General features: G+C 44.3%; 5 protein-coding genes across 15 annotated transcripts; 1 reads left to right on the forward strand and 4 right to left on the reverse strand.

Moving 5' to 3' along the window:
- Positions 1-37,344: 37,344 nt before the first annotated feature.
- On the reverse strand, positions 37,345-40,501 carry LOC100216763 (uncharacterized). 7 transcript variants are annotated; one of them, XM_008656244.4, is made up of 5 exons: positions 40,202-40,501; positions 39,388-39,473; positions 39,134-39,282; positions 38,018-38,103; positions 37,345-37,927 (listed from the first exon to the last, which is right to left on the reverse strand). In XM_008656244.4, the coding sequence occupies exons 3-5, from the start codon at positions 39,254-39,256 to the stop codon at positions 37,576-37,578; spliced, it is 561 nt and encodes a 186-aa protein (XP_008654466.1). In that variant the 5' UTR covers positions 39,257-39,282; positions 39,388-39,473; positions 40,202-40,501; the 3' UTR covers positions 37,345-37,575. The 7 variants fall into 7 exon arrangements, with proteins under 7 accessions (XP_008654466.1, XP_020397515.1, XP_008654473.1 ...); XM_020541926.2 differs by having other exon boundaries at positions 38,023-38,103; positions 39,134-39,285; positions 40,202-40,442; NM_001359495.1 differs by having other exon boundaries at positions 37,440-37,927; positions 38,023-38,103; positions 40,202-40,306.
- Positions 40,502-42,799: 2,298 nt separating this feature from the next.
- On the reverse strand, positions 42,800-43,729 carry LOC100277534 (uncharacterized). 2 transcript variants are annotated; one of them, NM_001151065.3, is made up of 2 exons: positions 43,565-43,729; positions 42,800-43,410 (listed from the first exon to the last, which is right to left on the reverse strand). In NM_001151065.3, the coding sequence occupies exon 2, from the start codon at positions 43,338-43,340 to the stop codon at positions 43,047-43,049; it is 294 nt and encodes a 97-aa protein (NP_001144537.1). In that variant the 5' UTR covers positions 43,341-43,410; positions 43,565-43,729; the 3' UTR covers positions 42,800-43,046. The 2 variants fall into 2 exon arrangements, with proteins under 2 accessions (NP_001144537.1, NP_001144673.2); NM_001151201.2 differs by having other exon boundaries at positions 42,813-43,410; positions 43,581-43,725.
- A 1,822-nt stretch (positions 43,730-45,551) lies between these two features.
- LOC100274017 (acetyl-CoA acetyltransferase, cytosolic 2) lies at positions 45,552-53,315 on the forward strand. 4 transcript variants are annotated; one of them, XM_035961349.1, is made up of 15 exons: positions 45,552-45,742; positions 45,848-46,098; positions 46,204-46,377; positions 46,488-46,593; positions 46,698-46,836; positions 46,926-47,003; positions 47,098-47,163; positions 47,358-47,440; positions 49,615-49,714; positions 49,917-50,027; positions 50,112-50,153; positions 50,244-50,330; positions 51,173-51,258; positions 52,581-52,732; positions 53,001-53,315. In XM_035961349.1, exons 2-14 carry the CDS (start codon positions 45,939-45,941, stop codon positions 52,702-52,704), a joined length of 1,356 nt encoding a protein of 451 aa, XP_035817242.1. In that variant the 5' UTR covers positions 45,552-45,742; positions 45,848-45,938; the 3' UTR covers positions 52,705-52,732; positions 53,001-53,315. The 4 variants fall into 4 exon arrangements, with proteins under 4 accessions (XP_035817242.1, XP_008654617.1, XP_008654615.1 ...); XM_008656395.3 differs by lacking the exons at positions 52,581-52,732; positions 53,001-53,315 and adding an exon at positions 51,532-51,950; XM_008656393.4 differs by lacking the exon at positions 52,581-52,732 and having other exon boundaries at positions 45,557-45,742.
- A 437-nt stretch (positions 53,316-53,752) lies between these two features.
- LOC100280010 (uncharacterized) lies at positions 53,753-57,389 on the reverse strand. Its single transcript, NM_001358400.1, has 9 exons — positions 57,270-57,389; positions 55,937-57,176; positions 55,441-55,824; positions 55,147-55,233; positions 54,987-55,057; positions 54,830-54,906; positions 54,609-54,756; positions 54,186-54,347; positions 53,753-54,086 (listed from the first exon to the last, which is right to left on the reverse strand). The coding sequence occupies exons 2-9, from the start codon at positions 56,883-56,885 to the stop codon at positions 53,871-53,873; spliced, it is 2,094 nt and encodes a 697-aa protein (NP_001345329.1). The 5' UTR covers positions 56,886-57,176; positions 57,270-57,389; the 3' UTR covers positions 53,753-53,870.
- An 8,934-nt stretch (positions 57,390-66,323) lies between these two features.
- On the reverse strand, positions 66,324-69,204 carry LOC103634742 (beta-glucosidase 1). Its single transcript, XM_008657329.3, has 9 exons — positions 68,757-69,204; positions 68,524-68,582; positions 68,254-68,329; positions 68,072-68,143; positions 67,882-67,969; positions 67,214-67,797; positions 67,083-67,114; positions 66,860-66,962; positions 66,324-66,759 (listed from the first exon to the last, which is right to left on the reverse strand). Exons 1-9 carry the CDS (start codon positions 69,178-69,180, stop codon positions 66,485-66,487), a joined length of 1,713 nt encoding a protein of 570 aa, XP_008655551.1. The 5' UTR covers positions 69,181-69,204; the 3' UTR covers positions 66,324-66,484.
- Between the last annotated feature and the right edge of the window lie 294 nt (positions 69,205-69,498).

Genomic DNA, 69,498 nt, shown 5'->3' on the forward strand with positions numbered 1-69,498 from the left:
AACGAATACTTCAAAATTCATAAACTTCCAAATACGCCATTTTTGTACCTTCAGACTGTTATATGCAAGGCTATCCGCAATATCGTCCTTCGTCATGGCACAGAGGCCAGCTTCAAGCTTCGGGAACCCCATACTTCTAGCCATCTCCCGGCAGACAGAAAATTCTTTGTTGTCTGGGAGTCAATATAAGAAGTCATCTTCGTCAGTGCCATTAAACACTAAGGCCCCTCTTGGGTATTTCAGTTCTCGGGCATAGTGTTTAGCTTCAAAAATTTATTCTTCAGATAATCTTTTTCTCGAAGCGTGTCGAATAATATAATCAAGGACTTCGGGAGCAGGAGCGACAGCTTTTTCAGGCAAAATCTGTTCTATACCTTCTTCTTTCGCTGCTTTTTCTCTAGTTTCCGAGGATTTCTCCTTGGCGGGCACTGAAGGCCCAGCTTCGGCGTCAGCCTGGCTCAGTATAGCTTCAGCTTCGGTCAGCTTTGTCTCGGTTTCAATCTGTGTTTTCGAAGCCTTGGCAATTTTTCCTGGAGTAGAGCTTAAAGCTTTTATCGTCTCCAGCACATCTAATACACTAGCCATCCTTTTTCTCTTGGGGTTGCTACTAGACCTTTTTGTGTCTTCGGCACCTCCACTCCTGTCGAAGGGCTAAGAACTTCTAATGTTTTCGTCCCTTTGGTCCTCGGTTCTTCAATTTTGTCAGTCTTCGGCATTGCAGTCGGCTCTTCAATCCTCTGCATAAGAGCAGGTCCCTTGGCTTCAATAGCTGAAGAAGTCTCACTGCCAAATTCAGGCATTGTGGCCGGTTCAATGTAGCGCGGTCGGTGAGTCAGGACCTTCAACTTTTTCCTCTTCGGTGCGGGCTCGCTTGAAGCAGCCGAAGCAGCAGTCTTCCCAGAAGTTGCACCCTTTCTTTTCTGCCCCCACGGCGGGTAGCGATAGTCAGGGTACACAAATCCAATAGCATCAAAAACTCTATTTAGCCTTTTTCTTTTTTCGGCTCCCGAAGGCCACAGGTAGTGCATTATCTTCAGACTTGGAGTATGCTCCAAGTAGTTCATCACTAGTATTTTCAACACACTTCAACCAGTCATCGTCTGGTTCGATAAATTGGTATCCAAACCTGAAGGTATATTTCAATCGAACCAAACCACCTTCGCTAGGGTTAGTGATGGTTTCCTTTGGCATTTCCCAGCTGTCTATTAGTGGCCATATCCTGTAGGCTACATGTTCTTGAACTAAATCTCTCGTCCTTATAAAAGTGCAAACTATGCTGAAGGCCCTTTGGCATGCTTCGGCTGCCTCATCAATCTCTACCTTCGGTTTGCGGAGGCCGAAGCGGGACCAGATTGGTCGCATGATGATCTCTTCAATATCTTCTCTCGCCTTCAAATCATTTTTTACATAAAACCACTCTCCCATCCAGGCCCCGGGCCACCTCTTCCAAAAAGTTGGCACTGGGTAGCTTGAGCCAGAACGAGCAACGAAGCCATAGCAACAAAAATTATTATGATATTGTTCTTTACCCCAGGGCTTCGTCTCATATGAAAGTTCATGCATGCTGCAAAAACATTTTGCACTTGGCTCTAGACCTTGACTCCTTACAGCCCAGACGAAGATCCCCATTCTAATAATTGCTTCGGGAGTGATCTGATGAAGAAAAATCTGATAAGTCTTTAAAACTTCAACCACAAATCTGCTCAACGGAAACCGAAGCCCAGCTTTGAAGAAGCTCCGGTAGATCACAACTTCGTTTTCTTCGGGAGCAGGAACGACCATGTCTGTGTCAACCCTCACAATAGACATATCTCGAAAATACCTTCCTCTCATATTATCAAGATGACTCTGTTTGATAGTTGATTTCCCGAATACTACATGACTTGGTCGCCAGGGTCGATCTTCAGAATCTTCGCCTCCACTTTCTGCATCATAGTTGTCGTTGTCATCAGTATCTTCAGATAAGCCTTCTAGAATCTCTTTTGTAATCTTCTCTGTATTTGTTTTTGCAATTGACTCAATGAATCCAGCAGTTTTCTCCTCAAGGAGCTTCTCCTCTTCGCTCAGCTTCGTCTCAGCAACAACTTTTTTATCTTGAGACATCTTATCTTCGGAAATCACAAAAATGAGTCCTTAAAGCCGAAGCTTAGAAGGTCTAAGAAACCAAGCAAGCGTTGGTAGGCAAGAGCTAAAAAATTGAGCAAGCAAAGCAGGCAGCAGATAGCGTACTAAATATGCTCGGGGTGAGTTCCTATTTATACGCCTAGTGTGTTCCAAATTGCAGGGCCCCGTCTATCATCGACTGTTGCTATTCTAGCAAAGGGAAGGTGTTTTTTGGACCTTCGGCTTAAGGCCTTCGTCCATATCGCAATATGAATTTGTTATTCTAACAAATTAATATTGTGAGGGGCTACTGTTGGGGGCCTTCGTCTTCCAAAGGTCCTCAAAAACATGATTTAACAATGTTTCTGGAGTATAATGCATGAACAGGTACCTTCGGACTCGGATCGGAACCACAGTGTGAGAAGCACAAAGAATACGAAGGTTGACGCAGCAACGAAGCTACGCGCAAGGGAGCTTCGGCATGACCGCAGAAAAGGGAACCGACTTAAAAGGGAAAAGGTCATTTAGACCTAGATGGATCACTATAGAATCATTAGCAAATGTAAAGGGCATGGGTGTAATTTTACATGGGCTGCGTCCCATGCCTATAAATAGATGAACAGTGCTCCCATACTGTTCACGCTGACTTGGCATTTGCTTTTGCGTCACGCTGACTTGGCATTTGCTTTTGCGTCACGCTCGTACCTTTACCTTCTTTCAAGCCGAAGGTACATTTGTAATTTGATATCATTTCTATTTTTCCATGATAATAAAATAGAAATGAGCTGATAATGTTATATAGTTGTTCATGTTATCTCTTACATTCCATATGATTCGCTTTTTATTATCGTATGTTGCAATGATGAAGGTATGTCCTTCATAACCTTCGTCTGAAGATCATTATATCCTAAGGAAAATAATGTCTCGAAGGACGAATGGCATTAACATTTAACATTTTTTGTGTTGCCTTGTTCTTAACTCATAGCATTTGAGAACAAGTCCCCAACAGATATGTGACTTTCAAGGTGAGAAAATTCTTATTTAAAATATTTTGTTTTACGATCTCTATATTGTTTTAGTAAGTACTTAAAATAATTTTTGGGTAATATAATGGCTAAGGGGGTGGCTGAGCAACCTCAGAATGTATAAGGGCTTTAGGTCCAAAAACATGCGCCGTTGATTTCTGGCAGATTCTGGATGTCATCTGGCTATGACGATTCTGATCAACTCCAATCATCTATTGACGTGGGACCAGTTGGGTTAGAAATCTTATCTTCTTAGCTTTCCAACAGTGTCTGGAACGTCGAAAACGGAGTCCGTATGTACCATCGACGTCCGTTTTCGCGAGACCCACTCTTGCAGTCCAAACCAGATTGGCGAATAAATTAGACTTCAACTCGCCTTTAGCTTGGGACTCTGATTGATTGGGACTTGACCAAATAGTTGATATACATGTACTCATCATTCTCCCCTTCCTTGTTTTGAGTCGTCCTCGACTCAAAGTCTTTGGTGCCTGCAAAAGGTGTTGATGTAGTGCGCTTGATTTCATCCAACCTCGCTCCCTTTCATGAAGTTGACCCTGTTGTTGTAAAACATACAAAGAAGGACAAGTGGAACTGGACGTGATATGGTTAGCTTTAACATAGCCCTCTAGTTGATCATGTTGTTTCATGACAAAATGAGATTTCATATTTGAACAAATATATACTCGATGTACCATATATTCTCCTTTCCAATTATATCTTTCAGTAACATGATATATATGTTTAGATAACCATGGCAAAACAACACTAAAAGAAAGCTTCTCCTCTAAATTATTTAGATTACATAGAACATCAAATTCAATATAGCCCGAAGTATTTAAAGAAGGTAATAATTCCAACTCATCATGCACGGTAGTTATAGGATTGAAAGTTCTAATTTTAGCACGATTAACAGTATTGGAAGAAACAACATCAAGTTTGTGCTCAAGTTGTGGCATATAAGTAATAGAAGAATTATCACACAACTCTTTTTTATCACAAGAATTACTAGTACAATAATCATGTAATAAAGATAACTCAAGTTTATTTGAAGGCATGGCATCATTGGGAGAAACAAATCGTTCTCTCATAAGCATTTTCATAGTAACCCAAGTTGGTGGTTTATCAGATGGAGTTAAGGACTTCCACCAAGATAAAGCAGAATGTGTCAAAACACTAGTTGCCTTTTTTTATCTTTTGTCGTTCACACATAAAATATTTTACAAAAAACAATCTATCTTAGTTTTTTACTCAATATATTTTTAGCATCTATACCATCATAGGATGGAAAAGCATGATTATAATCACATGCGAAAGAAGTTGTAGGTTGTGATAGACGAGTCTCCATCGTGTCCATTTGTTCAACAAGTACTAAAATTATCTTAAACCTTTCAGTGTTCATGTTGAATGCATCACACATAGCTCTCATCATGTCAAGGAGCTCCAAATAAAATGTTTTTGTCATTGTTAGTACAAAATAGAAACAAAGCAACAAGTAAAAGGTGTGAATCCTACAACTACTCTCAAGGATGCTAGTGGAACACAAGTTATGAAGTGTATTACCCCGCTCTTACAAGGTTCTTACTAGCACTGCAGGTTGCAAACAGTGGCCGGTGTGATAGCCCAAAGAGCGTGGGTGTGATTGCAAAGAAGTACCTATTCTGCTCGAGAGAAAGGTGGAGTTTTGGGAAGGCTCACTAATATATATTTGTGGCACACAAGTCAGTAACAGATAGCGATGTTGAATAAGTGTCCAAAGTACTCGTCCTAATTGCTGGCTTACAGAATGTATTAGAGCAGTTGGAGGAAGACACAAAGGAGGTAACAAGGATCTAGGTACAACAAGGAAACAAGATGGAAATAAGACGAACCATAGAGGTGTACATATCAATGTTGTTCCTTCTTACGCGCACACTTTTTCCTCTTTTTCTTTTTTTCCTTTTTTTGTTTTGTGCGGGTTTTTTGTGCACTTGCCTTTTATATTGTCCTTTTTCACGAAAGTGCCGCAAAAACAAGATACAACTCAAGAGTATCAAAAAATCTCGTCTGTCTGTTAAAAATTTTCTGCTCTAATTTCAACAGACTGTTTAACAAATATAGAGACCTCAAACGCAAAACTCACCACACGAAAGTTGTAGATCTATTTTTATCTTTCTTTTAGATATATGGATCGTATGTTGTGGATAACAGAAGTGGGAGATAATGACCCTGTAAACAGACTAGTCCGAAACTTCAGGATCCCAAACAGATTTAATTCCAATACAAATAACTCCTTAATAATGACGTTTTCTGGAAAACTCGTAAATACAAAAGTTGTAGATAATTTTTCAAAGCTTTCCAGAAAGTACAAGAACACTGCATTTCAAGATCGTACGAGATTTATGCTCAAAATACCAAACTAGATAGAAACTAACATAATAAGGACGTGACAATGAGATAAAATAGGATCAGTTAGGATCAGTTTTGTAGATGGGATCTGTTTGGAGATAGATTTTGTAGGATGGAAGCGGATGGAAAGGATCAAACTGAACCAAAACAAATCTAAACCAGCAACAAGACCTTGACCTAGGACACAAACTCAATACGATGGAGTCTAAAACTAAATTATGCAAAGGCTAAGACAAAGGGTGTAGGTCAAGACATTAATGGTTCTTAAGGTTATGATGAAGTTTATAGGTCAACACAGTTTTTTTGGCTTTTTTGTGGGTTATGGGGCGAACAAAACGAATCGAAAGGAAGGATTATACCTCACGGAGCCCCTAAATCTTGATACCACTTGATAGAGGGCAAGGCCTGATCTTCCGTGAGGTACGATAACTTGATTAGGTGGAGATCTCGACATTGATGATCTAAAGCTCCGAGCGAACGACTCCTCGCAATCACTACACCACTGCTCTGTTGGTTATCACCCATGACACACGAGTGACCTCACCACGAAGGCTTATCCCTGCCAGTGCTATCAAGAACACAAGCAAGGACATGAAGAACACAGCCAAAACTGTATTGTTTACGAGATGGGGTCTCACAAGCCAATGACTGGGATACTGTTCGATGATAGAATAATCTAAGAAAACTCAAAGCCTAATGTGGCGGTGTCTGCTATTAAAAAAGAGATTAGGGGTGTGCACACCCCTGGAGGTACCCCTAATGGGCTCCAGCATGATACACGGCCCAATGGCCCAACAAACGATGTCACAGCACCAAAATAGAACCAGAGTGCTGACTTATTTCGACGATTCCCATTGACTCTGAATGAATTTTAAGGTGGGACCAACAGTCTTTGTTATATAATCTTCTTATATTTCCAACCATATCAAGTTAGTCACAATCCGAGTCCGGATGCGTCATGGGCGTCCATTTTAGTGCAGACTGGTCCTGAAACCCAAGATGGAAGCACATCCAAGTCAGACTTAATCTCCTTCCTATTGTGGACGCCTTTGCTCCTCCTCTTTGACGCCTTAGCCTTTTCAAGTCCTTGATGGTCCTCTCCAAAGATCCTAATCATTAAAACATTCATGGCACCAAACGTAAGCTCTAAAACACAATTGACTAGGTTAGAACGAACCTGGAGATTCAGCTTTCGTGCATGGGCTCGTGTTGTCGGTCCATGCATTGTTTGCATGGGAGTGATGTACTCATCACATATGCAAAAGTCTAGATGTCCACAAATGAGCTCCCCTGACTTTGACATCTCCCCATCTTCCTTGAATCTCTCCCCTTTGGTATCAATTGCCAGAAAGGAGGGTCTCACTAACCACCAGGCGGAGGACGCGGCTACATATTGTAGTAGTGAGAGTTGAAGCTATCAAAGATGGAGGTGAATTGACTGAAGTCGTTCTAGAGCTGGTGTTTTCTTTGATCAATCGCATCGATACTGTCAATAGTATACATATCTCAAACTAGCTAGACAGTGCACTCATGCTATCCTGAAAACTCTATTGTTTGTTGTTCATTCTAGTCATAATAGGGTCATGAACATTCTCACGAATGTGATCATGAAGGCCCCCTGAACTCATAGTACAGGCTATCAAACTAAGTGTCTACAATATCAATTATGTTTGTCATAGCATAGCACTGACCATTTATGTTAGTCTGCAGAGCATCAAACATGTCATCCATATGAGTCATCATTCCTTGATACTAGTTGTCCATGTGATGCTGAAGTCCTTGCTGCATCTGATGAAAGTAAGAATCAAAATATCCTAGACCAGGCTGTCAGTACTGCCCCTGCTGAGGAGGAGGAGGCGGTGGCATCTGTTGAGCTACATCTGCCATAGGATCATCTTGCTCATCATCTCTAGCTACTCCTTCATTATCAAGGAAGGGAGTCAGTTGCCTGGTGAGAAATGTGGTCTCATTCTTAAAGGGCCTGAAAGGAGTCTGAGCTGCATCACATCTCCCTTCAAATCTGGTTTTGTTTCTGGATAAGAGCCATGATGTATGGAGCATAGGCCAAGTTCTGGTTCTTATCCATCTTTAGATCATTCAACTATCCTATCATGAATAACACCACATTCATAACCTCACCATTTATAACATGGTGGATGATGTTCTAGAACTTATCTCTAATCTCGCCCTTGTCTCCACTCTTTGGAAGAATAATGACCCTAGCAATCTTGTTAATCACAGCTGGATGGCGGCGGAGACCTAGAGTCTCACCAAACCTCATGGGAATCCCTAGCTTGGTAGGCTCATAATACTGAACAAAGTCCTCAAAGATATCCTCACTGTAGAGATCTTGTCCTACTGATATCACATTATAATCTAAATTATTTGTCGCAGCAAACTCACCAAAGGTAGCAGAGTACCTTCTATGTCCAGTCATCTAGATGATAGACTCTTCTTCTATGTCAATCTCTGATGTAGCAAAGAATTGTTTGATAACCATTTCATTGAAGTCTGTCTTCTTGTTCATGAAGTGATACAAACCACTTGCCTAAAACTTTAGGATAAGCCCTTAAAACTTTAGGATAAGCCCTTCCATTACAGTCTTATTTTGTACATAAGACCAATATATCACTTGATGTTTATGGAATTTAGTATACATCAAGTGTCCCAGAACAGATCAAATTGGAGTTGAGTGTGGAAGAACTTAATTTTTGTGTCACTAGGGAGGTTGTCCTAGTTCACCGTTCTTTTGCAAGAATATTCAACCATAGAGAACCTCCTCCTAGGATTAGTCCAGCCAGTCACATCAATTTCCATATCAGGATGTAGTTGCTCATCATCTTCAGGGTCAAGGGAGACACTTTCTCTAACAGATGACTATGACTCAGAATCTCCAGCTGGATCATAATCCGCATCATCTGCGCGACGACGCTTAGATTGGAAACATCCTACCAACTTCTTCTTACGACCTCCCAGATCACTGCAATTTATGTGAAAGAACACCCAATAATTATTACAGAGAATCAAGTCACAATACAATTATTGAAGAAGTACTGAACTGTTAGGGTCTGGATAGTCCACGCTAGGGGGGTGGACGGTACGCGCAACCACTGTCGGACAGTCTGCGATCTAGCAGAGGCAATTTTGAAACCCCATTACGCCTCAAAAATTCCAATCATTGATTCAACCATTTTAACCAGTCAATTCATTTCAAAATTTTGTCATGATAATAAGGAGTAGCATAACTGATTCCCCAAGTTGATTTGTTGAAATATCTTTCTCAAAAACAGACTAGAGAGCAATTTCTATAATCCCTGGAACTTGGAATTTGAATTGAATTCATGAGATTTTTGAAATATTGAGATGACGACATGGTGCTTGAGTTCCAAGAATACTCTCGGATAGTCCACGCTCGAAATTATTTCTCCGTCCACTAACAATCAACAAGAATGCACTTTTGACCTTTGGTGATGTGAGAGAGAGAGGGCAAGATGCAAATGACTTGGTTGGTTGCCTCTAGCAAACTAAAATGCCTGTTGCAGACACTCCGTGTGGGCACGACGACCGGTCCATGGCCTGATGTGACTGTACTGTCTGAGTAGCTGTTCGGACTGTCTCTGTCCTGATACTACGGATGGTCTGCATTTGATAACCGGACATTCCGTGGCCTGATACTCAACTTTCCAGTTTATGTCCATTTTTTGATTCCGAAATTCAAATGGGGTTCTTTGCTCAAATATGGACACTTTGACTGATTCAAGAGTTAGTATGCATGCATAAATACATAATATACTTGGATAAACAACATTTTTCACATAAACTTACCAAGAGCATGCAAGAATAAAAAATCACGAAAATAGGCAATAAATGACTAAGAGAGCACACACTAGAGCCCAAATGCACTGCTACACATGTGTATTCAACTTCAAGCCACATTTGAGAGACCAATCACATTCGTTTAACTTCGCAACTAGCAAAACCTTAATTCATATAAAGGTTTTGTAAATATATCTGCCAATTGAACATCCGTGCCAATAGAACATATTGAGATATCCCCTTTGCCAACATGATTCCTCAAGAAATGATGCCTTATATCAATATGCTTCGTTCTTGAGTGTTGGACTGGATTTATAGCCAATTTTATGACACTCTCATATCACACATAAGAGGCACATTCTTGAAAGAAATCCCATAGTCTAATAGTGTTTGCTTCATCCACAAAAGTTGAGCACAACATCTACCGGTCGAAATATATTCCACCTCGGAGGTAGAGAGAGCGACCGAGTTTTGCTTCTTAGAGGACCATGAGACTAGAGACCTCCCAAGAAACTGACAACAATCGGAGGTGCTCTTCCTATCAACTCTGCTACCCGCATAGTTCAAATCTGAATATCCAATTAATTCAAATTAAGAACCTTTGGGATACCATAGACCAATATTGGGGGTATGCTTCAAATATCTTAGAATTCTTTTTGTGGATTTCAATTGAACTTCTCTAGGTGAAGCTTGAAACCGAACACACATGCATACACTAAACATAACATCTAAGTAAACTACCAATTATTGAGCGAAAAAGATTTTGATCAACAATTGTACATCCCTCATCTAAGTCAAGATAACTATTTGTAGGCATAGGAGTCTTGATCAGTTTTGCATCCTCTAGGCCAAACTTCTTGAGCATGTCCTTCAAGTACTTGATTTGGCTCACAAACATTCCATGTTTCAATTGTTTGATTTGAAGTCCTAGAAAGAAGCTCAATTCTCCTATCATTGACATTTCAAATTCTTTTGACATTATTTTGCCAAACTCCTCGCAAAACAACTCATTAGTAGATCCAAAAATGATATCATCAACATAAATTTGACAAAAGAAACAAATCTTTACCATTTCTATTAGTGAATAGAGTAGTGTCAACCTTCCCATTTTGAAGTCTTTGGAAAGCAAGAAATCACTAAGCCTTTCATACCAAGCGCGTGGAGCTTGCTTAAGCCCATAGAGAGCTTTAGAAAGGTTATACATGTGGTTAGGACTTTTGGGTCCTCAAAACCGGGAGGTTGCTCCACATACACTAATTCACCAATCTTACCATTTAGAAAAACACTATTCACATCTGAAAGGGAATTAGGCTTACACCCAGTCCCTAATTAATTTTGGTGGTTGAATTGCCCAACACAAACAATTGGACTAACTAAGTTTGCCCAAGTTTATAGATTACACAGGTGAAAAAGGTTCACACTCAGCCAATAAAAAGACCAAGTTTTGGATTCAACAAAGGAGCATAATGGGAACCGAAGGCCCTCTGGTCTGAGAGCACCGGACTGTCCGGTGTACACCGGACAGTGTCCGGTGCACCAGAGGACTCCAGCTCCAACTCGCCACCTTCGGGAATTTCCAGAGGCGACTCCGCTATAATTCACCGGACTGTCCGGTGTACACCGGACAGTGTCCGGTGCGCCAAGGGAGGTCGGCCTCAGGAACTCGTCAGCTTCGGGAAACTCCAACGGCTAGTCCGCTATAATTCACCGGACTGTCCGGTGTGCACCGGACTGTCCGGTGCAACTCCGGAGCAACGGCTACCTCCGCGCCAACGGCTCTCTGCCGCGCATTTAATGCGCGCTCTGCGCGCGCAGATGTCAGGCGCGCCCATTCCGGCACACCGGACAAGGAACAGTAGATGTCCGGTGTGCACCGGACACCCAGGCGGGCCCACACGTCAGAAGCTCCAACGGTCAGAATCCAACGGCAGTGTGACGTGGCAGGGGGCACCGGACTGTCCGGTGTGCACCGGACTGTCCGGTGCACCATCAAACAGACAGCCTCCCAACGGCCACATTTGGTGGTTGGGGCTATAAATACCCCAACCACCCCACCATTCATTGCATCCAAGTTTTCCACTTCCCAACTACTACAAGAGCTCTAGCATTCAATTCTAGACACACCAAAGAGATCAAATCCTCTCCAAACTCCACACAACGCCATAGTGATTAGAGAGAGTGATTTGCTTGTGTTCTTTCGAGCTCTTGCGCTTGGATTGCTTTCTTCTTCCTTGATCCCTTCTTTGCAATCAAACTCACTTGTATTTAAGGCAAGAGACACCAAATTTGTGGTGGTCCTTGTGGGAACTTTGTGTTCCAAGTGATTGAGAAGAGAAAGCTCACTCGATCCGTGGATCGTTTGAGAGAGGGAAGGGTTGAGAGTGACCCGGCCTTTGTGGCCTCCTCAACGGGGAGTAGGTTTGCAAGAACCGAACCTCGGTAAAACAAATCTCCGTGTCTCACTTGCTTACTCGCTTGGGATTTGTTTTTGTGCCCTCTCTTGCGGACTTGTTTCTTATTACTAACGCTAACCCCGGCTTGTAGTTGTGTTTATATTTGTAAATTTCAGTTTCGCCCTATTCACCCCCCCTCTAGGCGACTTTCAATTGGTATCAGAGCTCGGTGCTTCATTAGAGCCTAACCGCTCGAAGTGATGTCGGGAGATCACGCCAAGAAGGAGATGGAGACCGGCGAAAAGCCCACTACAAGCAACGGGAGCACTTCATCGGAAGAGTCCCGCACCAAACGGAGGGAGAAGAAGAAGATCTCCTCCAACAAAGGGAAGGAGAAGAAATCTTCTTCTCACCACAAAGAGAAGAAGGAAAAATCTTCTTCCCACAAGCCGCATCGGAGCGGAGACAAACAAAAGAGGATGAGGAAAGTGGTCTACTACGAGACCGACACTTCATCAACATCGACCTCCGGCTCCGACGCGCCCTCCGTAACTTCTAAACGCCAAGAGCGTAAGAAGTTTAGTAAGATCCCTCTACACTACTCTCGCATTTCTAAACATGCACCTTTACTTTCCGTCCCATTAGGCAAACCACCAACTTTTGATGGTGAAGATTATGCTAGGTGGAGTGATTTAATGCGATTTCATCTAACCTCACTCCACAAAAGTATATGGGATGTTGTTGAGTTTGGTGCACAGGTACCATCGGTAGGGGATAAGGACTATGATGAGGATGAGGTGGCCCAAATCGAGCACTTCAACTCTCAAGCGACAACGATACTCCTCGCCTCTTTAAGTAGAGAGGAGTATAACAAAGTGCAAGGGTTGAAGAGCGCCAAGGAGGTTTGGGATGTGCTCAAAACCGCGCACGAGGGAGATGAGCTCACCAAAATCACCAAGCGGGAAACGATCGAGGGGGAGCTCGGTCGGTTCCGACTTCGTAAAGGGGAGGAGCCACAACACATGTACAACCGGCTCAAAACCTTGGTGAACCAAGTGCGAAACCTCGGGAGCGTAAAGTGGGATGACCACGAAGTGGTTAAGGTTATTCTAAGATCTCTTATTTTCCTTAACCCTACTCAAGTTCAATTAATTCGTGGTAATCCTAGATATACTAAAATGACCCCCGAGGAAGTTATCGGGCATTTTGTAAGTTTTGAGTGCATGATCGAAGGCTCAAGAAAGATCAACGAGCTTGACGAACCCACCACATCCGAAGCTCAACCCGTCGCATTCAAGGCGACGGAGGAAAAGAAGGAGGAGGCTACACCAAGTCGACAACCTATAGACGCCTCCAAGCTCGACAATGAGGAAATGGCGCTCGTCATCAAGAGCTTCCGCCAAATCCTCAAGCAAAGGAGGGGAAAAGACTACAAGTCCCGCTCCAAGAAGGTTTGCTACAAATGTGGTAAGCCCGGTCATTTTATTGCTAAATGTCCTATATCAAGTGACAGTGACCGAGGCGACGACAAGAAGGGGAGAAGAAAGGAGAAGAAGAGGTACTATAAGAAGAAGGGCGGCGATGCCCATGTTTGTCGGGAATGGGATTCCGACGAAAGCTCAAGCGACTCCTCCGACGACGAGGACGCCGCCAACATCGCCGTCACCAAGGGACTTCTCTTCCCAAACGTCGGCCACAAGTGCCTCATGGCAAAGGACGGCAAACGGAAGAAGGTTAAATCTAACTCCTCCACTAAATATGAATCTTCTAGTGATGATAATGCTAGTGATGAGGAGGATAGTTTGCGTTCCCTTTTTGCAAACCTTAACATAGCTCAAAAGGAGAAATTAAATGAATTGGTTAGTGCTATTCATGAAAAGGATGACCTTTTGGATTCTCAAGAGGACCTCCTCATTAAGGAAAATAAGAAGCATGTTAAGGTTAAAAAGGCTTATGCTCTTGAAATTGAGAAATGTGAAAAGTTATCTAGTGAGCTAAGCACTTGCCGTGAGATGGTTGACAACCTTAGGAATGAAAATGCTAGTTTAAATGCTAAGGTTGATTCTCATGTTTGTAATGTTTCAATTCCCAATCCTAGAGATCATAATGATAATTTGCTTGCTAGGATTGAAGAATTAAACATTTCTCTTGCTAGCCTTAAGGTAGAAAATGAAAATTTAATTGCTAAGGCTAAAGATTTTGATGTTTGCAAAACTACAATTTCCGATCTTAGGGATAAAAATGATATTCTTCATGCTAAGATTGTTGAACTTAATTCTTGCAAACCCTCTACATCTACTGTTGAGCACACTTCTATTTGCACTAGATGTAGAGATGTTAACATTGATGCTATACATGATCACATGGCCTTAATTAAACAACAAAATGATCATATAGCAAAACTAGATGCTAAAATTGCCGAGCACAACTTAGAAAATGAGAAGTTTAAATTTGCTCGTAGCATGCTTTATAATGGGAGACGCCCTGGCATCAAGGATGGCATTGGCTTCCAAAGGGGAGACAATGTCAAAATTAGTGCCCCTCCTAAGAGATTGTCCAACTTTGTTAAGGGCATGGCTCCCATGCCTCAGGATAACGAGGGTTACATTTTATACCCTGCCGGTTATCCCGAGAGCAAAATTAGGAGAATTCATTCTAGGAAGTCTCACTCTGGCCCAAATCATGCTTTTATGTATAAGGGTGAGACATCTAGTTCTAGGCAACCAACCCATGCTAAGTTGCCTAAGAAAACTCCTAGTGCATCAAATGAACATAGTCTTTCATTTAAAACTTTTGATGCATCTTATGTTTTAACTAACAAATCCGGCAAGGTAGTTGCCAAGTATGTTGGGGGCAAGCACAAGGGGTCAAAGACTTGTGTTTGGGTACCCAAAGTTCTTGTGTCTAATGCCAAAGGACCCAAAACCATTTGGGTACCTAAAGTCAAGAACTAAACTTGTTTTGTAGGTTTATGCATCCGGGGGCTCAAGTTGGATACTCGACAGCGGGTGCACAAACCACATGACAGGGGAGAAAAGGATGTTCTCCTCATATGAGAAAAACCAAGATCCCCAAAGAACAATCACATTCGGGGATGGAAATCAAGGTTTGGTCAAAGGTTTGGGTAAAATTGCTATATCTCCTGACCATTCCATTTCCAATGTTTTTCTCGTTGATTCTTTAGATTACAATTTGCTTTCCGTATCTCAATTATGTCAAATGGGCTACAACTGTCTATTCACTGATGTAGGTGTCACTGTCTTTAGAAGAAGTGATGATTCAATAGCATTTAAGGGAGTGTTAGAGGGTCAGCTATACTTGGTAGATTTTGATAGAGCTGAACTCGACACTTGCTTAATTGCTAAGACTAACATGGGTTGGCTATGGCACCGCCGACTAGCTCATGTTGGGATGAAGAATCTTCATAAGCTTCTAAAGGGAGAACACATTTTAGGACTAACAAATGTTCATTTTGAGAAAGACAGGATTTGTAGCGCATGCCAAGCAGGAAAGCAAGTTGGAGCTCATCATCCGCATAAGAACATAATGACGACCGACAGGCCATTGGAGCTCCTACACATGGATCTATTCGGCCCGATCGCTTACATAAGCATCGGCGGGAGTAAGTACTGTCTAGTTATTGTGGATGATTATTCTCGCTTCACTTGGGTATTCTTTTTACAGGAAAAATCTCAAACCCAAGAGACCTTAAAGGGATTCTTGAGACGGGCTCAAAATGAGTTCGGCTTAAGGATCAAGAAAATTAGAAGCGACAACGGGACCGAGTTCAAGAACTCACAAATCGAAGGCTTCCTTGAGGAGGAGGGCATCAAGCATGAGTTCTCTTCTCCCTACACTCCACAACAAAATGGTGTAGTGGAGAGGAAGAATCGAACTCTATTGGACATGGCAAGAACCATGCTTGATGAGTACAAGACTTCGGATCGGTTTTGGGCGGAGGCAGTCAACACCGCTTGCTACGCCATCAACCGGTTGTATCTTCACCGAATCCTCAAGAAGACATCATATGAACTCCTAACCGGTAAAAAGCCCAACATTTCATATTTTAGAGTCTTTGGTAGCAAATGCTTTATTCTTGTTAAAAGAGGTAGAAAATCTAAATTTGCTCCTAAGACTGTAGAAGGCTTTTTACTTGGTTATGACTCAAACACAAGGGCATATAGGGTCTTTAACAAGTCCACTGGACTAGTTGAAGTCTCATGTGACGTTGTGTTTGACGAAACTAACGGCTCTCAAGTAGAGCAAGTTGATCTTGATGATATAGGTGAAGAAGAGGCTCCATGCATCGCGCTAAGGAACATGTCCATTGGGGATGTATGTCCTAAGGAATCCGAAGAGCCTTCAAATGTACAAGATCAACCATCCTCCTCCACGCTAGCATCTCCACCAACTCAAAATGAGGATGAAGCTCAAGTTGATGAAGAAGAAGATCAATCAAATGAGCCACCTCAAGATGATGGCAATGATCAAGGGGGAGATGCAAATAATCAAGAAAAGGAGGATGAGCAAGAACCAAGGCCGCCACACCCAAGAGTCCATCAAGCAATACAACGAGATCACCCCGTCGACACCATCCTCGGCGACATTCATAAGGGGGTAACAACTAGATCTCGTGTTGCACATTTTTGTGAACATTACTCGTTTGTTTCCTCTATTGAGCCACACAGGGTAGAGGAAGCACTACAAGATTCGGATTGGGTGGTGGCGATGCAAGAGGAGCTCAACAACTTCACGAGGAATGAGGTATGGCATTTAGTTCCACGTCCTAATCAAAATGTTGTAGGAACCAAATGGGTCTTCCGCAACAAACAAGACGAGCATGGTGTGGTGACAAGGAACAAAGCTCGACTTGTGGCCAAGGGATACTCCCAAGTCGAAGGTTTGGATTTCGGTGAAACCTATGCACCCGTAGCTAGGCTTGAGTCAATTCGTATATTATTAGCCTATGCTACTTACCATGGCTTTAAGCTTTATCAAATGGACGTGAAAAGTGCCTTCCTCAATGGACCAATCAAGGAAGAGGTCTATGTTGAGCAACCTCCCGACTTTGAAGACAGTGAGTATCCTAACCATGTCTATAAGCTCTCTAAGGCGCTTTATGGGCTCAAGCAAGCCCCAAGAGCATGGTATGAATGCCTTAGAGATTTCCTTATTACAAATGGCTTCAAAGTCGGAAAGGCCGATCCTACACTCTTTACTAAAACTCTTGAAAATGACTTGTTTGTATGCCAAATTTATGTTGATGATATTATATTTGGATCTACTAACGAGTCTACATGTGAAGAGTTTAGTAGGATTATGACACAGAAATTCGAGATGTCTATGATGGGGGAGTTGAAGTATTTCCTAGGATTTCAAGTAAAGCAACTCCAAGAGGGCACCTTCATTAGCCAAACGAAGTACACTCAGGACATTCTAAACAAGTTTGGGATGAAGGATGCCAAGCCCATCAAGACACCCATGGGAACCAATGGGCATCTCGACCTCGACACGGAAGGTAAGTCCGTGGATCAAAAGGTATACCGGTCGATGATAGGTTCTTTACTCTATTTATGTGCATCTCGACCGGATATTATGCTTTCCGTATGCATGTGTGCAAGATTCCAAGCCGACCCTAAGGAAGCTCACCTTACGGCCGTAAAACGAATCTTGAGATATTTGGCTTATACTCCTAAGTTTGGGCTTTGGTACCCTCGGGGATCCACATTTGATTTGATTGGTTATTCGGATGCCGATTGGGCGGGGTGCAAAATCAATAGGAAGAGCACATCGGGGACTTGCCAGTTCTTGGGAAGATCCTTGGTGTCTTGGGCTTCAAAGAAGCAAAATTCGGTTGCTCTTTCCACCGCCGAAGCCGAGTACATTGCCGCAGGTCACTGTTGCGCGCAATTGCTTTGGATGAGGCAAACCCTGCGGGACTATGGTTACAAACTAACCAAAGTCCCTTTGCTATGTGATAATGAGAGTGCAATCAAAATGGCCGACAATCCCGTCGAGCATAGCCGCACTAAGCACATAGCCATTCGGTATCACTTTCTTAGAGATCACCAACAAAAGAGAGATATCGAGATTTCTTACATTAATACTAAAAATCAATTAGCCGATATCTTTACCAAGCCTCTTGATGAACAATCTTTTAACAAACTTAGGCATGAGCTCAATATTCTTGATTCTAGGAACTTCTTTTGTTAAAATTGCACATATTGCTCTTTTATGTACCTTTGATCATGTCTCTTTTATATGCTATGACTAATGTGTTTTCAAGTCTATTTCAAACCAAGTCATAAGCATATTGAAAGGGAATTGGAGTCTTCGGCGAAGACAAAGGCTTCCACTCCGTAACTCATACTTCGCCATCACTCCAAGCAACTCTCTATTCCTTGGGGAGAAATGAGCATCAAGGAAAAGGACTTCGTCTTTGGTATACTCTTAACTCATTCATTTATGACCAAAGGGGAAGAAAGCACTTCGAGGGCTCTAATGATTCCGTTTTTGGCTATTCATGCCAAAAAGGGGGAGAAATGAGCCCAAAGCAAAAGGACCGCACCACCACCAATTTCAAAAACTTAGTGTTGAATATTTTTCAATTGGTATCCTACTGTGTTCAAAAGGGGGTGAGGTAGTATTTCAAAAATGGTATATCAAAACCCTCTTGAACACTAAGAGGTGGATCTCATTTAGGGGGAGTTTTGTTTAGTCAAAAGAGAAGCATTTGAAACAGGGGGAGAAAATTTCAAATCTTGAAAATGCTTTGCAAATCTTATTCATTCACCTTTGACTATTTGCAAAAGAACTTTGAAAAGGATTTTACAAAAGAGTTTGCCAAAAACAAAACATGTGGTGCAAACGTGGTCCAAAATGTTATATAAGAAAGAAACAATCCATGCATATCTTGTAAGTATTTATATTGGCTCAATTCCAAGCAACCTTTACACTTACATTATGCAAACTAGTTCAATTATGCACTTCTATATTTGCTTTGGTTTGTGTTGGCATCAATCACCAAAAAGGGGGAGATTGAAAGGGAATTAGGCTTACACCCAGTCCATAATTAATTTTGGTGGTTGAATTGCCCAACACAAACAATTGGACTAACTAAGTTTGCCCAAGTTTATAGATTACACAGGTGAAAAAGGTTCACACTCAGCCAATAAAAAGACCAAGTTTTGGATTCAACAAAGGAGCATAATGGGAACTGAAGGCCCTCTGGTCTGAGAGCACCGGACTGTCCGGTGTACACCGGACAGTGTCCGGTGCACCAGAGGACTCCAGCTCCAACTCGCCACCTTCGGGAATTTCCAGAGGCGACTCCGCTATAATTCACCGGACTGTCCGGTGTACACCGGACAGTGTCCGGTGCGCCAAGGGAGGTCGGCCTCAGGAACTCGCCAGCTTCGGGAAACTCCAACGGCTAGTCCGCTATAATTCACCGGACTGTCCGGTGTGCACTGGACTGTCCGGTGCAACTCCGGAGCAACGGCTACCTCCGCGCCAACGGCTCTCTGCCGCGCATTTAATGCGCGCTCTGCGCGCGCAGATGTCAGGCGCGCCCATTCCGGCACACCGGACAAGGAACAGTAGATGTCTGGTGTGCACCGGACACCCAGGCGGGCCCACACGTCAGAAGCTCCAACGGTCAGAATCCAACGGCAGTGTGACGTGGCAGGGGGCACCGGACTGTCCGGTGTGCACCGGACTGTCCGGTGCACCATCAAACAGACAGCCTCCCAACGGCCACATTTGGTGGTTGGAGCTATAAATACCCCAACCACCCCACCATTCATTGCATCCAAGTTTTCCACTTCCCAACTACTACAAGAGCTCTAGCATTCAATTCTAGACACACCAAAGAGATCAAATCCTCTCCAAACTCCACACAACGCCATAGTGATTAGAGAGAGTGATTTGCTTGTGTTCTTTCGAGCTCTTGCGCTTGGATTGCTTTCTTCTTCCTTGATCCCTTCTTTGCAATCAAACTCACTTGTATTTAAGGCAAGAGACACCAAATTTGTGGTGGTCCTTGTGGGAACTTTGTGTTCCAAGTGATTGAGAAGAGAAAGCTCACTCGATCCGTGGATCGTTTGAGAGAGGGAAGGGTTGAGAGTGACCCGGCCTTTGTGGCCTCCTCAACGGGGAGTAGGTTTGCAAGAACCGAACCTCGGTAAAACAAATCTCCGTGTCTCACTTGCTTACTCGCTTGGGATTTGTTTTTGCGCCCTCTCTTGCGGACTTGTTTCTTATTACTAACGCTAACCCCGGCTTGTAGTTGTGTTTATATTTGTAAATTTCAGTTTCGCCCTATTCACCCCCCCCCCTCTAGGCGACTTTCAACATCCATCTGGTAGAGTTTTATGTTGTGGGCACAAGCATAAGCGAGAAGAATACGGATTGCCTCCAATCTTGCCACCGGAGCAAATGTCTTACCGAAATTCAATCCTTCTATTTGAGTATATCCTTGTGCCACTAATCTTGCCATGTTACTTACTACCAATCCATCTTCATTGTGCTTGTTGCGAAACACCCACTTTGTACTAATGACATTGTGGTTCTTGGGTCTCTCGACAAGCTCCCAAAGTTCATTTTAGGTGAAGTTATTCAACTCCTCATGCATTGCATTCACCCAATCAACATCAAATAATGTTTCATCTACACAGTTAGGTTCAATACAAGATACAAAAGAGAAATGTTCACAAAATGAAGCAATACAAAAGCGAGTCTGAACACTCTTACTTATGTCGCCCACAATTTGATCAATCAGGTGATATTTTATAACAGAATGATGTATTCTTGATATAATTTGAAAATCACTAGTACAAGTTTGAGGAGGAACTGAATGACTTGAAATATCTTGATCATGAGCATCTTCAACTTCATTGTTTTGTTGGCTTTGGTGAATTTCCTCATTTAAAGTTGAAGAAGATGGAATAACAACCACACTATCATCATCTTCTTCTTTTGGCTTTACTTCACCAATTGCTATAGTCTTCATAGCATTATTCAATTGAATTCCACCAACATCATCAAGATTGTCATGCACATCTTGAGATCCATTTGTTTCATCAAACTCGTCATCATATGATTCTTCAATAATACCATGGGTCTTGTTGAATACTCTATAGGCCTTTCTATTTGATGAATATCCAAGAAGAAAACCCTCATTTCACTTCTTCTAAAATTTAGAGAGCAGGCTTCCTTTTCTCAAAATATAGTATTTGCAACCGAATACTAAAAAATATGAGATGTTTGACTTTCTACCAATAATCAATTTATATGGAGTTTTCTTCAAGAGCTTATGACAATATAGCCTATTTGATGCATGACAAGCGGTATTTATGGCTTCGGCCCAATACGAATCTGACACATTATATTCCGCTAGCATTGACCTAGCCATATCTATTAGAGTCCTATTATTCCTTTCAACAAATCCATTTTGTTTCAATGTATATTTGGAAGAAAGTTCATGTTTAATACCCTTGTCATTACAATATTCATCAATTCTAGCATTTGTGAATTCCGGCCCATTATCACTTCTAACTATCTTGATATCAAATTCAAAGTGCTTTTGGGCCAATATAGCAAATTACTTGAATGTTTCAAACACATTAGATTTATCACGAAGAAAATAAACCCAAGTTAATCTTAAATAACCATCCACAATCACAAGGCAATAAGAATTACCACAAATACCCAAAAATGATGCAGGTCAAAAAATTTAACACCCCATCCACTCCTGGACCGGCGGTACTTACTCCTGGCAGCCCTCTAGAACCATAGACCATCCCCACATACCAACATGAGTCTTTTGTGCGCACTTTATCCTCACCCAGGAAGACTTCCGAGTCGCTCACCCATCCCAAGATTGCTCTAGGCCAAGCATGCTTAACCCATAGGTTCTTTCGAGACAGACTTCTGAAAAAGAAGATGCACTTTTTTGGTTTGAGTACTCTATTAATTCTATTAAGTCTTGGGCCAGGATATCACCATTTACCGGGACAGGATATCACAATCCACCCCCTTAGAAGATTGACGTCCTCATCGATCAACCCCAAGCCAGGAACCTCCCTACTTGGCCACGTTTATGTGTCTAGTGTCGTCATATGCCATGTCATGTGACCACTACGAGCCCACATGCGCCATATACCCGAATCCCTAGCCCGCACGCGCCCGTGAAACCAAGAGGGTCGGTTTTGTCACACCCGGATTTAAGGGCAAACCCGAGCACCGTGGGCTAGGATCAAGTATCACACATATGATGACTCATGGTACATAAATGAATGTCACATCTTTATTACTTTATAGGAGTTCTGTACAAAATAACAAAATAATTATATCATATAAAGACAACAATCCTCCGCAACCATAGTTGACTGGGAGACAGCGGTCTAGACCTCTCATGAACTCATCGCTTCATCCTTCATGCTCCTTATCTTGGCGGTATTTGTTCTTGACCTGGTGTGAGTTCAGCAAGGGTGAGCTCACATACGATCATCACTCAACAAGTTATGAGGAATAATGTGCATGAGCTCGCTTACGGTGGGGCTCATGTGAAGTGTAAGGCTTACCAATGAGAATGGTGTTAAGGCAGAGCATTGCTTTTAGAGTATGTCAAAATTTTATTAGCATTTACTAAGTATAAGTGGATACCAACCCAATTAAAAAAGAGAACACAATTAAAAGTAAGTCCCACAATGCAATGTAATGCAAATGACAGATTAATTTTAATTCCATAAATTGCTCATTTGGGGGTCCTAGCCGCTCATGAGTGTGAGCACGACTGATATATCAGTTTCACACTCTGCAGAGGTTGCACATTTTTACCCACAAGACATGTTTCTTGTTTATCCAGGGCTTGCAAGACCCTTAGACATTCCTAAGGTGAATGGCTAGGGATCCATTGCGAGGCCTTTACAAAGTTCCACTAGATGAGAGAACTCGCTACCGATTTTGGGCCGATGACGATATAGGAATCCCTCGTCCGAAAATCTTTACAGGCAGTCCAACCCGAGGACCTCCCTATACCTGCACTCCTCCCCCTGCTTGCCACTTTCGGGAAAGGATTAAGTCACACTAGCTTTCCTAATTATTCAGCCAAGGGCGTCCCATTCCACCCTTGTGGTAGCACTGTTTTCCTGGGTGGTCGCTCCATGTTCCAATTAACACAATAATTTTATCAAGAACAATAATTAAACCAACAATATTAATGGAACATGATCATAATTCAAATATAATATTAATCCCAAAACTAGGTAGAGCAATAGCAAGACTATCCAATAGTTTATTTGATTGCATGGTGTAGGGTGATTAAAACTAGAGTAACCTATTAGGTCCCATCAAATTAACCTGAGCATGTCACAGTGATTAATAGGAACATTATTAGGTAAAGAAGAGTGATCAAGTGCATAACTTGCTTTATACTTTAGATTCCAGGTACTTCACCAAGTTGGTCTTCGGGTTTCTCGTGACCTCGCTGCTACTCGTAGCAATACATACAAATACCCAAGGAGTACTGTTGGGACCGACTGACACATGGTCAGGTGTGCCCAATCACTCGAGAAGGAGGGAACTTAGGTGCTCAACAAAACAGTAAGTAGGAAACTGTAGCGTCTTGTTAAGCGTGTTCCACCCATGTACAGTGCGAAGGTATTTACAGGTAACGAGCGGGTAGGTGTGCCCCCTAAATATTGTTATGGCCTAGGTTACCTGCTACATCTCCAGAATATTCCCCCCTTACGGGGTCATTACAACAATGATAAGTACAGTCTGATTAGACGCACTACGGAACGTACCTCGAGAAGGGGCTTACAAATGGGCCCAAATAACAACAAAATGTGGTCTGGGCCCCGCCGTTGAGCGGCGTGGCCTTCGCCTTGCGAAGTCGATCCTTTAACCTCGCTAGGACTGTCGTCGTGCAAAACTGTCCGAGCCGATGGGGACGCCTTCGCGAGGCTACAGCGAGCCCCATTTTAAACAGTGCGGCCCTTCGCTCCGACGTCTCCGACAGCTCCGATCGGAGACCTCGTTTCTAATATCAGTCAAAGTACCCTTCTCTTCCTATACCTGCGACAAAATTTGTTCGATGATGTTAAAGATGTCTGACCGAGGGGGCGGTCGACCTTCGCTCCAACACTAGCCCCCTGAGGTGCCAGTTCAACTTGGTGAGCTAGTCCTGAAGTCTTTTCTGGGAGATGGTCGAACGCTGCCCTCATCAGGTTGAAATGGTCCTTAAGGGGGGTTGGAATATGACCATTGGCAGGTGACGTTTTATTGTGGGAACATTTGTTTCCCGAGGCGCTTCCTCGGGCCTATAAAGACTGATCTAGGTCGTGGTGGAAAACTTTTACACGCTGTCACCTACCCGAGGTGCCGGTGAACTGGCCCATGTGAAGCAAATCGCTCGTCGCCGCAGGCGATATGTAATTGAAAGGGAATTAGGCTTACACCTAGTTCCTATATAATTTTGGTGGTTGAATTGCCCAACACAAATCTTTGGACTAACTAGTTTGCTCTAGTGTATAAGTTATACAGGTGTCAAAGGTTCACAACAAGCCAATCAAAAGATCAAAAGTTGGGTTCAACAAAGGAGCAAAGGGCCAACCGAAGGCACCTCTGGTCTGGCGCACCGGACTGTCCGGTGTGCCACCGGACAGTGTCCGGTGCACCACCGGACATGTCCGGTGCACCAGAGGACTCCAACTCCAACTCGTCACCTTCGGGAATTTCCAGAGGCGACTCCGCTATAATTCACCGGACTGTCCGGTGCACCACCGGACAGTGTCCGGTGCTCCAAGGGAGGTCGGCCTCAGGAACTCGCCAGCTTCGGGAAACTCCAACGGCTAGTCCGCTATAATTCACCGGACATGTCCGGTGTGCACCGGACTGTCCGGTGCAACTCCGGAGCAACGGCTATCTCCACGCCAACGGCTCTCTGCGGTGCATTAATTGCGCGCGCAGCGCGCGCAGAAGTCAGCCGTGCCCATACTGGCACACCGGACAAGGAACAGTGCATGTCCGGTGTGCACCGGACACCCTGGCGGGCCCACAAGTCAGAAGCTTCAACGGTCAGAATCCAACGGCAGTGATGACGTGGCAGGGGGCACCGGACTGTCCGGTGTGCACCGGACTGTCCGGTGCGCCATCGAACAGACAGCTCCACCAACGGTCAAGTTTGGTGGTTGGGGCTATAAATACCCCAACCACCCCACCATTCATTGCATCCAAGTTTTCCACTTCCCAACTACTACAAGAGCTCTAGCATTCAATTCTAGACACACCAAAGAGATCAAATCCTCTCCAAATTCCACACAACGCCATAGTGACTAGAGAGAGTGATTTGCTTGTGTTCTTTCGAGCTCTTGCGCTTGGATCGCTTTCTTTCTTTCTCACTTGTTCTTGTGATCAAAACTCAATTGTAACCAAGGCAAGAGGCACCAATTGTGTGGTGGCCCTTGCGGGGAAGTTTTGTTCCCGTTTGATTGAGAAGAAGAGAAAAGCTCACTCGATCCGAGGGATCGTTTGAGAGAGGGAAGGGTTGAAAGAGACCCGGCCTTTGTGGCCTCCTCAACGGGGAGTAGGTTTGCAAGAACCGAACCTCGGTAAAACAAATCCACGTGTCACACTCTTCATTTGCCTGCGATTTGTTTTCCACCCTCTCTTGCAGACTCGTTTCTTTATTACTAACGCTAACCCGGCTTGTAGTTGTGTTTATATTTGTAAATTTCAGTTTCGCCCTATTCACCCCCCCCCCTCTAGGCGACTGTCAATTGGTATCAGAGCCCGGTGCTTCATTAGAGCCTAACCGCTCGAAGTGATGTCGGGAGATCACGCCAAGAAGGAGATGGAGACCGGCGAAAAGCCCACTACAAGCCACGGGAGCACTTCATCGGAAGAGTCCCGCACCAAAAGGAGGGAGAAGAAGAAGAGCTCCTCAAACAAAGGGAAGGAGAAGAAATCTTCTTCTCACCACAAAGAGAAGAAGGAAAAATCTTCTTCCCACAAGCCGCATCGGAGTGGGGACAAGCAAAAGAGGATGAGGAAAGTGGTCTACTACGAGACCGACACTTCATCAACATCGACCTCCGGCTCCGATGCGCCCTCCGTAACTTCTAAACGCCAAGAGCGTAAGAAGTTTAGTAAGATCCCCCTACACTATCCTCGCATTTCTAAACATGCACCTCTACTTTCCGTCCCATTAGGCAAACCACCAACTTTTGATGGTGAAGATTATGCTAGGTGGAGTGATTTAATGCGATTTCATCTAACCTCACTCCACAAAAGTATATGGGATGTTGTTGAGTTTGGTGCACAGGTACCATCCGTAGGAGATAAAAACTATGATGAGGATGAGGTGGCCCAAATCGAGCACTTCAACTCTCAAGCGACAACAATACTCCTCGCCTCACTAAGTAGAGAGGAGTATAACAAAGTACAAGGGTTGAAGAATGCCAAGGAGGTTTGGGATGTGCTCAAAACCGCGCACGAGGGAGACGAGCTCACCAAGATCACCAAGCGGGAAACGATCGAGGGGGAGCTCGGTCGGTTCCGGCTTCGCAAAGGGGAGGAGCCACAACACATGTACAACCGGCTCAAGACCTTGGTGAACCAAGTGCGCAACCTCGGGAGCATAAAGTGGGATGACCATGAAGTGGTTAAGGTTATTCTAAGATCTCTTATTTTCCTTAACCCTACTCAAGTTCAATTAATTCGTGGTAATCCTAGATATACTAAAATGACCCCCGAGGAAGTAATCGGGCATTTTGTAAGTTTTGAGTGCATGATCGAAGGCTCGAGAAAGATCAATGAGCTTGATGATCCCTCCACATCCGAAGCTCAACCCGTCGCATTCAAGGCGACGGAGGACAAGAGGGAGGAGTCTACACCAAGTCGACAACCGATAGACGCCTCCAAGCTCGACAATGAGGAAATGGCGCTCGTCATCAAGAGCTTCCGCCAAATCCTCAAGCAAAGGAGAGGGAAAGACTACAAGTCCCGCTCCAAGAAGGTTTGCTACAAATGTGGTAAGCCCGGTCATTTTATAGCTAAATGTCCTATATCAAGTGACAGTGACCAAGGCGACGACAAGAAGGGAAGAAGAAAGGAGAAGAAGAGGTACTACAAGAAGAAGGGCGGCGATGCCCACGTTTGTCGGGAGTGGGACTCCGACAAAAGCTCAAGCGACTCCTCCGACGACGAGGACGCCGCCAACATCGCCGTCACCAAGGGACTCCTCTTCCCCAACGTCGGCCATAAGTGCCTCATGGCAAAGGACGGCAAAAGAAAGAAGGTAAAATCAAGATCCTCCACTAAATATGAAACCTCTAGTGATGAAAATGCTAGTGATGAGGAGGATAACTTGCGTACCCTTTTTGCCAATCTTAACATGGAACAAAAAGAAAAATTAAATGAATTAATTAGTGCTATTCATGAAAAGGATGACCTTTTGGATTCCCAAGAGGATTGTCTAATTAAAGAAAACAAGAAACATGTTAAGGTTAAAAATGCTTATGCTCTAGAAGTAGAAAAATGTGAAAAATTATCTAGTGAGCTAAGCACTTGCCGTGAGATGATTGACAACCTTAGGAATGAAAATGCTAGTTTAAATGCTAAGGTTGATTCACATGTTTGCAATGTTTCAATTCCCAATCCTAGAGATAATAATGATCATTTGCTTGCTAGGATTGAAGAATTAAACATTTCTCTTGCTAGCCTTAGAGTAGAAAATGAAAATTTAATTGCTAAGGCTAAAGAACTAGATGTTTGCAATGCTACCGTTTCCAATCTTAGAGATAAAAATGATATTCTTCATGCTAAGATTATTGAACTTAATTCTTGCAAACCATCTACATCTACCATTGAGCATGTCACTATTTGTACTAGATGTAGAGATGTTGATGTTAATGCTATTCATGATCATATGGCTTTAATTAAACAACAAAATGATCATATAGCAAAATTAAATGCTAAAATTGCCGAGCATAACTTAGAAAATGAAAAATTTAAATTTGCTAGAAGTATGCTCTATAATGGGAGACGCCCGGACATCAAGGATGGCATTGGCTTCCAAAGGGGAGACAATGTCAAACTCAGTACCCCTCCTAAAAGATTGTCAAATTTTGTTAAGGGCAAGGCTCCCATGCCTCAGGATAACGAGGGTTACATTTTATACCCTGCCGGCTATCCCGAGGACAAAATTAGGAGAATTCACTCTAGGAAGTCTCACTCTGGCCCTAATCATGCTTTTATGTATAAGGGTGAGACATCTAGCTCTAGGCAACCAACCCGTGCTAAGTTGCCTAGAAAGAAAACTCCTAGTGCATCGAATAAGCATGATATTTCATTTAAAACTTTTGATGCATCTTATGTTTTAACTAACAAATCAGGCAAAGTAGTTGCCAAGTATGCTGGGGGCAAGCACAAGGGATCAAAGACTTGTGTTTGGGTACCCAAAGTTCTTGTGTCTAATGCCAAAGGACCCAAAACCATTTGGGTACCTAAAGTCAAGAACTAAACTTGTTTTGTAGGTTTATGCATCCGGGGGCTCAAGTTGGATACTCGACAGCGGGTGCACAAACCACATGACAGGGGAGAAAAGGATGTTCTCCTCATATGAGAAAAACCAAGATCCCCAACGAACTATCACATTCGGGGATGGAAATCAAGGTTTGGTCAAAGGTTTGGGTAAAATTGCTATATCTCCTGACCATTCTATTTCCAATGTTTTTCTTGTAGATTCATTAGATTACAATTTGCTTTCTGTATCTCAATTATGTCAAATGGGCTACAACTATCTTTTCACTGATATAGGTGTCACTGTCTTTAGAAGAAGTGATGATTCAATAGCATTTAAGGGAGTGTTAGAGGGTCAGCTATACTTGGTAGATTTTGATAGAGCTGAACTCGACACTTGCTTAATTGCTAAGACTAACATGGGTTGGCTCTGGCATCGCCGACTAGCCCATGTTGGGATGAAGAATCTTCACAAGCTTCTAAAGGGAGAACACATTTTAGGATTAACAAATGTTCATTTTGAGAAAGACAGGATTTGTAGCGCATGTCAAGCAGGAAAGCAAGTTGGTGCCCATCATCCACACAAAAACATAATGACGACCGACAGGCCACTGGAGCTCCTACATATGGATCTATTCGGCCCGATTGCATACATAAGCATCGGCGGGAGTAAGTACTGTCTAGTTATTGTGGATGATTATTCTCGCTTCACTTGGGTATTCTTTTTACAGGAAAAATCTCAAACCCAAGAGACCTTAAAAGGATTCTTGAGACGAGCTCAAAATGAGTTCGGCTTAAGGATCAAGAAAATAAGAAGCGACAACGGGACGGAGTTCAAGAACTCTCAAATCGAAGGCTTCCTTGAGGAGGAGGGCATCAAGCATGAGTTCTCTTCTCCCTACACGCCACAACAAAATGGTGTAGTGGAGAGGAAGAATAGAACTCTATTGGACATGGCAAGAACCATGCTTGATGAGTACAAGACTTCGGATCGGTTTTGGGCCGAGGCGGTCAACACCGCTTGCTACGCCATCAACCGGTTATATCTACACCGAATCCTCAAGAAGACATCATACGAACTCCTAACCGGTAAAAAGCCCAACATTTCATATTTTAGAGTTTTTGGTAGCAAATGCTTTATTCTTGTTAAGAGAGGTAGAAAATCTAAATTTGCTCCTAAAACTGTAGAAGGTTTTTTACTTGGTTATGACTCAAACACAAGGGCATATAGGGTCTTTAACAAGTCCACTGGACTAGTTGAAGTCTCATGTGACGTTGTGTTTGATGAGACTAACGGCTCTCAAGTAGAGCAAGTTGATCTTGATGAGATAGGTGATGAAGAGGCTCCGTGCATTGCATTAAGGAACATGTCCATCGGGGATGTGTGTCCTAAGGAATCCGAAGAGCTTCCAAAAACACAAGATCAACCATCCTCCTCCATGCAAGCATCTCCACCAACTCAAAATGAGGAAGAGGCTCAAGTTGATGAAGAAGAAGATCAATCAAATGAGCCACCTCAAGATGACGGTATAGATCAAGGGGAAGATGCAAATGATCAAGACAAGGAGGATGAAGAGCAAAGGCCGCCACACCCAAGAGTCCACCAAGCAATCCAACGAGATCACCCCGTCGACACCATCCTCGGCGATATTCATAAGGGGGTAACCACTAGATCTCGTGTTGCTCATTTTTGTGAACATTACTCTTTTGTTTCCTCTATTGATCCACACAGGGTAGAGGAAGCACTTCAAGATTCGGATTGGGTGGTGGCGATGCAAGAGGAGCTCAACAACTTCACTAGGAATGAGGTATGGCATTTAGTTCCACGTCCTAATCAAAATGTTGTAGGAACCAAATGGGTCTTCCGCAACAAGCAAGATGAGCATGGTGTGGTGACAAGGAACAAAGCACGACTTGTGGCCAAGGGATACTCCCAAGTCGAAGGTTTGGATTTCGGTGAAACCTATGCACCCGTAGCTAGGCTTGAGTCAATTCGTATATTATTAGCCTATGCTACTTACCATGGCTTTAAGCTTTATCAAATGGACGTGAAAAGTGCTTTCCTCAATGGACCAATCAAGGAAGAGGTCTATGTTGAGCAACCTCCCGGCTTTGAAGACAATAAGTATCCTAACTATGTCTATAAGCTCTCTAAGGCGCTTTATGGGCTCAAGCAAGCCCCAAGAGCATGGTATGAATGCCTTAGAGATTTTCTTATTGCTAATGGCTTCAAAGTCGGAAAAGCCGATCCTACACTCTTTACTAAAACTCTTGAAAATGACTTGTTTGTATGCCAAATTTATGTTGATGATATTATATTTGGGTCTACTAACGAGTCTACATGTGAAGAGTTTAGTAGGATTATGACACAGAAGTTCGAGATGTCTATGATGGGGGAGTTGAAGTACTTCTTAGGTTTTCAAGTGAAGCAACTCCAAGAGGGCACTTTCATTAGCCAAACAAAGTACACTCAAGATATTCTAAGCAAGTTTGGAATGAAGGATGCCAAGCCCATCAAGACATCCATGGGAACAAATGGGCATCTCGACCTCGACACAGGAGGTAAGTCCGTGGATCAAAAGGTATACCGGTCGATGATAAGTTCTTTACTCTATTTATGTGCATCACGACCGGACATTATGCTTTCCGTTTGCATGTGTGCAAGATTCCAATCCGACCCTAAGGAATCCCACCTTACGGCCGTAAAACGAATCTTAAGATATTTGGCTTATACTCCTAAGTTTAGGCTTTGGTACCCTCGGGGATCCACTTTTGATTTGATTGGTTATTCCGATGCCGATTGGGCAGGGTGTAAGATTAATAGAAAAAGCACATCGGGGACTTGTCAGTTCTTGGGAAGATCCTTAGTGTCTTGGGCTTCAAAGAAGCAAAATTCGGTCGCTATTTCAACCGCCGAAGCCGAGTACATTGCCGCAGGTCACTGTTGCGCGCAATTGCTTTGGATGAGGCAAACCCTGCGGGACTACGGTTACAAATTAACCAAAGTCCCTTTGCTATGTGATAATGAGAGTGCAATCAAAATGGCCGACAATCCCGTCGAGCATAGCCGCACTAAGCACATAGCCATTCGGTATCATTTTCTTAGGGATCACCAACAAAAGGGAGATATCGAGATTTCTTATATTAACACTAAAGATCAATTAGCCGATATCTTTACCAAGCCTCTTGATGAACAAACTTTTACCAAACTTAGGCATGAGCTCAATATTCTTGATTCTAGGAACTTCTTTTGCTAGATTGCACACATAGCTCATTTACATACCTTTAATCATGTCTTTCATATGCTATGGCTAATGTGTTTTCAAGTCTATTTCAAAACAAGTCATAGGTATATTGAAAGGGAATTGGAGTCTTCGGCGAAGACAAAGGCTTCCACTCCGTAACTCATGCTTCGCCGACGCTCCAAGCAACTCTCCATTCTTGGGGGAGAAAAGCATGAGCATCAAAGAAAAGGTCTTTGTCTTTGGGGGAGAAAGTAAGAGCCCAAGACAAAAGGACCGGACTTCGTCTTTGGTATAATCTTAACTCATTTCTTTATGACCAAAGGGGAAGATAGCACTTCAAGGGCTCTAATGATTCCGTTTTTGGCGATTCATGCCAAAGGGGGAGAAAGAAAGAGCCCAAAGCAAAAGGACCGCACCACCACCAAATTCAAAAACTTAGTGTTGAATATTATCAATTGGTTTTCCTATTATGTTCAAAAGGGGGAGAAGGTAGTATTTCAAAAATGATATATCAAAACCCTCTTGAACACTAAGAGGAGGATCCTATTTAGGGGGAGTTTTGTTTAAATCAAAGGAAAAGCATTTGAAACAGGGGGAGAAAATTTCAAATCTTGAAAATGCTTTGCAAACTCTTATTCATTTACACTTGCAAAAGAAATTTGAAAAGGATTTACAAAATAATTTGCAAAAACAAAACTCGTGGTGCAAGCGTGGTCCAAAATGTTATATAAGAAAGAAACAATCCATGCATATCTTGTAAGTATTTATATTGGCTCAATTCCAAGCAACCTTTACACTTACATTATGCAAACTAGTTCAATTATGCACTTCTATATTTGCTTTGGTTTGTGTTGGCATCAATCACCAAAAAGGGGGAGATTGAAAGGGAATTAGGCTTACACCTAGTTCCTATATAATTTTGGTGGTTGAATTGCCCAACACAAATCTTTGGACTAACTAGTTTGCTCTAGTGTATAAGTTATACAGGTGTCAAAGGTTCACAACAAGCCAATCAAAAGATCAAAAGTTGGGTTCAACAAAGGAGCAAAGGGCCAACCGAAGGCACCTCTGGTCTGGCGCACCGGACTGTCCGGTGTGCCACCGGACATGTCCGGTGCACCAGAGGACTCCAACTCCAACTCGTCACCTTCGGGAATTTCCAGAGGCGACTCCGCTATAATTCACCGGACTGTCCGGTGCACCACCGGACTGTCCGGTGCACCACCGGACAGTGTCTGGTGCTCTAAGGGAGGTCGGCCTCAGGAACTCGCCAGCTTCGGGAAACTCCAACGACTAGTCCGCTATAATTCACCGGACATGTCCGGTGTGCACCGGACTGTCCGGTGCAACTCCGGAGCAACGGCTATCTCCACGCCAACGGCTCTCTGCGGTGCATTAATTGCGCGCGCAGCGCGCGCAGAAGTCAGGCGTGCCCATACTGGCACACCGGACAAGGATCAGTGCATGTCTGGTGTGCACCGGACACCCTGGCGGGCCCACAAGTCAGAAGCTTCAACGGTCAGAATCCAACGGCAGTGATGACGTGGCAGGGGGCACCGGACTGTCCGGTGTGCACCGGACTGTCCGGTGTGCACCGGACTGTCCGGTGCGCCATCGAACAGACAGCTCCACCAACGGTCAAGTTTGGTGGTTGGGGCTATAAATACCCCAACCACCCCACCATTCATTGCATCCAAGTTTTCCACTTCCCAACTACTACAAGAGCTCTAGCATTCAATTCTAGACACACCAAAGAGATCAAATCCTCTCCAAATTCCACACAACGCCATAGTGACTAGAGAGAGTGATTTGCTTGTGTTCTTTCGAGCTCTTGCGCTTGGATCGCTTTCTTTCTCACTTGTTCTTGTGATCAAAACTCAATTGTAACCAAGGCAAGAGGCACCAATTGTGTGGTGGCCCTTGCGGGGAAGTTTTGTTCCCGTTTGATTGAGAAGAAGAGAAAAGCTCACTCGATCCGAGGGATCGTTTGAGAGAGGGAAGGGTTGAAAGAGACCCGGCCTTTGTGGCCTCCTCAACGGGGAGTAGGTTTGCAAGAACCGAACCTCGGTAAAACAAATCCGCGTGTCACACTCTTCATTTGCCTGCGATTTGTTTTCCACCCTCTCTTGCGGACTCATTTCTTTATTACTAACGCTAACCCGGCTTGTAGTTGTGTTTATATTTGTAAATTTCAGTTTCGCCCTATTCACCCCCCCCCCTCTAGGCGACTGTCAGTAATGTCGTCCTCTTCCTCGTCGTCGTTTGCCGCGACTGCGCCGTCGAGCACGTTATCGTCGGACAAGACGGTTAGCGATTCAGTGGTGGTAGTGGAGTTATTGCCGGGGCACACTATGGAGTTTGGGATGTTAAGGATTTACTCGGACCATGTGCATGAGATGCAGCGCTTGGGTATTTTGGGTATGCTGTGGGGGGCGCTCCGGGAGCCGAAGAGGCCCTAGAGCCAGAGGGGGAGGTGGTAGCTTTGAGGCGTTCTTCACCGCTGGCCTTCGTTTGCTTGTGCATTGGTTTGTCGTCGAAGTGCTGCAGTGTTTCGAAGTTCAAATTCACCAGCTCACGTCGAACACCATGGTTGCAGTGGCAAAGTTTATGTGGGCAGCGACTACTTATGGCGGAGAGCCCTCAGTTGAAGTCTTCGCCGAAAATGCCTCCATTAGCAGAAGAAGGTTGCTGGTGGAAAGATTATGCAATTTGGCTCGTGCACGTTCACCCCGAGGACTAGGAAGACTTTAGGTGAAGTTGTGGAACTTGTTCCATGTGCGAAGAACAAATAGGGAAATTGTGGGATTTCTGGTTTTATGTGACTTTGAAGGATGCTGAAGGCATACCAGGGCTGCCTCCGTCCATACTATGCTCGCACTGCTACATTGCCTTTCCACAATTTAAACTGAAGAAAGGAGATGTGAACAAAGACGTCGTTCATCGTGCTTCCAAGATCAGTAGTGGTCGTGATTTAGTGGAGGAATTTATTGTATGTGGAGTGTGGCCACTTGCGCATGGTTGGGATGTGGGCGAAGTGAGGCTGCGCCCGATGCCTTTCTTGAAGGGTCGATAGGTGTTGAGTCCTGCCTTCAACATTGAACTGCGGGGCCAAAACGTTGTAGCTTTTGTCTGGGAAGTGGAAGCGGAGGCTGTGAGGATTGTACGGAAATATTCGATGAAGACGGAGATGCCAAGGAACTGGGATATACGCGGTCCAAACGTCAGGTTGAATCGTGTCTTTGAGCTGAATGGTCTTCTGCACGGTGCGTATCCTGAGGACTCTGCTGAAGCTGGGGATGATCGAAGGAAAAAGAGAGTGGCGACACGGGTGGACGAATGCTGCTCTAAATAGAAGGTTGTGGTTACAGTAGCAAGAAAAAGAAGAAAGTTGGTGTTATGGCGAAGGGTGCGACAAAAGTATCTGGGGCTGATGGGGCCTCAGACAAATTTGTTGAGGAGTTAGCGGAGACGTGTGCCGAGCTGGGGGAGGTCATGACTTCGCTCGACCTTCGAAAAACATCTTCGCGGATGCCGAGGGTGATCTGGGGTGAGTGGCATAAAAAGATCCCATTCCTATGGCTTCCGGCGAGGATTATTTTATGTCTTGTTCGGCTCGAGATTTTAAAATTTTTCCTTACGGACGAAACATTGTCGATGTTGTAACAACTATGATAGATAAGGACCACCAGGAGTCCGCGCGAAAAAAATGGAAGGCACCGTTGTGGCTTGTGGGCCCATGACGTGAGGCAAAGGTGATGCGCCCTGGCACCAAGGATTCTATAGCTGCGGCAATGCCTCCGCCTACGGCACCGGCGGACGCTGCTAGGAAGGTGCCCTCGCCTGCGAAGGCTAGTGAGGTTGGGGGAGCGAAGGGGTGCTGAGATGGGTGGAGTCGGCGAGGCAACCCGGAAACTTTATGTTGATGATTACTTGATCGAGGGTGTGAGCATGTTTGATGCTCACACCAGACTGGCGGCTGGCGGTGAGTGTGTATTTATTATTGTGTATGCTTTTTGTGATGATGTGTGTATTCTTGTGTTGACTGGTTTTCGGCCGTAGGGTCAGGGTATGGGCAGATGATTGTCATGCTAGCGAAGCCACTAGTGGAGATGACATAGGCGAAGTCTACGGTGCAGGCTTCGCTGGACCCGTGGGCGCGAATCTGCGCTGCTGTTGATGGGGGCGGAGTGATCGCCGATGCATCTACGGTTGGTGGTGTGGCGGCGATTGTTGCTCGGCAGCTGTGATATGAGTTTTTTCTTTCACAGAAGTCTGCGTGTTGGCAGGCTGCTGCCTTTGCTGATCAGGTGGCGTCTGGGACGCTGGTGGATGTTGCGACCTCGCAGCTGCGCTCCGAGAAAAGTGACTGGAGGACAAGATTAAGCGTCTTCGGACGCAAAATATAGAGGCCATCAGGGACAAATCTACTGCTGAAAACAAGAGTCAAAACCTTCCAGAGAAGGTCGACACTCTTGAGAAAGAAAATGAGGGGCTCAACCGTCAGTTGAGCGAACTAAAAGATACCGTTGTCCAGTCACAGTCGGAGGCCCAATCTGCCCGGGCAGAGGCCCAAGCCGTCCGAGAGCGTGTCGCCGAATTGGAGCTGGAGACGAGGAATACGAGAACTCATCATGAAAGGGTGGAGGCTACCACGTGGACCGGACACACGCGCTCTTTGTAGATGTGTATCATGACCTGGGTGCGGAGACAACCCCCTTCGATAGGTCTAGAGGAGAGGTTGAGACCCGCTTTCTTAGTTGGCTTCAAGGCAATTGAACTGTGACAACACAACTAGCAGTAGCATCATCTTGCAGCAGCCGTCCGAGCCGCGAGGAGCTCAACGTGTGTGTTAACTGTGGTAGTTGCTGGACCGGAGTGGCCTGTGACAAACCTCCGTTGACACATTTGTTTCCTTTCCTACCTGTGAAGTGAGAAGCCAAAGGGGGTGTGGGGCCAAGGAAATCTTGTTCTGGTGGGACGCAATTCCTAGCTTGGAGAGCGGGTTACTCCTGTTCTGCAAGGTAAACGCTCGTTCAAGGTGACCTGCCGGATTAGCCTCCGGGCACAGGTATGTACTGGGCATTGGGCTTACATAACGGAACCGATGGATCCTTCAATCTTGGCCTCATACAAGGGTCTTACTCTCAAAATCTCTCTCTACTATATTAAATATAAAACACCAGTCTGTCTAGTTCCAGGGTTTGTACCGTCGTTGTGGGCTTACATTTAAATCATAAAAAATACTAAATTATGTACAAATTCGAACACAAGTGCCGGTTGCGTGGACGTACGTGTCTGGTGAGGTTTCCTCTTAGGGCTAGTTTGGGAGGCACAAAAACGGAGGGGATTGGAGGGGTTAAATTCTCCTTCTTATTCAATTTTAAATAAGAAGAAGAATTTAGCTCCTCCAATATTCTCTGGGTTTATAGCTCCCAAACTAGCCCTTAGGGTTTATTCGGTTTGAGGTGGATTCGTCCACCCATTAAATCCATCTCTAACCGAACAAAACCTTACAGCGCTAATCACTGACATAATCTTTGTGCCCTTACATACCGCTTTAGCTTTTATTGTTATTCATAGTAGCGTGTTGGTGTCAGCATAATGATAGCCTCCTCCTCTGACTTGGACAGTTGGACTTAGTGAAAATATTTTCTTCTAAGTAAACATTGTTGCTACAAGTAGTAGTAGATTGCAATTTTGCCCAACCTTGCAACCAAACTAGCACTAAATCCACAGGCATAATGATAACCTAAACTAATCATGTTTCTTCATACCCGATCGGGTGCATCTGCCTTCCAGAGCGCAACAAAAATCTAACATCATGTTGATCAGACCATTGATTTGGAAAAAAAAAAAAGAAGCAGCAGCAGCAGCAGGAGATGATCCCATAACTCACAGCACAACAACAAACCTGGGCTCAGTCATGGCTGCCAAAAGGAGATTCAAACAATGCAAGCTTGATTTTTAGCAGTTAAAGCCCAACCCAAATGGCCAAACCGTTGCACCGCGCCGCCAGCAAGTACCGACTACATTTCTTGCCCAGTGGTACCTGATGACCAAGAACGCAGGTTCCCTTCCAGAACACTACTCTAATATATATACACAGACAATACTGTGATTCAGTTGTGATGGCACGAATAGCAACAGGAGGCCGGTTCGGTCCACTGCACATGTAATGTATGTACTGCATGCAGCGGTTCTTCGATCAGACGGCCATTTTTTGGCCAACAGGGTGTTGAGCAAGCCACAGCACTGGGTTTCAAAGTGACGGGAGCAGGCTGGCTGCGACCAACGGGACAGCAGCGCACACGATGACCCAGGGCCAGATGTTGTTGTTTGCTGCCTGCTTTGAGGTAGGCACCGGCGGCGGCGGCGGCGGTCTGAACCTCTCGAGCTCTTCGCGCAGATCTGGGTGGTTTTGAAACATCTGCTGTAACTGGAGAACAAACGGACGAACAGTGAGAAATGAGGGCTTACTCACTCATGCTTTCAGCAAGTGTGGCCAGGGAGAGGATGGTACTCGTACCGTACCTCTCGGTAGGCGTCGAGCTGGGGTAATTCCGTTCTGCCGAGAACGTCGAATAATGACAGGTACAGCATGTAGTCACGGGCCTGTGAAGCGAGGTCATGAGAAGCATGAGTAATTGAGGTATTTCCGTGCAAATAGAATTATATGGTGCCGTATATCCAAATAGATGAAACGAATATAGGGGGAAAAAAGCTGAGAAGTATAGCTGTACATGACATGAAGTCATGAACTATACCAACCATCATTCAAATGTAACCATCCTACTTGGAGGTTGATGGAAGGTATCATATGCGGTCCCAGTTACATGAATGCAGAAAAAGGGTCTGATTCAGCATGATCTAGAAACTATACTATGAACTTATCTGGCTTTGTCTAAAGTCAAACTTCTCCAACATTTTAATAAAAAAACTAGTTCCATTACAAACTAGTCAGACTTGCCAGCATTTAAAAAAAGACAATTACCATGAAATATGTCTTAATAGGGCAGAACCTGTAGATGTTGTCATATTTTTTAAAAAAACTTGATCAAAGTTAGATAAGTTTGACTTAGAACAAAGCTAAAGTGAACTACAGTTTTGAATGGAGTGAGTATAAGTTTTGTAAAAAACACAACATTCAGAAAATTGTTCATTCAATAACCTAGACTCAGGGTATCAGCAGGACAGCACAAGTAGGAATACTTGTAAGCCCACGTTTAGGGTTTGTTCATTTCAACCCCAATCCATATGGATTGAGGGAGGTTTCAATCCCTAATAAGTCAAAATCTCTCCCAATCCATATCAATCCCATCCAATCCATATGGAATGGAAATAACCGAACAAGCCCTTAGATGGTTTAGGGTTTCAATTACAAGGATGGCGCACGAGCGCATGCACCACCACATTGCACAATCCCAAGCTTAGAAACCCACAATTGCGCCTCCAATAACATATATTTCAGATAGTTGGTAACTCAGTATGCATGAAAACATGAGATGAGATTCAGTATTAGATTGTAAGCGAATGATACCAGTGAAATCATAGCAACTTATTAGATGAGGCAACGGCTCAGGAATCAGAATAGGCGTCTTGATTACACATAAATGGAATTCATGCTTTAAAACATTCGACTTACTTTAACTTTCTTGACAAATATGAGGGATTCTTCAAATGTCAGTTGCTCTGGTTTCGATGACAAGGCACCAAAGACCACCATCATTCTTGAATCTGCCCTCAACATCTCATTTGCTCTTGGCATTGTACCTCCCTTGCCTGAGGTCTGAGCTGCTATAGAAGAAGAAATTGCCATCATTAAAGGAATATAACCACACCATTCTCAGAAATAAGCAGTCTCAACTAAAAACCAACAAACAACCCCATACAGTTTACCTCTGATCTTGTCGATAGAAAATCAGCAGCTACCAGGAAGTGCCATTTGGCTTGTAACCAACGTTTTTTTATATGATTGGCCAGAGCTAACAGATTAGAGTGGAATTTCAGTTCATGCCAACCACAACACCAAACACAATAACAAAAGCACCAACCACGCCTGCTTTCCATTATGATGTAAGGGCAATCATTTCCATTTTTTTTTCTAAAATCAACAGGTATTCTCCAGACAGAAAAAAAAGAAGCCCAGGTAAACCGTGCGAAGCAAACGATTTCGTTAGGAAGAGCCAATCAACTGATTGGCTGAGCGTATTGCGAAACAAGGGTTGAAAAGAATTCCAGCCAATAGAAGCCTTTGAATGTAAGCAAGGCAGATTTTTTTTTCACTAGAACGAATCGCAACCGATGATGGCATAATGATGAATGCCGAAACTAAAGAACGGCAGAACGCATACTGAATCACGGTAATAATGATGGCAACACTGTGCTGCCACTGCAGAACAACGGCCGTTGCATCGAAATGCATTGGGATACGATTCAGAAGGCGCAGGGCCGCAGGTTATATATCCCCAATCGGAACACAAACACAGTTCACAACTGGATAAGGAAAAATAACAGCCTTCGCATAACAGCTGGCAGTTAGCTTGAACCAAATACTGCTCACGAAACTAGCACAAGGCAATGACAGTGGAGAGCGTCAAGAAGAGTGACTCCAATCGGCGGGCGCAGCAGCCCTCGAACGCAACAGCCAGAATGCCCGGATTTAAGGATGGACCAGGCAAAGATAAGGCGGAAGGCGAAGAAAGCGGCGCACCTGTTAGCAATAGATGGAGAAAATTAGAGCTGAGCGCTCGGCTCCCCTACCCTCCTCTTGGAGACCTCTTGCAATCTCAAGCTAGGAATATTCGAACTGTGGCGGAGTGGCGGTGGTGGTGGACATGGTGGTGTCGATAGGAGGGGAAAGGCGAAAGGGGACGGGGAAGACGAAGCGGCGAGGTATCCTTCGACACAGCAGAAAGCGATTTTGATGTATGACATCTGGACCCATGGGTTGCGGGTCAGGGCTGGAGGCTACATGTCAGTGAAACTAAACGAAGGAGACTGGGAATGGGATGGTGTACGTGTGTTACTATACGATTCTTATGAGATACGGCAGTGAACGAAAAGTTGGAGACAGATCACACGGATCATTGGCCCGGTAGCCCCACGACATTCGTGACAAGGACACGTACAGGCCCAAGCCCACAAGGCGATGAGATTGGATGGCTCACAATTATGCTTACTGACGGCTCACAATGATTTACAAGGTCAATAAAAAAGTTTGTGTAAGTTATTGAAATTTTGTATGACCTAAAACAAGAACCTAAAAGCTGAGATAAGTTTTTTTTCATAAAACTATGACATTTGTTGGGTTTGTTGAGAATGAACCTCACAATTATGTATACTACAACTATGATGGGATAGAGTGATCATATGTTTGTATGTTTATGGCATACTGATATTTGGGACCAACTTCAATGTGATTCAAGAGGTTATGGACTTTTTGTTCAAAACCTTTGACATGAAAATTTTGAGATTGGTTGATGTGATTCTAAAAATAGGTTACTAAGAAACGAAAATGGTGGGGTTACACTCGTGTAGTTGAACTATGACCCCGATGAAAAACCAAAGGATAATGAGGGATGAAATAAGATACTCCCAAACCATTGACTCATTAGGTAGCGCTACTATACAACTACAAGGCCTAACTCGTTTGTTGTGAGCAAGGTGAGTCAATTTGTTTTAAATCTGAGAGATGACCATTAGCATGCTCTTCGATAGAGTGATGATCTATATAAAGGCAACAGTGAATTGAGAATCACTATGCAAGGTACCCAAAGGTATTAGAGATATACAGTGATCTGAATTGGATCTCTAATACTAATGAAATGAAAGCCAAGATATGCATTCAAACTCGAAGGTGGTGGTGTCCCCTAGAAGTCTTGCAAGCAGACCATGTTAATGAGGTCTACAATGAAAACAAAACTCATAACATTAAGTACGGCTACTATTGAGGTCAAAGGGTTTTATGAACTCCTTACATATTAGTTGATGATTGAAAAATTGATATCGACTATTCTAATGAACGATGATAAAATGAATAGTTCTAAGGACAACCTAAAGTCATCCAAGCATGTTAAAAATGTTGTTGAAGTGTATTAGAAACCTAACGAACTTTGGAGTGATAACATTGGATTATATCTAGACAACAAATAATTTGGTAGACCAATTCGTCAAGGGTCTATGATAAAATGTGACTGATAGTTCATCGAGTGAGATGGAATTGAGACACACATGAAGTTTGCCTTAGTGGTAGCCCATCCGACATGATTAGAGATCCCATGAAGTAGGATGGTGATACAAGCTTTTGGTATAGTAGGAGAAAGGACCCTTACATGGTTCATCTTTTCAATGATGCACTTCTCGACTTTATTGTATGGTAGGATGGTTTATACCTAATGTGATACATTGGCTTATTCAAGAAGATATGTCAGCTACAGGGCATTTGGAAGGAACATACTCCTATATGAGTTTGACTGGGGGTCATAGTCTATGATATTTGGATGATCTTTAGATACTTATAAAATATGATATTTGGATTATCTTTAGATATTGATGAAGATACATGAAAATTTGGCTTATATGCTCCAAGTAGAGAGAATGCTTTAGGCAACAAGGTACTAGTTAAGGAATCGGGTAAAGCTTAATCACACACAACTGTCAATTCAAGCTATGATCCACTATGTTCAACATAACCCTTCCTTGATGGCTTTTTGTCTCTGGGGCACCGATTCATTGTTAGGCTCTTTGGTTGTACGGGGATTGGAGTGAATTGAGAAGTCTATAATCTTTTTCAACTAAGCAAACCCTTAGAGCATCTCCAACAATACCTCAAACTAGTGCCTCAAATTGAAATATGGGGCTCTACACAGGAAAAACTACTCCAACAGTGCCATATTTTATAAATTTTTGTCAAAAAACTATAGGGCATTTTTGTTGGTGCCCTAAATATACTACACCGTAGTGGGCTGCCCTATAATCTAGATTTGGGGCTTTACTGTTGGAGCGAGGTGTTTTGTTGGTGCCCTAAATTCTATAAAATATACTTATTTTCAAATTATAGGACATTTTTATAGGTCATGTTGTTGGAGATGCTCTTACTACACCTTTTCTTGTGAAAAGAAGGATAATTTTGTGTGCACCTGATCCGTTGCATCCCTTCTTGCAACTAATTAAACATGCCCTATCTTTTCTTGTGAAAAGATGGATAATTTTATGTGCACCTGATCCTTCGTTGCATCAAAATACAGTAGGTGCAAATCTGACATAATTCTAATTCCTTGCTCATGGGCAATTCTAGACAACGAAGAGAGATCGAGAAGTGAAAAAATCTTGACCTTTTTTTTTCCTCACTTGATGTGATGATGATGATGTTCGAAAAGAGTACCATCGACGACAAGGCAAATTTATGTACATACTGTAGAACGGAACCGCTGGCGTGTGCAGTACAATCGGCAGCAACAAAAACAAAAAATGTGGGAAAACGATATAGAACTAAACCATAACTTAGATCTAGCTGCCGAGTGTAGCACACGCAGAAAGAGTAACTGATAGAGTCATCATTGGCCGCCATCGCTGTCGTCGTCGTTGTTGTCGGCGCCCAGGTTTATGTCCCTGACGAGATAGGCGGCGAGCTCATCAAGCCCGAGCTGGATCTGGTGGCCCTTGGGCAGAAAGACGTTGAACCTCAGCGCCAGGTCAGGGTTGTCCTGGAACAGGGCCTTGGCGGTGGAGGCCACCTCGGCGATGTCGAGCCGCTGATTCCTGAAGTCCTCCATGACGCGGAGGAAGAGGCCGTACTTGTCCGGCTGTCGCTCCTTGAACGCCTCCTTCACCATCTGCACGAAGCTCATCGCGTCCTCCACCGACGGCGACGGCGACGGCCCCGGCGGGTTTTTCGCGCCACCGCCGTCCGCGTCCGGCCTGAAAGAGTGAACGACGATCGTTAGTTAGGACGACGACGCGTCGTCGATCCAACCGAAACGAGGGCAGTGCTGAATGCTGACTAGCCGATCGATCTACTTGGGTCTCGAGGCCGAGGAGAGGAATTCGATTCGGCTAGGGAGTAGGGACTGACGAAGGATCGCGTGTACCGGTCACTGGAGAAGGACGAGTAGGTCATGTCCAGTAGGTCAAACCGATCACGATCCAAGCAAACCGATCGCGTGGTGCAGCTGAAGGCACCCCCCTGCGCGGCAGGCAGGCTGCGAGAACAGGAACAGGAGCGTTTCTGTCGATCCGTAGGAGGCAGGATCTCTGCGCCCTTGGTTGATTAATATTTATAGAGCCGCCGCCATGGGTGCAGCAGGGGCGGATTTGGATACGAACTGGGTTCGCACTTGGCAGCCAGGCAGAGGCGGCTAGCTCGTGGATCGGCGGCTAATCAGATGGGCAGCATGAAGGTTTGTTGCGGCTGGTATGGTAGTAGATATATACTGATGACTGGGTAAACAATGAATGTCAGTATGGCACGCCTACTTGCGCGGATTCAAGATCCACAATGATGTCCCTTTTTCTGCGCCATCTCTTTTGCTTCTCCGGCCATGACCATGAGTCCATCTTCTTGCATTAGCGAACTTGTTTGGCAAAGTAAATCTCTAATTTTCATTTAGTTTTTATATATATACTTTATACTATATTTAAAGTACCAGTTTTAACGGTCATCCTGCGTCATCTTAAAAAAACAATTCAGCGTAAAATATTAAAAAAGGTGCAAGAGGTAGGCTTTGAACCCACAACCCGTAGAACATCATGGTCAAATATTTATAATATTGAAAATAAATTGTACATATGTATATATAATTTTTTTGTAAAATAAAAAAAAATAATCGTGCCGGGCCGGACCAGCACTACGGGACGAGGCTACGGTCCAAGCACCGCACGACGCTCATATCGGGTTGGCCCAGTCACTATTAAATGGATCGTGCCTCGGGGCGGCTCGCTAGACACGGCCCATTTTGCCATCTATACCTCCGCACGATAATGATGGTCCTCGCCTTAGTTGCCACCACCTCGTTCGTCATTCTACTTCTTTTCTCTCTCCCCTCATGCCTCCACCTCCGCGCCACCCCGTTCTCGGCAGAGGACGTAGGAGCATGCGCCTCCTTCTCGTATCCGTTCCATACCAGCCACGACACCGACTCACGCAGTGGCTATTGCACGTCCACGAGGACATTTCACATCATGCGTGCACCATCGTTTTCGTCGTCGTCGGACGTCCCGTCCGTCTTTCCGGCCTTCGCCAGGTTCTTCCTCCCCAACCTGCTGCCCCCGCCCACGGTCGCAAACGCGAGCCGACCGACGCTCGTCGACGTGGGTACAGGGCGAGTTGGTCATGCTCCTGGCTTTTCTCTATGCATGCCGTCGAGGACATGGTGGCACCTGCCACGCTTAGGTTATCTTGGCAATGATGAATTCAGGTCTGAGATATTGGACAAGCAAGAGCCCGTGGCGTGGCAGCAGTCGGCATATGCTACGGAGTTGTTGGTGGTGTTGCGTCGCTTCGGCGGGTCCAGGGCTGGGAAGACACTCGCATTCTCTCGCCCTTCTCGGATTGACGCCTGGTGCGTGTGACTCTCGGTTTAAAGCTGCTCCAGCTGGGCTTTTTTTCCGCTTGCGTGCTCTCTCCCTATATATCTAGCGGTATATTACCTATGTCGCCTCCAGATGCCCAGGGTCTTCGTCGTGTCCTTCTCCAGGAACAAACAGATATGTCTGCCTCTTCACTTCCTCTTCTGCTCTACAAAACTTTGGAAGTGGGAGAGACGAGTGATGAGGGTCTCTGATTTGCTGTCTATGATACCCCGTGCATTCATAAAAATATTATGCGAAGAGCGGAGACAACCAATAAAAAATCTTAATTTTTTTGGTGGATAATTTATGTGGATATTGTTGTGAGCCGTCGCAACCCACGAGTAACCGACGAGTAGTTAAAGAAAAGAGAGTATGGTTGCTAAAAGACCAACTCCAATCCTCTATCGTACTAATATGTATATATAATAAAAATAAATAAATAACATCCCGATCTCTTCACTAAAAAAAAAATGAATAATCTTATCGACGTCGTGAGCGCGCATGGGCGATTTCGTTCCGTTCCATTCCATTCCGTTACGTCTTGTCTCGTCTGCCAACGCACCGCGACGTGGCGTCTGGCGTGGTCGAGCCTCTAGAGAAGCGAGCCGTGCCCGTCTCTCCCAATCCACTCCGTACTCGGCGCTCCTCCCCCGTCGCCGCCGGAAATCAGGAAGCCCAAGTGGTAGCGAACACACTCCGACACTCGCCACCCCCCTCTCGCCCCCTTCGCCCGCAGCTGCCGTCGCATGAAATTGACGAACTCTGCTTCCTCTTCTCGATCTCGCAGCTCTCTTGGGTGCGCTCGTCGCCGGTGGCAGTGAGCCAGTGATGCATCTTCATCTCCGGCTTCCTTATTAGGATCAGCCCGTCGATCGATCATGGCGTCGTCGAGCTCGGCTGCTACTACTAGTGGTGACAGTCAGGGTCTCAAGGCTCGAGATGCCTGCATCGTCGGCGTCGCCCGCACGCCCATCGGCGCACTTCTCGGGTCGCTGTCGTCCCTCCCCGCCACCAAGCTCGGCTCCATCGCCATCCAGGGTACGTACCTTTCGCGCCACTCGCTCGGCTCCGACGTTTTTGGCCGCATCAGCAATAACCCATCAACAAATTGCCGCAACACGTGTGGTCCCTCCCAAATCCCAGGTGCTCTCAAGAGGGCGAAGGTCGACCCGGCGCTCGTGCAGGAGGTTTTCATGGGCAACGTCCTCAGCGCCAACCTTGGCCAGGCTCCGGCAAGGCAGGCAGCCCTTGGCGCCGGCTTGCCCAACTCCGTGCCATGTACCACCGTCAACAAAGTTTGTTCCTCGGGAATGAAGGGTGCTCGCTACTACTACCAATATATTTTGTATATTGATTGATTGTTGATTAGCCTTGCAAGTTGCAACCTGATAGCCTTATCCTGGAACGTTACCACTGACTTGTTGCAGCTGTCATGTTTGCGGCTCAAAGTATTCAGCTGGGGATCAACGATGTTGTGGTCGCCGGTGGCATGGAAAGCATGTCGAATGCCCCAAAATATGTGGCTGAAGCAAGGTTCATTACTATTCTCAACTGATGTTACAGACTAGATGCTTTTGTCGTAAGCGTCCTCTGTTGTATTGTAGCTTGTGCTTACAACAAGTGAAAATAAAATGCAGACGAGGATCACGGTTCGGACATGATGTCCTTGTTGATGGGATGCTCAAGGATGGCCTGTGGGATGTCTATAACGATTTCCCGATGGGAATGTGTGCTGAATTGTGTTCAGACCAGCACTCAATCTCAAGGGAGGAGCAGGTTGCTGCTACTTCTGCTTTATTTATGAATTTCAACATGTTATATTCTACTTGCAACAAGTTTGGGCAATGACTTATTCTTTCTTCTAGGATTCGTATGCTATCCTCAGCAATGAACGTGGCATAGCAGCTCAGGACAGCGGTGCATTTTCTTGGGAGATTGTTCCTGTGCGTGCAAGATTTTGATTGACCACATAACTCATTTGTGTGTTACTTTGATACTTCAGTACATGGTACCGATCTCAAACATGTTGTTTCCCAGGTTGAAATTTCTTCTGGTAGAGGGAAACCACCAGTTGTTGTTGACAAGGATGAGAGTCTTGCAAAGGTAATCTGGTCTTGCTACTAGTGTTGATTTGAATGTTGTAGATTCAAAAATAAGTTGTGTAGTGTCAGAAATCAAAGTGACAGAACATACACGAAACCATCCACACAACATTTACAGTGCCCATAACAACAGTTGACATAATTTCTTTTCCTCTTCAGAGTTGACATGATTCCTTTGGTGTTCCATATGTGTAGTTTGATCCAGTAAAGCTGAAGAAACTTGGGCCAACTTTTAAGACGAATGGTTCTGTAACGGCTGGCAATTCTTCTAGTATAAGGTTTGTTTCCTTGTTACTTGGACGAGCCCTCTGTAATTATATACAAATAACATGCAACCAGAATCAATGGTGTATCATATTCTAAACAAGTAAGGCTATCTCCAGTAGCTTATCCATTCCAATACCCATATTCAAACTCCACTCTGCGAACAGTGCAGTCTACAGTGCAAAACAATGTTTTGGGTGGAAAAAAACAATGTTTTGGTTTACCATATAGGTGAACTGCTGGACAAGGTCTAATTTATGTTTGAGTTTAGTACTTGTAACCTGGACAACCTCTTTTGGTATTATTATGATACTCTTATAGCTACGAGAAACAAGATCACAAGAATGAGTAGAGAAAGCAATGATCTGAGTTAGTAATATCCTGTTAGTTGTAATTATTAGGCCTTAACCTATACATAATGTAAGATCTGATCCAATTAGATTTGCATCTATTCTTAGTTGAGCTTATTTGGGAACATATCTATAATATTGAAGGTAATTCATCAGTAAGCAATATTACACCTGGAAACCGCTCTCCTATATACCCTCACATATGAAGCTGTCGCATGCCTTGTTTGTTGGCTGCACTCCTGTACCACTGCTTGTATGTCATTAGACTACCTTCCATAAACAGTGAAACCATGAGGTGTTCCTTACTTCATTTAGGGCTGGTTTGGTGACCAGAGGATTGAAGGGGGTCTATGGTGGAGGAATCCCCTTCCTATTCAAATTTGAATACCAAGGGTTTAGGGTTTCCTCCCCCATGGATCCCCTTCAAATCCCTGGTACACCTGCAATACTGCTGAGTGTTGAGGGTCAAAACCTTGAGTTTCCAGGGCATAAGTGATTGTCAAGGCACTATTCAATTGAGTTAAGCGGTGCCTTGCCCACGGCTGAGCAGGAGAGAAGGCCTTTTCTTCTAATTGCTGCTTGATTAGATTGATACATGTTCTCTCCTTACATAGAGAGGCTTACATGACCCCTAAGTAAGAAACCTTTATCTCTAATTAACCCTAACACTAATGGGCTATACTGCCAACCCAGGCCCGATAGGGCCATGACATACGCTTCTAACAATATGCCTATTGACAAACTTTTTTTCCTGTTGTTGTAATTGTGCCATGTCTGAGCCACACACAATTTGTATCCATAGAATTTGGAATTGGCTATAAAAGCAGAATGTATTTAATGTATATTTCATTGTTAGTTTGAAATAATAATCAGTGTGCGCTTAGTGGATGAGGCAGGATGAAATGGGATAATCCAATTTCTATTATGGTTCGATTTTTTTGGACGTGATGGAGTGGTCCAACTAATATGCTAAATCTAAACGATTTCCACAAAGAACTCTGATGACAAATCTAAATGACTTCCTAAACCTCAGTGCTCACACTTTCAAAACACTAGAACAATTAACAGAACTACAGAAGTATCTGAGCAAAGGCAAGTGATTTTGGCACGGCTGATCTTGCTAACTCTCTCTATTTGTGAGAGATCTTCTGTTTGTTCAAACTTCAAAGGGGGGAAATTTATGACTTATGAGAATCTAAGTGCAAGTTCTTGCATCCAATGGACACTTGTATTCCAAAACCAGGAAAGGTGGTGCAAGTTTTTGCATCAAAGAAAAACCACATTTAAAATGTCAAAAGGTGGTGTGAATGCCCTTTGTAGAGGGAAAAGAAGAAAAAAAAGGCATGCATGTGCACCTGAGATTATACATGGTGGGCTGGCAGGGGTGGAGCTAGGCTAGTTGCCTAGTTTGTAGCGGTGAGTCGACCCCTAAATTTTTTTGTTAATCCTATAGGAATTACTGTTCATCACTAGTAGTGACCCCATTGGTACAATAGAGACGACTCCAATGAGCTTGCCTGGCTTCGCCCTTGTGGGCTATCAGTGCAAATTCCGATAGGAGACAGGAGCAAAATTACTGCTTTCCATGCTCAGAACATGTTTGTCCTAAACTCCTAGTGTATCTAATATGACATATAAGAAAAGGTTAGCTCATAATTCTGCTAATATCCCCCACGCTGCCACGTATCACAAGGTTACATGCCCACACGCTCAGACGTGATTTTTCCTATTACAAACTTTGGACTCTTGTTTTTTCTTTATGTTTAATGTAGATTACCTTTGTTTGGATGATGCATAATTCATCAAATGTAATGCCAATCTTATCTATCAACACACAGTGATGGCGCTGCTGCAATTGTCCTTGTCAGTGGAGAGAAAGCCAAGAATCTTGGCCTTGAAGTTATTGCAAGGATTACAGGGTATGCTGATGCTGCACAGGTAACTCTTGCATGGCACCTGTCCTGAAACAAGTTTCGTGCTAACAAGGGAAATTATCCTTTTTCGTGGCACCAATATCTGTTTTCCATTCAATGATGTACTGATGTGTTCACTGGAGTCGTTACCTAGAAATCTCGCTTACTGTGACATATCACACCGAGCATCATTTTATATCTGCTGTGCGCCCTCCTTGCTAATGTAGGCACCTGAGCTGTTTACGACAGCTCCAGCCCTTGCCATTCCAAAGGCTATATCAAATGCAGCTCTTCAAACTTCACAGATAGATTATTATGAAGTAAATGAGGCTTTCTCTGTAAGTTATCGGTCTTTCCAGCTTCAATAGTACTTACATCTGAAGCACAAATTTAGACTTAACTGTACTTGTCGACATTGGCAGGTTGTTGCTATAGCTAATCAGAGGCTTCTTGGTATCCCTTCCGTGAGTCACTTATTTTTTATTTGTCTATATTCAGCAGTTAGTATTTGTATTTGCCTCCGGATATCTAATAAAATATCTCTGTACATTCAGGGAAAGCTAAACTTAAGTGGTGGTGCTGTTTCCCTGGGCCATCCTATCGGTTGCAGTGGTGCACGGATAATTGTCACTTTGCTTGGGGTATGCTTCTGACTCATGTATAATTATGATGTACTTATTGACTGCAAAATTCAACTTGGTGCATGGTATAACATCCTCTTATCACACTTGTATACAGCCCATCTTTAAAAAAAAATCAGAATTTGAAGTGCATAGAGTGGCAGGCTAAGATATTTCTAGCTTTATCATGTTGAACTACCTTTTCATTTTGTTTGCATCCTCTGATACATGCAAGCAATAATTACTAGTATAAGTAAAACTTGACTTATTGAATATTTTGAGTTTACAGTGTTTGGACTACCATTTCCTTTTCTGTAACTTTGTTCAGTTTTATGTATCACTATCTGCACGTCAGATTATTGTATTTTTCCATCATATCTTGTCTTCTAAACATCATGTTCAATACTCTGGCATGCAAATTGGTGTGATTTGAAAATCCTGAGCAACCCCTTGTCACTTTTAACTTTAAACTCAACCAGGGGAGAGATGTCCACTTGATTTTGTTCTTAAGAAGTTTGTGCCTGGCAGCGGCAGTTTATCGGCCCCTGAACTTCAACGGTCTAACCAATGTATTTAAGTAGAAGTTGGCACCCCATTTCACTTTATCTGCAGCCTCTCTCCAGAGCTCCAAATTTTTGTGTTTAGCTAACACAAGGCAGCAAGAATCGAATAGGTTGAGAACTTGACCTGTGCAAAGTGGACAGCATTCTCCTTGCATGCAGTTTTGTTCAATTGTTTGTATCCCTATATTAATTTAAGTTTCTTATATTTTGGTGTCATGCTTTCTGAATCTCCATGTTTAGTAGTACTTTGGATGCATCGGTGTTGTAGTGCTAATCTTCTAGCTTTTCTCTGGTCAGCAGATTCTTAGACAGAAAAATGGAAAATTTGGTGTTGCTGGAGTTTGCAATGGCGGCGGCGGCGCTTCAGCCCTCGTTTTGGAGCTCATGTAAGCTCTTCACTTTTTTTTTGTTCCTCAAACTTTTTTCCCCTGCAAAAGGAAATTTTCAGTTCTCTATGATACTGTTCCATCTGATCGTCAGTAGGACACTAGAAAACACTCGTTAACGAAGTGTAGCTATCTTCCTACTCTCTACCGTTTCAGTACTTTAGTGCGCTACTTGATTTCCATCCTGCGACCGTTAGAACCTTTGCTCATTAAACCAGAAGCTACTTAAAGAGTTATTTGAGCTATTTTCTTAGCGGCTCTGACATGATGCAGGCAACCCTCTTCGCATATCCATTCATCATTGTGAAGTTGGTGCGAGCAAATTAGCAAGACAAAATTTGTAAAATGTGCTGTATCTGTCGTGCTGCTCAGCACAGGGCATTATCTTGTACTCCCTTATATGGGAAAATATAGACGTATATATACCCATGGAAATAACAGAGGCCCGGAAGAATAATGTACAGACACTGATACAGCCACTGAAAGAAGACATGGGTAGTGAACAATCTGCGTGGACGTGATTTTGCCTTGCCATTTTATGTTGGGGCAATTGTGAGTGCAGTTGTAAGAATCTTTATGAGGAAGATTCTTCAATAGGCAACACCGAATTGAATTGGTGTAACGTGTGCCCCAACATGAAATGTAATCATCAGGTATGGACGTATTACAGTACAACACACTCCTGTGCAACAGCTTCTATGTTAGGTAACAAAGCTACTTATCCAATGGTAGATTCCGATGACAAATTATGAGCTGCTCATAGTTAAGGTTAAGAAGAGGCGCAGGTCAGTGACTACGCACGCTACAAATTCGCCCAGGCGTGCAACTGAATCATTACAGATTTTGGTTTTTGAAATTGGCACAAGCGATGCTGTTTGCGGATTAGCAGAAGCCAGAATTAAGCATTGGCCGTAGAAATTCAGCAGTAAACAGCAACTCTGCCAGAGGGAAAGAAAAAAGAAATTCGAGACCACAGTCCTTCAAAGCTTTATTACCCGAGGACACATCTGGTGCACATAGAAGACTGGTGTAAATGGTGCATATATTAAATCATCATCCCTCATTTTAGATTTAACTTCTCTAGTTGATTATTCAATTTACAAATAACATCTTCCACCACTACACATCACTACGTTGGAGGGTGTCCTTAGCAAAATATAGCAAACAACTAGAGACGTTAGATTTAAAATGAGTGGTGATGATTTAATATATTCACCATGTGCACTAATGTTTTATGTGCATCAGATATGTTGTCTTATTACCCCCGTTTTGGAAGCGCATCCGTGTCCAGCAAAAGATCTAAAGCCTACTGTTCATTACAGCGCAATTATCCTGTCAACTGGAGACAGGACAGGACACTATCATCCACTGAAGCATTGCCGTGTCGGTCATGGCAGGAACAGGCGCCGTTGGCTTTGCACATGCCACATGAACCCACGACGATGATTAGTGGGTGGCGGCCGATGCACGTCCAGTTATTATATACTCTCTCTCCATCATACTAAACTATTCGTCTTATTGGTTTTTTTTGACGTCCAGTTATATTCTCTCTTCATCACATTTAACTATTTGTCTTTTTTTCAAATAATAAAATAAATAAACCATTATCGAAGTATCTCTAGTACTATAAAAATTATTTATAAAAATCTTAAATAAGATGTCTAAAAGATTAAAAAAAATATGGTGTATTTTGAGACGGTGTGGTATCAGATAACCATGAAAAGCATCTTTCTTCGTTTCAGGTCCGGGTCAAATCTGCGGCGTCCCCCGTACTCCCCGCCTTTCGCCTGCACAGCGACCCACCCACCTGTAAAGCCGGCCCCAATTTGGATGTCCCCTTATCTTGCCGTCCCTATATATGCCCCCAATTCGCTTCATCCACCCAGCAAATCCCGATGGAACAAACAAGTTTAAAACCGCGATGTTGTTTGACGATGTTCTAGGTAGTTCAAGATTTTTTTTAGATATTTTTCATGTACCTTATGTTTTCTCCAAGCTACGAGCCAAATTTCGTGTCGGCATCATAAACTGCAGTTGCGTTTCATTTTCTCCCGTCTCATTCAGACGCACTTTTGGGTTGATGCTGACGAAAATTTTTGGGCACAGCTCCATGTCACCGTCGGATCTAGAGAGGCGAATTCGCCCGGAGACTTCAGATTCCAAACAGATTGGATACGTGATACCTAACCAAGTAGCCAAGAAGCTCATGCGCATCTTTTTCAGACAACAAGGTAAAAAAAAAACTGAAAGGCGCACATCTGAATAAACTTTGCCCAAAAGTTCAACTCGAACTAAGAGTTTCTTGCCAAAACCCCGATTTCAAAGCGAACTGCTGATTACATGACTATTGCAAAACCTTGAAAGAGAAAAAATCGATACAGCAATTCACTAGTAGGGACTAAACGCAGCGGTCTCTCTTCATCGGTCAACGAGTATTTGCACAAGCAAGCAGACCTCAATCCATGATCTATGTTAGTGGGTAGAAGACAGGGATGGCGAAAGAACAATCACTATTGATCCACTCAGAAAGAATTACACGAGGTAAAAAAATCATCACGAAACACCCTAGCTAGTTAGATCTACGAAATTTACGACGACGACGAGGAGGAGGATTACAATGGCCTTGAACCAGAGGCATCAAGACCTCTGCTCTGGCTGTTGTTCCAGCTGGACTGGCTGAAATCCGTCGTGAAATCTTGGCTGCCGAACGCCATCCGCTGGAACAGCCTGATCTCAGCCGTGTTCGCGACGTTGAACATCTCGCTCTTGCCTGGCTGCACGCCGTTAGTTAGATCGACATCAGCGAGACTGTCGAGCACCCGCACGACCTGGGAGGAGGCAAGTGGAGGGGGGGAAAATGTCAGGTTCTGGTCTGTGTCCGGTACTCTGATGAGATGCTCACGCGCTCTTCTTTTATCCTTGTATACCTGGCTCATCCTCGGTCTCCTGGATGCTGAATGCCGAATGCAAGCTGCAGCAGCTTCGATCATACGGAACATCTCGACTTCGTTGTAGTTCTTGTTAAGCCGGGCGTCCACCAGCTCCCCGGCGTTGCCGGTCTCAAGCGCCTGCGTGAGCAATGGCCTAGCCTGCAAATAACTGTGCTGTCACAAAAATTGCTGGTCCACATGGTTTACCAGTATTATAATTTCTCCAGAAATATCACACTTCGAGGGCTGGATACAGTCCCATACTGAATTGAATGTAACCAGTGAATGAGTTATAAGTCTACTTAAGATTTTGAATTATGCAGATAACTTAAGATATGGTTACTTTCCATTTGCTACTGAAGGGTAAGAAAACTGGTAACCTTTTCGTGAATCAAGTTACTAAAAACTGGTATAGCTTACCCACTCAACAAGGCTCTCGTCACCCAATGGCTTTGATGCGTCGACAGGCTTTCTACCAGTAATAAGCTCCAAGAGGACGACACCGAATGAGAATACATCAGATCTCTCAGTCAACTTGCCGCTTGACGCGTACTCTGGAGCAAGGTACCTAAATAAGAAGCGTGTGTCAGATTACAAGCAGGTTTTAACTGTTCTCTTGAACTTGCCGCTGTTTTACTAACCCGAAAGTTCCCATCACTCGTGTGGTTACATGAGTGCAAGCATCCATAGCTAACCTTGCAAGACCAAAATCAGCAACCTAGCAAATGGGCACCGATGCAGTGAGTGATATAACTCCATTATAAGATGTTACTGAAATCATGTAGAAAGCATTCTGACCAGTGCTTCAAAGTTATTATCCAGCAAGATATTGGAGGACTTTATATCCCTGTGGATTATTCTGGGTTGACCTGCCGAGGAAAAGAATTACGCAACAGAGCATGAGTAGTGAAAATCATCACACAAAAACAGGTGAAAGGAATGAAAAAAATGTCATTACAATCTTCGTGAAGATAGGCTATTCCACGAGCCGAACCAGCCGCAATTTTAACCCTAGCTGGCCACTCCAAAACTGGTACTCCACGTCCTATGATGAAAAATCAATGCGGGTATGCATTAATTGTTTAGTCCGGACAAAGAACTACCTCTGTTCCTAAATAATTGCAGTTCTGCCTATGTAACAAGACAAATACTTGCCCAGGTACATAGCTAGAACAGTAGAACTACATATATATTGGAAAACAGAGGCTGTAAAAAAAGTTCTCTTGCACAATATATAAAAAGCACAGCATACCATGAAGATGATAGTGAAGTGTGTCGTTGGGCACAAAATCGTAGACAAGCAATCTCTGGTCATCTGAAATGCAATACCCCACAAGAGAAACTAGATGGCGATGATGCACACGACTGATAATATCCACCTCAGCATGGAACTCACGTTCCCCCTGCCCGCCGCCATCTTTCAGTTTCTTAACCGCAACCTCTCTTCCATCAGCCAAGCAACCCTTATACACTGATCCGAACCCACCTTCCCCTAGCAGGTTCTGTGATGAGAAGCCATTTGTGATCTGATACAATTCCTCATAAGTGAAGAACCGACAATTGCTCATACTGAACTCTGGCATTGAATCTTTCGATTCAGGACTCCCGGCACTGAAGTTTGTTTTGGCCGAATACCCTAAACAAGAAATGAGTTTTAGTTCATTTCATGACTCAGGTACATATAAAGACTAATCTTGACTTTCCAGACGTGTAATTGCTGCAAATGCACTTTATCAAATGAGAATTACCTAACACTTGTGTAGGAGTCGAGGCCGGTGAAGGCATTACAAAACCAGCATGGTATCCATGCACTCTCCTCCGTTTCTTCTTGTACCAAAATGCTGCTCCAACCAAACTAAGCACAATAATGGCAACGACTACCCCAATGCCTGCCTTTGCACCAGAAGACAGTCCACCACTGTCTACTGAGGAGCTGCTGCTCTGCGAGGCTGGACTCGACGACTTGTTGGAACCTTGGCCCCCGGTTGTTACCGGGCTAACTGAGTCACCTGGCGTTGCTGGGGCTGGCACCGATGGAGTGCCATCAGAGCCTGGTGTAGACGGTGTCGTCCCTGGAGACGAGGGGCTAGAGGGAGTGGGGATCGAAGGATCTGCGGACGTCGGTGAGGGACTGGTTGGGGAAGGTTCGACAGGAATTCCAGAAGGTGGTGGTGCCAGGGGTGGAGGTTCTGTCTGAGGCGATCTTGGTGGCCGGCGCCGTGGCGGAGGTGGCTGTGCTACTGTCGGCGGCGTTGGGTCCGCCGGCGGGTTGGGCGCTGGCAGATTGGATGGGGGTGGCGACGCGGCCGCAGGGGGGCGTATAGGCGACGCCTTTGGCGGGGCAGCAGGTGTAGGCGGTGGGGGTACTGCAGCAGGCGACGAGGGTGGAGGCACTACGGCTGCTGGGGCGGGTGGCGGAGTGGCAACGACAACCGGCGGTGGTGGCACGGCGTCCGGAGGGGGCGGAGGCAAGGAGGGCGGTGGAGAAGGGAGCTGTGGCGGTGGCGTGGACGCGGGAGGCGGGAGGGGAGGAGGCGCGGCCGGCGATGAGGGAGGGTCGGCCGGGGTAGCATTGGGCTGCGTCACCGGGGCCGGGGAATCCGGCTTGGGCGTGGTGGTTGCCGGCGACGGGGTTGCGGTGGAAGGCGGCGAGGTGGCTCTGATGGTGATCGGGGAAGGCGAAGGTGAGGACGCCATTGGAGCCCAGGCCAGCAGCAGGCTGCTAGAGAGCACTACACTGCGGGCTGTCACTTTCACAGCTGAGCTGCTGCCTTGGTGGTGGAATTGGAGGAGAGAACCATGGCCCACGCCGCAATTCAAGGGAGACTCGAGCCTGAATCCCGCGGATTCACGCAGCAACCAACCAATCGAAATTCCGCCTCTTCCCTTCCTTCTCCCCCTTGGGTCTTTGGCGGTGAGGAAGAACGTGGACGAGGTGAAATCTCACCTCGAGTACCGCACGAGAAGTTCAAATTGGCACGCACAGCACTGCATTCGCAGACAAAGATAGCCTCTCTTGAACACAAAACAATGATGGATAGAAAGAATTCCAACACTCTAGAAACTGAGCCAAGATCCCACCTTGTTCCACGCCGCCGCACGCGGATGCTGCTGCGAAGCAGAGGCAGCAAAGGAAGACGCAATTCCAAAAGAACAAGAGAATCTTGGGGAGGCCGGGACCAAGATTAGCTGAGGAGGCGGCGGACGCGGTGGGTGTGCCAGATCCAGCAGTAACGCGGTAGCATTGAAAGCAAAAGGAGGAAGTAACCGCAAGAACAGCGAGGAGAGCAAACGAACGAGAAGGCAAGAAGGACCTCGCTCTCCTGTCCCTCACTTGTTTCTTTCCCCCTCTTTTTCCTGTCTTCCACCTCCTGCCTTCCTCACCCCGAAATCCGGCGCATGTGACTCTGCACCTTTGCAGAAATTTCTCCTGCGTCCTGCTTGTAAGTGGGAATGGATTCCGATTTCCACCGTCTCGTCTAGTTCTAGGCGACAGAGAGATCGTGCACTGTCAGCGTGTCACTATTCCCGCCAGTGGGTTGGGAAAAAAACACCCCTCTTTTCAGGAATTTTAGAGCCCTTCTCCGCCAATTTGTTAGCTGTGACGTGTTTACAGCTTTTCGGCACTGCCAATTAGCAAAGGCGCATATGTTCTGTTTCAGAGTAAAATCCTTGTTCATCTAAACTGCATCAAGAGAAAAATCCTTTTACCAAGCAAGTGTCACCACTATTTATTGCTAGGTGTGATCTCAATGCTAGTTTATACAGCATTAATTAGGATGACAAGTAAACAGAATGCTGGTGTGATATTAGAATTAAATATGAGAGAGAAATTCCCTCATTCAGAAACGAAAAAAGATCACTTCTCCAAGAGTCAAACAATCCTAATTTTGACCTGATATTTTTAAAAAGCTACTGATATTTAAGACGTGTGATGAAGTATTACGAGAATAATTATTATGCAACATGTTTTTTATAAAAATCTATATAAACATTGATACTGTTTTATATAAACCTAGTCAAGCTTAGGATTGTTTGGCTCGTCGATAAACGTAATTTACAATTTTTATGAGAATTGTAAAAAGTTATGTCTATACAGAAACTAAGGTAGGAACATCTGTGATAGGTAGATGATAATAGAGAAAGGGTAGTAGATGATTGAATGGAAGTTTAATTTAAAAAAATATCTATTTAACAATACAGTTTCTATATAGTGCCTATTGTAGATAAACTATTTGTACCCTAAACAGGAGTACTGTTGGTTGAGCCTAAGAACAGTGACATTAACACCCTGACAAGACAAAAGGAAGTTGTAACTGTAAGCAGGTAAATGTTGTATAACATCTTCTACTCTATCAAAACCACATGAGACGGGCTAAAATGACTCACATGACCCTTAGTTCCTCATACTATGCCATGGTAATGGTAACTAAGGATGACAGTGGGTACCCAAAACCTGATATTCGATTTACTCTATCAAAACCACATGAGACGGGCTAAAATGACTCACGTGACCATCAGTTCCTCATACTATGCCATGGTAACTAAGGATGGCAATGGGTACCCGAAACCCGATATTCGATGGATAAAACCCCTATTAGGACATGAGTATAACAATTTTTGATAACCATATGTATTTTATTGGGTCATTTATTATACACATTGGATATGGTGGGTGTGGGTGTGTTCTCTCTTGTCCCATACCTGCTACCTGATGGGAAACCCGTTAGCATATGACATGTGGGTCTAGACTAAGTGACTTGTTCCCTCTCATGCATAGGTGTGTATGATGTTGCCATTTTATGTTGAATGTTGTTGATCTTGGGATAAAATTATGTTGGGTTCGACGAATTGTCATCCTGGCATAAAGATAATATGTTATTTTAGAAATTTTTTAATATTTTGTATTTGGTACTTACTTTTACAATTCAAATGATCATGAAGCTGTTCGGCAGCAAGAAAAAGTTACTCCTACTGCTACAAATTTTAGTTGCACAATGTTCAACAGGGAGAAAAAAAGCTAGTTGTTGCAGCGACGACCGCTATAAGCTCAAGAGAACGACGTCCATGTCTATTGTAATATTAGCGAATATAGGTATTTGATGGATACCCGCTATATGTGGTGAGTATGACGTAATTTTGTACCTATGATGAATAGTAGGTATAGATATGTGAGACATTTTTTTCTAGTGGGTACGGTATAACTTTGTCTATCTATTAGGTACCTTACCCATTGTCATTACTAATGGTAACATACTAACAATAGAGTCAACTTATCGAGATCAAAATATTTTTCTGTTTAAGAACAATGGAGTGATGAAGAAGACAAAATCACGTTTGGATTTTAGTTGTGCCGAACAGGTGTCACACATGGCTTCCTTCATGGGCCTGAAGTGGATTTCCTCTCTCATTTTTTTCTCATTTCTTTTTTTTTTCTTTTTTGAGATGCTGGAGCTGGATTGCGCATCTTGGAATTGCCTAATCAGATTATGACCCGGAAATTTGTTGCCGCGAGCTTAAGAGTTAAGACCGTGCCGAACAGTTGTGTTCATCCGAGTTTGACCTTTTCCAACTTCAACAGCTCTAAAGTTGAATCGTTCAAAAGTTGAAGACTTGAAGTTAAACACATGCAGGTACTACTCACATAATATGTTTCTTGAAGTTGACTCAAAAGTCAATCCGTATGTAACACTTCCCTCGGTTCGTGCGCCTTGAGTCTTGGACAAAGCATGCATGGGCAGCGAACGACTTTCCGCTACAGTGGTATACTCCGGCCCTGACATTTTTTAAGTTGGTTTTTTTATGTGGACGTAAACTAGAAATCCTGATTTTGTTTTATGTAGATGCATTACATTCGTTATATAACGTGAGTAAACTATATGCATATTTGCGACAGTTTTTTTCCTTTCATGACGAGCTCTTCTTCTGAATTTCAAGATAATCTAACTGTCACGAGAATCTGGATATCGCGAGACTTGAGTGCGGAGGAAGATAAATAGGTCTGCATTAGGTCTGTATGGTTTAGAGTTTAAGAAGCATCGGATTCCTCATGTCGCGACGACTCGACGGATTATGCATTTAGTTTGATTTGGATGATTATCACAGAAGCGGGTTGATAAGCAAAACGTTTGGCTACCAGAAACCGATTATGTCATTCTGATGGCACTTATCCAGCTAGAAGCCGAAAACAAACAGGCCTTATTGTCATTGCATAGACAAAATTGATTCCACAAAACATGATGGATGCAGTTTTAGGTTTTATTTGGTTCCGCTGACTAAAATTTACTACGTATCAGTATCACGTAGGATGTTTGGATACCAATTACGAGTATTAAATATAGTCTAGTTACATAGCTAAGTATATAGATAAAGGCTAAACTATGAGACAAATTTATCAAACCTGATTAGTTTATAATGAACAAATATTTAATGTATCATCACATGAGCAAATTATGTGCTAATTAGGATTAAAAAACTCGTCTTACTATTTAGTCTTTATCTATATAATTAATTTTATAATTAAACTATATTTAATATTAGTATTTAAACATTTGATGTGACATGACTAAAATTTAGTCTTTGATCCAACGAGCCCTTATTTGTTCGCCGTGAACACTAATGTCACAAATATGGAACACATGCACGGTTAATTGGTTATGCGGTGATATATAGTGTGTAAACTATGTGCTTTCTCTCAACCATAAGACATATGCATGTTACTAGTTTACATTTATCTCCCTTTTGTTCTTTAATGAACCATTTGATTTAGGCCATGTTTGTTTAGCCTTTAAATTATATAATCCAGCTTAAATAAGTTAAGATACAAATAAACAATACATATTATTAGGTGGATTATATAATATAGATACTTAGTGTTGGGATAAGATCCTTGGGCCCCTGGGGGCCCACGAGTCAGAGGAAGGAAGTGGAAGGTTCCACTTTGGAAGAAGCCGCTCCCGAGTAACCTCGAGGGTCGAGGCACCGAGCCCAAAGTCGAGCAAGACAGAACTAAAACGGGGGTCGGTCGAACCGAGAGAAAGCCACTCGAGTGGATTCTGCACCTAGGCTAGGACTGTCCGTCATAAATGATCGACCGCATTAAACACGTCTACGCCGGGCCATGGCGGGGAAGTCGGTCCTCCTTCCACATATGATCGATGAACCTAGGCCAGAACCCCACTCATGACCTATGAGGTTGTAGACTTGCGACCCACTTAGGGCCTACCGAGGCTAGACCTGAGTCCCCTAGTGGTCTATAAGACTCGCAACACGACGAGCCACGTCGAGGTTCAGGCTACGAAGGCCAGGGGTCAGCGCAACAAAGGAAGGGTAATGATGACGCCTGAGCTCCTCGCCGCCCACATGCAGCTAGACTTATTAAAGAGCCTAGCCAGATAGCTCAGACGATCAGGACGAATACCGACGAACACGTTTCTACCAAGGGTAAATGCTTCGTTCTACCCCGACACAATGAACTCCTTCCACGAGAAGCCACTTGTAACCGGCACCCTCATTGGCCTATAAAAGGAGGAAGGTCGGCCGCGGCCCAGGAGAGCGAAGCTAGGAGAACGAGACACAAGACGCTCACGTCTTAGCTAGGTAGCGAGCAGTTGATACATAGTCCCTTAGAACCCGCCACTCGTAGAGAGTTGGAAAATCTCCCCTCTCGTCCGCTTGTAATCCCTACTACGAGCATTGAGCAATAAGGTGTCGGTAGCGCGAGCTGCCGAAGACTTAATGTATGGACGTTCTGTCCGAACTAGTATAAATCTTGCACCCACTGAACACATTATCCGAGTCCAGAACACGCACACATAAGTTTACTTATCGGGACTGATATGGAACACCAACACCTAAATTACGATAATCTATAAGCAGATTATTATGTGCTTATATAATTCATAAACTGAATTATATAATCTTGAAAGTAAAAAAAACGGACCTTAATTTTTATCGTGTTATATATAGTGCGCGTGGATTTGGCGGCGGCTCTCAGCCTCTCACCGGCGCATAGGGCTGAGTCGGTCAAACTGGGCTAGGTTGTGCGTCACTCAACCGACTCGACTAGTGGTATGGTATCTATTAAAATTACACAATACATGCATCTATAGTATCAAGCTTCAAACATTGCTGCGAGTTCATGGCGACCAGTGTGTGAGCATGTTGCACACCGTCACTGTGTTTTCGTTGACCAGGGCTTCACTAATTAAGTACAGTATAATTTATACTACATAAATATATAGCGCTAGCTGCTTCCAGCCACATGTGCAATCTCGCTCACCTACGAACGTACAGGCACAGTGCGCTAGCTGGTGTCCACATTGCTGCAGAAAACAGCTCATAATTGAACTGCTCAACACTTCGCAGTACAGCGGTTAGCACTAAAAAGGCCGGCCTAGTTTTATCAGGTTAGATGATGTTTGGTTTATAGAGACTAATTTTTAATCTCTTCATTTTATACCATTTTAGTCTATAAATTGTTATATACGAAAACTAAAACTCTATTTCACTTTTTATATTTAGTAATTTAGAGTCCAAAATAGAGAGACTAAGGAGATGTTTGGTTTCTATAGACTAATTTTTAGTCCATTCATTTTATTCTATTTTAATTTCTAAATTATCAAATAAGAAAACTAAAATAGAGTTTTAATTTCTGTATTTAGTAATTCAAGTACTAAAATGAAATAAATTAGAGAGGCTAAAAATTAGTCCATACAAGCCAAACACCTACTCAGCAGTGTAATGACGAGGGATGCTATTTGGTATACACGTGAAAAATAAACATATTCACTCCCATTTGAGATGATGATATTGGCCTGGCATACCCCCTCTCTCTCTCCACCCATGAGCATTCGCATGCCCCTCACCACCCTGACCCTAGTGTGATCAATGATTTGCCATCCGGCCTAGTGGTCTCTTTAGTTTTCTGGCATCAAAACTCGTCAATCATTGATGCATGAGTCATCCCTTCGGGAGCCCTCGCTTTTCGTGAACTGATCTTGCAATAATGCCGGTTCTGCACCCATTCACAGTTTCACACTCGTTGGCATAAAAATATAAGAAAGTGGATGTTTCCAGTCACCTTATGTTTAAGGAGGTATGCTGTTGGTACAAAAGGTCAAGAGTTTTATAAGGGTTAGTTTGGAAACCCTAATTTTCTAAGGGCTAGTTTGGGAACACTAATTTCCCATGGGATTTTTATTTTCCCAAGGGAAATTAGTTCATTTTCCCTTGGGAAAATAAAAATCCCATGGGAAATTAGTGTTCCCAAATTAGCCCTAAGGGTTTTTATTTTCCCAAGAAAAAATTGGAAACAATATGAAAAAATGGTGTTACCAAACTAGCCCTAAACGAAGGGATTCTATTAATTACATAGATAAAAAAATACAGTCAAGACTTTTCAGTTTCTCCATTTTGTTTGGACCAGTTTTTCAAATACAAAAGACAATTAAAAGACTGCACGATACAATCCTGAACCTTTAGATAATAAATACAGTCAAGATCCAACATGTATATAGAGTCGTGTAGAAAAAGAGTATGTCTCTTGATTTTTATTCACTTATGGCATGTTCTTTTCTATAGTGCTAAAGTTTAGCACCTACTAAACTTTTGCTAAACTTTAAATCTTAGTGGTTGTTTGGATATAAGTGCTAAACTTTAGCATATTAATTGCAGTCACATTTCTATTGTCCACACATAGGGGAGAAAGAGTGAAAAGGCTGCGGTCATGAGTGTGGGGGGAGGGAGAGAGAGTTGGGACCACTTTTAGTCCATAGTGCTAAAGTACTCGGCAAAGAAGCCGTTGCCGATGTACAGTTCGCTGAGAGTGTCACACTCGGTGAAGCATCCGCCGAGTATTTTTCAGACTTTGCCGAGTGCTTCAGACACTCGGCCAAGAAGCTGATTCCGATAGTGACGTCACATGGCACTATGACACTATGGATGAAACAACTATCCCAATGTAAAGTATCACTTGTTCATTAGGTCCCACAAAATAATTAATTGTTTCATATTGTGTGACTATGAAGCGTGGGCCATCTGTTGGGTTCAGTTTTCAAATATTTGATTTCGTGCCCAGGTTGTATCTCCGTGAAGATAAAATCTCTATCTCTTTCTTCGTTAACTCTGTGCCATGTCATCAAACAGTCCTATGTGACAGTAATTTTATGCGCATGATACAATACAATGGAACGAGTCTTAGCCTCCTAAAGATACTCAAAAGACCCATCATTTAATTAGGTTGTATGTGCCCTAAGACAAAAGTAGGTCTTCCTGCTCCCGCTCCCTAGAAGCGGGAAAATTAGTTCAATGCCATTTCTTAACTTGACCATCTAGAAAATGCCATTCACTAGTAAGACATCTAGGAAACGGTCCTCGCTAATGCAATTATTCTCGCATTATAACACCTTGTCTATTTAGCCATGTTTCATTTTATTTCTGATATGAAATTAACTTAAAAATGACAAATATCTGTAATATGAAATTACGATATTAAAACCCACCAATACCAAGAAAAATAGTAAAGTTTTCCGGAGAACGATGTGTATGCTGCAATCGGAAAAAAATGGTTTAGCCCGTGGTAAAAATAATAGCAAAATATATCCGTATGTAGAATTTAAAAAGTTACATTTTGCTGTGTAGAAAACTCGTATTTCGGGTCTTTGATCCATATCATCTTTAAGTTGATTTCAGATTAAAAATAAAAAAAAAGAAACCAAACTAACTATACAAGGTGCTATAACATGCGAGAAGAATTATATTAGCGGGGAGCGTTTTATAGATGTCTTATTATCTAGAAGTATTTTTTTTTAGATGGTCAAGTTAACGAGCGGCATTGAACGAATTTTCTTCGTGGAATCAAGGCCTCACGCAACCGCGTCGCTTGAACGAATTTCCGCAGCGGTGGTGGCCCACGAGATTTATCACGTAGTACACACACATGCCCTGATGCCCACGATCGTGTCGGCGCGCACCATTAATTCATTCAACTCCAACCTTGCACCAGACCCACAAATATTTTTTTTTCTTTGACGAAGAGGACAAAATAACAGCTAGTTTTCATGCATGACGATTCATTCCCTCGTTCTTGTCAGGAGACAACACCTGAAGAACTTTCATTTTTTGCCCATCTCGCTGATCCCTGACTCGTTGCATGCTGCAATGACGTGCTGCTAACATGAAGATCCTATCCAAGTACTTGCTGCGAACGTCCCATCTCTTGGTGTACCTCCTGGTATCCGTGTGTGGTACGTGATGGCATGCTCCCTCGATGCAAAGCGACGTGGTGGGTCGAAGGATGGATGTTTCAACTGTGGCAATCCAACAACTTCGTCGCCAGCCAGTTGCCCCAAGAGGGGCAAGCAGCTGGCTGGCCCGCGCGACCACCACTCTGGTCGACGGAAGGGCAAGCGAGAGTACTCCTCCGGTAAGTAGGATTCGACAAGTAGGCGCTAGCTTAAGAAGAAGTATCTTCAGAAAGCTAAGATCAAGGAGTGTGCCTTTCTCACCGCCCTAAGTAATCTCGACCACGACTCCAACGATGCAGCGTCTTCCTCGAGCGAGGAGGAGACTGACAGGCGAGTCGAGGACAAGATGAACGGACTCTGCTTCCTCGTCGACACCGCAGGCAGCCTTTGCACCAGCATGGCCTTTGGTGATGATGCTGTGGGCGACGACAGTCAGGACATTGGCGACGACTCTACATCTGAGGACGGAGGCCTGGAGAACATATGACTCATGGATTCTGGTTGTTTGCGCCACATGATCAGAAGTAACAAAAATGTTCTCCAGTCTTGACCCCATGAATGTTAAGGAATACATCACATTCTGGTAGCTTCAGCATCTAATCAAGCAAGACGAGGTGGTCCTCCACCCTCTGGTAGATGATGCGTGCCCGGTGTTCTAGTACGCGGATGACACACTCATCCTAGTCCGAGCCAAATCAGCTGGCATTGCTCGCTTGAAAGGTTCCGCTGGATGTCTTCTCGGAAGCAATCACGTGACATATATATATATATATATATATATATATATATATATATATATATATATATATATATATATATATATATATATATATATATATATATATATATATATATATATAAAGAGAGAGAGAGAGAGAGAGAGGCAGCATTCGTCTCAGAACCCATACGTGACATCACGTTATTATTATTTTTTTGACTTCATGCACACCGTGATATATATGATGTTTTACTTGATGCATGGCATGGGGACGAAGCTGATGAACTAACGTAAACAAGCCATCAGATCGACTGAGGCCACTGTACGTGATCTCAGTTGGTGCCGGCGATGACATCCCTGAACCAGTACGCCGAGCTCTTGGGGTAGCGCCGGAGCGTCCTGAAGTCGACGTAGACGAGGCCGAACCGGGACGTGTACCCCAGCTTCCACTCGAAGTTGTCGAGCAACGACCAGGCGAAGTATCCCACGCAGTTGGCGCCGCCGTCGATCGCCGCCTTCAGCTCGGCGACGTAGCTCCGGTAGTAGGCCACCCTGGCCGCGTCGCGCACGCCCTGGCCCACCGTGACGTTGCCCGGGTCGTCCATACCTGCATGCGTGCGTGCATCATGCCAGTCTATACTATATATACAGCAAGCTAGCTGATGCAGGGGATGATATGCATGCATGACGACAAGCTAGCTAATTACCGTTCTCTGACAGGAGCATCGTGGGGTTGCCGTACTTCTCCTTGACGTAGGTGACGGCTTTGTACAGTCCCCAAGGCACGATGTAGAGCCAGTCTGAGTTCGCCTGCAGTGTGACCAGCTTAATTAGTTATTTAGTTGCTTCAGAAAAGAATGAATAATACGGCTATGTATATATATAGGATCCTTAATCAAACGGAAAATGTGACGTCAATATACGACGCACCCTTGGTCCAATCGGCACACCGTCGCGTTCATCTGCATGCAGCGTGGCGTGGATAGGTGTCAAGCTAGCTAGATGTCAATAATGGAGCTAGCTAGCTAGCTAAGCATCATGCAGAGACGACGACCACTTACAGACGAACTCAGCGTGCCAGTCGGACGAGTAGCTGGGCGGCGCCGCCGTAGCGTTTGGCCGTCGATCACGCACGTAGTAGGCAGTGTACTGGTTGACTCCGACGTAGTCGATGGAGCCTCGGACTAGACCGGCCTCCTCAGCCGTGAACTTGGGGAGCCTGCCCTTGACGCTTCTCCGGACCGACTTGGGGTACTCGCCGTAGACGATGGGGTGCAGGAACCATCCGACGTGGAAGTCTCTGGACCTTTGAGCGGCGGCCCGGTCGGCGGCTGAGTCCGCCGTGAGGGGCTCGTACCACACGAAATCCAGCAGGATCCCGACCCTGCCCCTCTGCGTCGGCTGGTGCCTGCGGCGGTACCTCTGGACGGCGGCGGCGTGGGAGAGGATGAGGTGGTGCGCCACGACGTAGGGCTCGGTGCCCGAGTCCCCCCCGGCCTCGCACCCCGTGCACCTCCCCGGCGCGAACCTGCCGTCGTCGTACCCTAGGGCGGCCACCACCCGCGGCTCGTTGAACGTCAGCCAGTTCTTCACCCTGTCGCCGAACGCCCCGAAGCAGAAGTCGGCGTAGTCTGCGAACGATCTCCTGGCGCGCCCGGGATTTTTTAAAAGTATATATAGTAGCCAGCCACATTTATATAATTTATAAAGGTTTTGGGCGTGTACTTACACCACTTCTCTGCTCAACAGCCCTCCGTACCGGACCTCCAGCGCCTCCGGTAGGTCGTAGTGGTACAGGTTTGCGTAGGGTGTGATGCCTGACAAGCGGGCGGAGTGAATTTCAGCATGAGTCTTGTTGTATTTTAGTTTAAAATTGAACTAGGAGACGGTAAATATCCGAGAACGGAGGTAGCACTTACCTTTCTTCACCATGTAGTTTATCAGCCTGTTGTAGTACGCCACTCCTTTCCAGTTCACTTCTCCGGTTCCATCTACGTAACACACACAATTTCCCATCGTCGCCGCAAATAATCGGTTTACTATTATAGCACCAGCAATGGAGGAGAAATCTAAATTGTGAGGGCAACAAGAGACAATATACTTGGGAATATTCTTGACCAAGAGATCGAAAACCGGTAAGCGTCGAACCCCATATTCTTCATGATATTCACGTCCTCCTACATGACATGACATGACATGCATGAAGGGGAATGGATTTAGCTTGCTTTCAAATTAATCTAGCTAGACGGCAAGTAATTTTGTTTTTTTAATATATATATATGGAAATGCATAATTAGCAATTGATGCTTGCTACAGCTTGTAAACATGGAATGCATCGGAATAGGATAACCAAAACCCTACAGTTTGTCACCTTGTAGCGATGGTACTCGTCAACAGTCACGTCCGCGGTGGCGTTGTTTGCGATCTCGCCTGAAAAGCAGGACGCCGCCATTGCCATGCCATGATCCAACCATGTCAAGCCAATTCAATCCACGATCGATGCATTTTCATATGCAATCCATACAAGTGTACTACTGTTTCATCGTCAGTATAAACGAAACGGTCCGATCAGCGCCGCGCCGACGGAATGAGTGTGCTGCTCACCGGGGATCTTGATGAAGGCGTCCCAAATGCTCGGCCCGCGGCCGTCCTTGTGCGCCATGCCCTCCACCTGGTAGGCCGACGCCGCCGTCCCGAACACGAACCCCTTGGGAAAGCTCCGCCGGCTCAGCCCGCCCGTCCACGCCGCAGCCTTCTCCTTCTCCTCTGCCCCTGCCCGTGCTGCCTCGCCCTCGCCGTCGTAGGACGCTCGGGCTCCTCCGGCGGAAAGCAGGAGAAGCAGCGCGAGCACGGAACTTCGCCCGCCGCCGCCGACACGACCACGGCTAGCGTTAGCCATGACGACTGCGCACTCCGCTGGGAAGAAGTGAGCGAGAGAGCCTTGCGACGCGCGCGGCCAGTTCTGTGGCGGTGGCCAGAGATAAGGAGACGCACAGGGGACGGGTGTCGGTGTGACAGTGCGTGGCATATGAAATGAAAGCTCAAGCGCGCGTGCTTGGCAATCGGCATCCGGTATTCCGGTGGCATGTCGAGGAAAGAGAAGCTTGTCGGCATCCGGCGGGAGGACGGTGGCAGCCTGACAGGCTTGACACCTAGAGACAGCCTACCGGGGGTGTACTGGTGTGGAACGCACGCCCCGAGTGAGAGTGACGACGGGAGAGGAAAATGCCACAGCAAAGCCGCAATGGGCGCCCCACGCGGCCCTGGTCCATGGCTCCGTACCCTGCACTGCACACCGTCCACTGAAACTGAAACTCTGCGTTTGGTTGTAATGATAAAAGGAGAT

The sequence above is a fragment of the Zea mays genome, chromosome 8, assembly GCF_902167145.1.
Source record: "Zea mays cultivar B73 chromosome 8, Zm-B73-REFERENCE-NAM-5.0, whole genome shotgun sequence".
NCBI lineage: Eukaryota > Viridiplantae > Streptophyta > Magnoliopsida > Poales > Poaceae > Zea > Zea mays.

What these genes read in the sequence shown, in the direction of transcription:
- LOC100280010 (NM_001358400.1), bottom strand. Translation starts at nt 56,885, where the DNA reads ATGGCGTCCTCACCTTCGCCTTCCCCGATCACCATCAGAGCCACCTCG. An exon ending in GACTCCTACACAAGTGTTAG is followed by an intron (nt 55,825 to 55,936) that starts GTAATTCTCATT and finishes TTTCTTGTTTAG; the next exon opens with GGTATTCGGCCAAAACAAAC. An exon ending in CGAGTGATGGGAACTTTCGG is followed by an intron (nt 54,757 to 54,829) that starts GTTAGTAAAACA and finishes CTTCTTATTTAG; the next exon opens with GTACCTTGCTCCAGAGTACG.
- LOC100274017 (XM_008656393.4), top strand. Translation starts at nt 45,939, where the DNA reads ATGGCGTCGTCGAGCTCGGCTGCTACTACTAGTGGTGACAGTCAGGGT. An exon ending in CGGCTCCATCGCCATCCAGG is followed by an intron (nt 46,099 to 46,203) that starts GTACGTACCTTT and finishes CCCAAATCCCAG; the next exon opens with GTGCTCTCAAGAGGGCGAAG. An exon ending in AAGTAAATGAGGCTTTCTCT is followed by an intron (nt 50,028 to 50,111) that starts GTAAGTTATCGG and finishes CGACATTGGCAG; the next exon opens with GTTGTTGCTATAGCTAATCA.
- LOC103634742 (XM_008657329.3), bottom strand. Translation starts at nt 69,180, where the DNA reads ATGCCACGCACTGTCACACCGACACCCGTCCCCTGTGCGTCTCCTTAT. An exon ending in ACGAGTACCATCGCTACAAG is followed by an intron (nt 68,330 to 68,523) that starts GTGACAAACTGT and finishes CATGTCATGTAG; the next exon opens with GAGGACGTGAATATCATGAA. An exon ending in GATGCTCCTGTCAGAGAACG is followed by an intron (nt 66,760 to 66,859) that starts GTAATTAGCTAG and finishes GCACGCATGCAG; the next exon opens with GTATGGACGACCCGGGCAAC.
- LOC100277534 (NM_001151201.2), bottom strand. Translation starts at nt 43,609, where the DNA reads ATGACCTACTCGTCCTTCTCCAGTGACCG. An exon ending in TCGTCCTTCTCCAGTGACCG is followed by an intron (nt 43,411 to 43,580) that starts GTACACGCGATC and finishes TCACTCTTTCAG; the next exon opens with GCCGGACGCGGACGGCGGTG.
- LOC100216763 (XM_008656244.4), bottom strand. Translation starts at nt 39,256, where the DNA reads ATGCCAAGAGCAAATGAGATGTTGAGGGCAGATTCAAGAATGATGGTG. An exon ending in TATTTGTCAAGAAAGTTAAA is followed by an intron (nt 38,104 to 39,133) that starts GTAAGTCGAATG and finishes CTCGCTTCACAG; the next exon opens with GCCCGTGACTACATGCTGTA. An exon ending in GACGCCTACCGAGAGGTACG is followed by an intron (nt 37,928 to 38,017) that starts GTACGAGTACCA and finishes TTTGTTCTCCAG; the next exon opens with TTACAGCAGATGTTTCAAAA.